General features: G+C 53.5%; 4 protein-coding genes across 22 annotated transcripts in view; 1 reads left to right on the top strand and 3 right to left on the bottom strand.

The window, feature by feature from the left end:
- The first annotated feature begins 20,348 nt into the window (after nt 1-20,348).
- SLC39A13 (solute carrier family 39 member 13) lies at nt 20,349-28,087 on the top strand. 8 transcript variants are annotated; one of them, XM_025879195.2, is made up of 10 exons: nt 20,350-20,508; nt 21,988-22,296; nt 23,973-24,086; nt 24,384-24,508; nt 24,896-25,000; nt 25,116-25,205; nt 25,972-26,022; nt 26,338-26,466; nt 26,652-26,751; nt 26,854-28,087. In XM_025879195.2, exons 2-9 carry the CDS (start codon nt 21,996-21,998, stop codon nt 26,712-26,714), a joined length of 978 nt encoding a protein of 325 aa, XP_025734980.1. In that variant the 5' UTR covers nt 20,350-20,508; nt 21,988-21,995; the 3' UTR covers nt 26,715-26,751; nt 26,854-28,087. The 8 variants fall into 8 exon arrangements, with proteins under 8 accessions (XP_025734977.1, XP_025734980.1, XP_025734976.1 ...); XM_025879191.2 differs by having other exon boundaries at nt 26,338-26,470; XM_025879193.2 differs by having other exon boundaries at nt 24,369-24,508.
- Nucleotides 28,088-30,332: 2,245 nt separating this feature from the next.
- On the bottom strand, nt 30,333-36,893 carry PSMC3 (proteasome 26S subunit, ATPase 3). The gene is made up of 12 exons (XM_025879054.2): nt 36,642-36,893; nt 36,300-36,383; nt 35,380-35,505; nt 34,853-34,957; nt 34,681-34,743; nt 34,283-34,420; nt 33,688-33,831; nt 33,418-33,566; nt 31,998-32,094; nt 31,633-31,778; nt 30,698-30,779; nt 30,333-30,521 (listed from the first exon to the last, which is right to left on the bottom strand). Exons 1-12 carry the CDS (start codon nt 36,714-36,716, stop codon nt 30,411-30,413), a joined length of 1,320 nt encoding a protein of 439 aa, XP_025734839.1. The 5' UTR covers nt 36,717-36,893; the 3' UTR covers nt 30,333-30,410.
- A 933-nt stretch (nt 36,894-37,826) lies between these two features.
- Nucleotides 37,827-47,397, bottom strand: RAPSN (receptor associated protein of the synapse). Of its 2 annotated transcripts, none has more exons than XM_025879249.2 (8): nt 46,889-47,397; nt 46,055-46,393; nt 41,221-41,379; nt 40,592-40,690; nt 40,393-40,515; nt 39,828-39,881; nt 38,605-38,804; nt 37,827-38,136 (listed from the first exon to the last, which is right to left on the bottom strand). In XM_025879249.2, exons 1-8 carry the CDS (start codon nt 47,141-47,143, stop codon nt 38,064-38,066), a joined length of 1,302 nt encoding a protein of 433 aa, XP_025735034.2. In that variant the 5' UTR covers nt 47,144-47,397; the 3' UTR covers nt 37,827-38,063. The 2 variants fall into 2 exon arrangements, with proteins under 2 accessions (XP_025735034.2, XP_073761006.1); XM_073904905.1 differs by having other exon boundaries at nt 38,660-38,804.
- An 11,626-nt stretch (nt 47,398-59,023) lies between these two features.
- The window catches only part of CELF1 (CUGBP Elav-like family member 1), a 77,371-nt gene continuing 68,455 nt past the window's right edge, over nt 59,024-67,939 (bottom strand). For 9 of the 11 annotated variants that reach the window (XM_073904608.1, XM_073904609.1, XM_073904610.1 and 6 more), the window contains 2 exons: nt 65,972-66,115; nt 59,024-65,518 (listed from right to left, as the gene is read on the bottom strand). In XM_073904608.1, the coding sequence (XP_073760709.1) occupies nt 65,391-65,518; nt 65,972-66,115 (272 nt within the window). In that variant the 3' untranslated portion in view covers nt 59,024-65,390. The remainder of the gene's footprint in view (nt 65,519-65,971; nt 66,116-67,939) is intronic. The other 2 variants (XM_073904605.1, XM_073904606.1) reach the window with 2 other exon arrangements.

The raw sequence follows: 67,939 nt of genomic DNA, 5'->3' as shown, positions 1-67,939 counted from the left end.
GGTCTGATAATCTGATAATCCACCACCCCAGGGCTAAGAGCTCCTAAGGGGTAGGGGGGGAGGCAGTAGTGGGCAATACTTTTCTGTGCTGGGTGCTTCCACCCTTGTGATCTCACGTAACCAAGACAACCATCTGTTAAACTGAGGCCCAAGAGGTCGGTGACTTGCCCAAGGTCAAGCGTGTGCATGGAGAGCTGGGGCATCACATCTGCCTTCTGGGTCCTTATGGAGAGGGAGGGAAGCAGAAGGAAGAAGGAAAAAGCCTGAGAAGCCAAGCGCAGAGAGAGCAAGGCAGACGGGGGGGGGGGGGGGGGGGGTGGGGGGGCGGAGAGGGCGGCGGGCAGGAGGGAGAATTGGAGAGGAAGAGAAAGAGGGAAAAAAAATGGGAGAAAGAGTCAGGGAAGGGAGCAGAGAGAGGTGATAAAAGAAAGAAAACAAGCAAGGATGATGGGGGCAGGGGAGGGCAAAGGGGAGGGAGAGAGGAGGCAGGACAGCCGCCTCCTTCTGCAGGGCCGTAGAGGAAAGGGGGCCAGAGAGGGTCCGGCGGGTGCCTCGGGCCTGCGCCGTGGCTCTCATTCTCATCAGTAAGAAATGATTTGAAACAAAAAAAAATCTTGGGAGCTCCAGGGAATGAGAGGCCAAAAAAACATTTTTTGAAATTATTTTATTTTTTGAATAGGTGGTATATACACATGGTACAGAACTCAAAGGCATGAAAAGGGAAACGGCTGCCCAGTTCCCCTTCCAGAGGCTCCCTCCCCATTACCTGCTTCTTGTGCATTTTTCTAGAGAAGTCTGAGCAGACACAAAAATAAAGGCAGATATATTATTTTTAAAATTTTACACAGAAGGTAGTGTACTGAACACATTGCACTTCCCGCTGGTTTTATTTTTCCCTTAAATCCATTCATGTCCAGACATAGAGGGCTGTCTTGTTCTTTTTAATGACTGTATAGTATTTCACCGTTTGAATGGATTGTGATTTTTTTTAAAGTAAGCTCTACACCTGACATGGGGCTTGAACTCACGATCCCGAGATCAAGAGTCACATGCTCCACCCACTGAGCCAGCCAGATGCCCCTAGATAGTGATACTTATAAATCATGAGAGACCTCATTCAGAGAAGAGTGCACGAAACATTTCTGTAGAGTTTAAGGAGAGATTATAAAGCTAACCCTTGGGGTGCCTGGGTGGCTCAGCTTAGGTCTTGATCTCAGGGTTGTGAGTTCAAGCCCACATTGGGCTCTATGCTGGGTGTGGAGCCTATTTAAAAAAAAAAAAAAAAAGCTAACACTTCCGTAGCCACCATCCAGGTCAAGAAATAAAACATATCCAGCACTCCAGAAGCATCCCCCAAATGTCCCCTTACAGATCTCTCCCTCTCCCTAGAAATAACGCTATCCTTAACTTTCTCAGTCATTATTTCCTTGATTTTCCTTATAGTTTTACCACTTATGTAAACATCTCTAGAGTTTAGTTTTTATTGTAACAGATTTTAATCTCATATAAAAAGAATCATGGTGTAAATATTCTTTTGGGTCCTACTACTTTTTCCCATCATCTGGTTGCCACATATACGTAGCTGTGGTCTATTTCCACTGCTGTATCGTATCCCATTGTCTAAAAATTTATTTATTTAAACAGTCTCAGGGATGGACATTCAGGTTGTTTCCAGTCTTTTGCTGGAATCAATAAAATTTGCTAGTTTACACATACGCAAGCATATGTCTAGGATAAATTCACCAAAAGTTGAAATGCTGGGTCAAAGGCAGTATTTTTATTTATTTATTTATTTATTTATTTATTTATTATTTTTTTTTAAGGAAGCTAGAGGGGAATATAGGGAAGACTTGAGTTACCCGTTTCCTGGGCTGGATGGACTTGGAACGCTGGCTCAGGATGTCTTTTCTCATGCTTTTATGTTTGTTTGTCTCTAAAAAAGCACCCTTCAACAGCGAATAACAAAACATACTTTTCTGCCTTAAGTGAAAACAATGTAGGAAACAGACTTTCTCCTGCGGAAATAATGTTTGAAGGGAAATTAAAATGTTATAAATTCTCTTTTTTCTGTATTTAATTTTTCAAGATTAATTTTGAAGGTTAAGAGATTAGTACCAGAGGGGTGCCTGGTGGCTCAGTTGGTTAAGTGTCCGACTTCGCCTTGGGTCATCATCTGGGGGTCCTGGGATAGAGCCCTGTATTGGGCTCTGAACTCAGTGGGAAGTCTGTTTCTCCCTCTCTCTCTGCCCCTCTTCCCACTCGTTCTTTCTCTCTCTCTCAAATAAATGGATAGAATCTTTAAAGAAAGAAATCATTTAATAAATTTTTTTTTTAAAGATTAGTACTGGAAAGAAAGTCACCACAACTGAATACAGGCTGAGTCAAAAAACCTTGTGACCTCCCTATAGACACTAATAAATAGTGTCAGAAATTACCTAAAATTGGGGCACCTGGGTGGCTCAGTCGGTTAAACGTCTGCCTTTAGCTCAGGTCATGATCCCAGGGTCCTGGTGTAGAGCCCTGCATTGAGCCCCGCACTGGGCTCTGCAAACCCTAACCCTAACCCTGTTCAGTGGGGAGCCTGCTTCTCCCTCTCCCTCTGTCGCTCCCCCTGCTTGCTCTCTCTGTCAAATAAATAAACAAAAATCTTTAAAAAATTAAAAAAAGAAATTACCTAAAATTGAAATTAAAAGCCCTTAAATTATAAGTAATGTTGAAAATGACATATCTCTCATATCTTAACTCATTGGAAAAAAGACCAGGTAATTTATTTGGAAGGAATTTTTGACTCCCTTCTTTTGATGTCAGAGGAGATGTATTTTTTTTACTGAGTTATAATTGACACATACTATTACATTAGTTTTAGTTGTACTGCATTAGAAATCTTGAGATAGGTAGACATGTTGTCATATTGCCCTTGATCAAAATTATACCAACTTACCCTCTTCCTACAAGCAGCATATGAAAACTGCTGTTTCCCCACCCCGCTGGACAAGTGGGCAACCCTGTGGAGAGACAGGGAGGCCGGGCAGGCCTGGGTAGTGGACGGCCAGGCAGCCCTTTGCCCTCACTGGACTGGGCGGGCTGCTGAGGGGGTAGGCTGGGTGCTCTTGCAATCTCAGGGCAAGCAGGCAACAGGAAACGTGGGTGCTGCGTCCTAGAAGCTGAGTCCACAGAGGGGGGACATGACCCCGGACCTCGCAGACCCCTTAGCCTCAGCCCCAAAGAACTCTAAAAGAAGAAGGGACTGGCACCCCCACCCTGCTCTCCCAGCAACTGGTCCCTATGGGGAGTGGACAGAGGGTGTGGGAAAACTCAGGCCTCAGACGGAGAGCTGGGAAAGTTGACCCAAAAGAGCTGAGCCCGCGTACAGAAATGGCCGTCTTGCAACTTCCTCTCACGGTTGAGACATGAGAGAGGCTCCTTGGGCCACAGCCCGCGTTGCTTAGGCCCCTCAGAGCTCCCCAGCTCTGGTCAGAGCACTGGGCTGGCTCTTTGGTTCATGAGGACCTCCAACAAGACTCCTGCCCTCGTGGGGCCTGTTCTCGAGCAGGAAAGACAGGGAGAAGCCCGTACTTGAGAGCGTTTCCCCGCAGGTTAGAAGGGGCCGAACGCTATAGGAGAAGAGTGGCCGCCTGGGTGAGGAGCCGGTGGGCAGGGCAGGCCTCACAGACTAGGGGCTATTTGAACAAACTCTGGAAGCCAGCGAGGGGACAAGCTGAGCGGACACCTGGGCGAAGAGCTCCAGGCAGGGACCCCAGGCCGCACAAAGTGTGAGCCCGAACAGCAGGGGGCTTGTGGGAGGGGAGGGGAGAGACGCTACCGTCCGCTGAGGCAGGTAGGGCCTGAGAGGAAAACCCCGTGTGACATTTCGTTTGGCCCCTGAGTGAAACCCAGGGCGCACTGCAGGCAGGGTGCCTTCTCTCCCGTTCGCATCTGAGGGTGGTGCCGTCGTCTCCCCCGTGGTAGAGATGACAACACTGAGGCTCAGAAGTGGCCCTTGCCCCCTACATCCTGGCTCGGGCCATCTGTGGCACAGGCGAGGCTTCACCCCAGGGCTGCCTGAGCCCCCAGCCCCTGCCCACACAGCAGGCGCTCAGAAAGTGCTCGTGGGCTGCGACAGACGGGAAAGACCAGGATTTGCTGAGCCCCTGCTGTCTACCGCATTAACTCGGTCCACCCTCACTTAAGCCTGTGGGGCAGGCATTTATTACCGTGGCTATTGTATGGAGGAGGGAACCGAGGTTCAGGTGGCTGGGGGGTGCACCCAAAGACACACAGCTGGTGAGTGGGTGGGAGGTGACTGCAGTGGCCCTGGGGCCAATGTCCCCACCTCAAGTTTCTCCCTGGGTATTTCCCTACCTAAAAACCTTCCTTAGTTCTTGCTTGTCCAAAGCAAAAGACCTTCCTTAGTTTTGCTTGTCCAAAGCTCTGAGGGCTTTGCTGGAGCCACCGACACCCAGGGTCCGCCCACCTTTCCACCCTCCCCCCCCCCTGTGGACCAGCCCCACCCCCTCCTCCAGCCAGAAGACGCTACTCAACATTCCCAGAACCTCTTTCTCAATCTCCCAGGCCTTGCTCACAGGCCCACCCCTTCCACACAGGCCTCAGTCTCTCACGAGCTCTCCTCCTCCAGGGTACCCCCCAGACACACCCTTCCCGTTTACCTCCATCTCTCCCCAGCTCCCCCACCCCAGTCTCTCCTCTTACTCTGTACCAGCCCCCCAGCCCCAGCAGCCAAGAGGCACAGGTCTCCAGAGTAGCCCGACCTCCTCTGAGGCCTGAATCTCGGCCACCCCTCCTCACCCCTGTCTCCTGCTGACCAGGGCTGTAGACTGGGAGCTCACCTCCTGGCCACATCACTCAGGCTCCGGCACCTCAAACCCACCACCACCCACAGCGACTTCCTTCTGCTCACCACGGGCAACACCCCCCACCCCTGCCCTGCTCACTCACTGAGGCCGGGATGGCTTCCCCTCCAGGCACAGGCCCCCTCCTCCAGGGAGCCCCTTCTACTGTCCTCTTCTATCTAGGGACCCCTGGATCCTTCCCCACGATTGGCTGTGTGGCCTCTGGGCAAGTTCCTTCCCCTTAGGGAAGCTCAGACAACTCAATTCTATAGAGGGATCAACAAGACCCACCTCCCAGAACTGTTCAAAGGACTGAAAGAGATCATCTGTGTAAGTCTTTACCGGGTACACAGTAGGGGTTCATTTAGGGCCCGTCGCCCTCACTGGCCTCCACACACGTTTCCTGAGCCTTGTGGAGGTTGGGAGTGTGGCTCTGGAGACCTTGACATGAATCTTGTCCCTGCCCTTCATTCTCTGTGTGGCTGAGGGCAAGTCACTTCTCAGGGCCCCCGTCTGTTAAATGGGGGCAATAGTTGGCTGCACCTCACAGGGGTGTGAGAATTCAGTGAGACAGCCAGTATGATGTTCACGGGCAACGTGCATGCCCGGCGTCCTCCCAGGGGGCGGAAGGCTCGGCCCGTCCCTGAGGGCTCACGATCCCACCAGGGCTCCTCTGCACAGCCTCCTTGGGAAAACAGAAATACAGGGAGCCGGGAAGCTGGTAGGGCCGAGACCCGAGACAGCCCCACTGGCACTTTGCTCTCACCCTCCCTGTGTGAGCAACCAGCTCTCAGAAAGAGAAAGCCAGACAGAAAAGCAGCCCAGGTCTGGAGCAGGGACCCTGTGATAGGGTGAGAGGGCCTTTTGGAAAGAAAAAGGAAAGGTAATAATTATACAGCCGCCATCACGGGCCCAGCACATTGGATCTTTACAGCGAGGCTATAGGACGGGGATGATCTTCATCTCACAGGTGAGAAATGGGGCTCAGAGCGGATACTCTTCCAGGTCACAAGGCAGAGAAGGCCAGACTCCGGATTGGACCCAGGCTTGTCCTACCCCAGAGCCTGCGCTCTCAGCCCAAAGCCGCCCAGTGTGTATGCCATGAGTCCTTGGGAAGGGGTCTCTGTGCATATGATGGGAAGGCCCTGGGGGGAGCAGTGGTCGGGGGCAACTTTGACTTCCAAGGTGTGAGACCCAAGGCTGATTTGAGGCTGCCCAGGGGTCTCGGGTGGGGGTGTGGGCAGCCCAGGGTGTGGAGCAGAAGGCATGGGGCCTGGAAGGAGTTAACTGCATGAGGGGTCTGAGTGAATCAGAGGCTCCGCAGGCTGAGATGGAAATTCCCTATGCATGGCGTGTGGTCACCCAGAAAAGGGAAATGGTGCTTTTCGGAGCAGGGGACGGCGGGGGCTGGAGCCCGGGAGCAGACGCCTGCCTGGGTGGGGCTGGCGAGGGTGTTGTGACCAAAGACGCCTGGCCTCAGGCTCTGCTTAGGCCCTGGGTGGGAAAAGGAAGGTGAGGGCCAGGCCTGGCCATTCTATGGTGTGCCCCTGGGCCCTGAGGGATGGGTAGGAGTTCGCCAGGCCCAGAGGAAGGGAGGGCCCTCAGGCCATCAGAACTGCTGGCACCAAAGCATAGGGGTGTGACTCAGCACGAGAGTCTGTCCCCCAGGCTTTTTCTGGGGAACTCTTTCCTGTCCTTTAGGACCCATCCCGAGTGATAGGTTTCCCCACCCTAGGAAGCAACATCTCTTCCTTTTCATGTCTGGAGGCCTCAGTTTCCTTCTGGGAGCTCTCAGGATTCTGTAACTCATCGGCCCTCTCCACAGGCCGGTGGCCAGGGGCCGCGTCCTGGCTCTAGAGGCAGCTTGCCCCCAGCACAGAGCCGGCACCTAGGAGGCACTTGCTGTTTGTGAGATGACGGTTCCACAGAAGGGGACCCTGAGGCCCAGAGAGGTTGGGAGAAACGCAGTCAGCCAGCTGGCTTTGGCTGAGTGGGGCTCAGGCCAGCACTTTGGCCTCAGCTGGGGCTTCGTGGGAGAGAAGAAACGGGGCAGGCGTTCTTCCCTCAGAAGCCCGGCCGTGGGTGGCCATCTGACAACCGTGCCCTCCAAAGCCTGCTTCTCTCTCAAGCATCAGCCCGGCCCTGCTCCTGCCCTTGTCACAGTGCTGGGAGACGTCTGTCCTGCCACCAGGGAGACTGGGCTATGGGCTATGAGCTGGAACGAGAGGCAGTCAGGGTGACAAGGGGATGAGTCTTGAATCTCAATCCAGACATGCTCTAGCTATGTCGCCTCGCACGTGTGGCTTCCCCTCTGAGCCTTGCTTTCCACTTAATGCTGGAGGCCTTGGAATAGGCTTGTTTCTGGGGACAGAAAGAACAGACACTGAGGTAAACTGTGAGCCTCTGCCCCAATGTGAGGGAGGCTGTTATTAGCAATGAGTGCTGCGTCGCCTGTCATCTGTCCTGGGAGCAGGCTCCTGCTGCAGGGCCCTCCAGCCTGCCGGTTCCCAAGCAGGCTGTGCTGTGGCCTCAGGCCCGGTGTCCGTCTGTCCCAGTTCGCTCGGCACCGCATGACGGCCTATGCCCCACACCAGCCCAGGGCGTGAGTGGAAGCTCGCCTCAAGGAGAGTAGTGGCTGGGTCCTCGGTCCAGAAACATGCCCTCTGAGGTCCCCAGGTGCCCAGAGTGTCCCCGAAGGGCCCAGACTCCTTGGCTCCCGTGGAGGGTAAGGGTGCCCGGAGAAGCCATCCTCAGGAGGGACGGGTACCACGGTGGCGGCCATTGGCGCTGGAGCTTTTCCAAGCGCGAAGGGGAACTGAGAAGTGTGGGAATGTGCCTCGGGCAGGCCCGAGTGGGCTGGGTCCGGGTGGGAGCGGCTGCTCCGAGGAGGCCAGACCGACAACGGGGTCCTGGGGGGTGAAGGGGAGAAGGGGGCCCGCTGGCCAGTGACTGTGGGGCTGGGGGTCACCGTGAGGTGTTTGCAGGTTGTCCAGACAGAGCTGGCCGGGCAGCGGGAGGCTGGGGAGCTGCGTGGAGAAGGAAAGAGGAAGCCATGGGGGGAGGGGGGTGGGGCTGCTGGGGATGGAGTGGGAGTGGGGGCTGGGGGCCTGGAGCCACGTTGCCACAGCCACTTCACTTCTCCCGGTTTCGGTTTGTAAATAGCTGCTGGCTCCGTGCAGGCGGGATGGGCCCTGCCCCTTCTGTGGCCTGTGTCCAGGGAGGCCCAGGTCTGAGTAGCTGTAGATGCTCAAACCCTGGATTTGAGGACCCCAGGAGTCAGGGAGGCTGGCCTGGCTTTTCGCCTGGGTGGGCAGGGTTGGTGGGCCCAGCACTGGGCAGCCCCGACCTGTGGTCACTGAGGTAATGCAGCTGGGACAGAACTTGATGACTTGGCCATATTGGGCTTATTTATAACTGGGCCTCCGCGGGCAGAAGCAGCTGCTGAGCCGCCAACTCAGCACTTGGGCTGGCCCAGGGCACCGAGGCAGGGGACAGGACAGTGGGGGCTAGCCTGGCCTGATGGCCCCCAAGTCTGGGCCTCAGGGTCTTGGGAGCCCCAAGCCCTTTCTGGCTGGAACCAGTCCTTGTGCTTTCTGTGTTGTGCAGGCCTTGAGGTTTAGGGGCTCTGTGGGCAAGATGGGTGTCCCAGAACCTCCTAGACCAAGAGGGTGCCGGAACTCAGTCAGTGGACTGGTCAGTTCCCAGGGGGCTCATGCCTTGGCCTCCGTGCAAAGCAACTCTTCCTCCAGAGGTCAGGCGCTGTCAGCAAACTCAACAAGAAGCAAAGTCATCTCCCCTCTGCTTCTTGCAATAGCTGAGCTTAAAAACAAGACAAGACGCATTCGGGAAGAGGGCAATGCCAGCTCCTGAGGCCTGGCCTTCAGGGTGGCAGCTGACAGAGGAGGAAAGATGTGGGTCCCTCCTGAGCCTCCCACGTCACCCCACATGGGTACCCATCTCCTTCTTGGGCAGGAAGCCTGGCCCTGCCCCCACCCTCCAAAAGACCACTTATCTTTCTTCTGAGTAAGAATGTGAGGGGGGTGTCAGTCCCCTTCCCAAGGTTTGCAGAATATAAAGAGGTTCCTAAAATCTTTCTCCCACTTTTGAATCATCCCGGGTCAACCCTCTCACCTACTACTCTCTGTCCCATCAACACCCTTGTCTCCCAAACTAGGTCCCGGCCTTCCCACCTCCAAGCCTTGTTCCAGTCTGGCGCCATGCCTGGCATGCCCTTTCCTTCCCCCTAGTCTCTCCAAGTCCCCTCTCTGTCAGGGCCTATGCCTAAGCCCTGCTCTGAGGGTCCCAGCCTCAGAGCTCGCCTGTTCCCAAAGCAGAGGCTCTTGAAATATAAAATTCAGGGGTGATGCCAGAATTGGAGCAGAAATGGGTGAGAGATTTTAGATCCTGGGTGCCACAATCACTACACAAAAGAGGAAGCCAACATCTGGCGTGGGCCAGGGATGGCCAAAGGCACTCAGTGAGCAAAGGACAGAGCTGAGACCAAAGCTACACACCCTGACTCCTGGCCCAGAGCCCTGACCCCTGGCCCAGAGCCCTGACCCCCAGACCTCTGACCTCCCCGGCCCCAGCCTGGCCTTGCGTGACGGCCCTGCCTGGCCCCTTCCACTTGGTGAACGCTGATGGGGATGGGAAGGAGGGGGACCTGGTGCGGGGGGGGGGGGGGGGGGGGGGGCACCTCAGGCCATCCACCACCCAGGTCTGGGGCCCGGGATGGCAGGCCTCCTTAGGCCCCTCCGCGCAGGGTCGGGGTGCCCAGCCCAGAGCCACCCTGGGCCGCAGCTGCCCCTGTTTCCACATCGGCAGTAGCAAGTCCGGCGCCTGAGAAAACAGGAAGCGCCCAGTCACCACAGGAAGCGTGTGCGCACAGCCTCCCCACCCCCGGCCCATTGCAAAACGCCAACAGCCCCATTACCACAGGCACCACACAGTGGCAGGCAGAAACGCTCTGGCCGCCAGGCCTTCCGAAGAACCGGACAGAAAGACTCCAGCCCTCACTTGCCTGGGCCGGGCCACAGGGTGAATGTCCAGCTGTGGCCTCAAGGAGCCTGGGGTCTCCTAGGGTTCACACCTCATGCCTTCCTCTGGATTCTCAGCCCCATCCCAGGCTGGCCTAAGCTAGGCCTGCTTTGGCCATCATTAAATCAGAATATGGGGTCAGGGGTCATGGGGAAGCCATTTCTCTGACCTGGTGGTTGGCGCTGGAGGACTCCGTGCCTGGCCTTCAGCCCCTGACAGGGCCTGATCCCCAAGCCTCACTGAGGCAGCTGGCCTGGATCCCGCCACCCCCATGACCCCAGGGAGCCATCCGCTGTCAAGTCCATGCCTGCCACACCCCGTGCCGAGCCCCCGCCCTTCCCAACCAAGACCTCGCTGGCCCTGGGGTCCTGCCCAGGCTAGCCCTTAGGAGACCTGAGCCCTTCCTCATCCCGCCCTGCCTGCCCCGACTCACCTCCCATTTCTGGCCACCTGGCCTCAACCCTTGGAAGGAGATGGGAGTGCGGCAACGCGGAGGCCCCGTGCCTGGGGAGGCCCGTGCTCCGCCAGCCCCGAGGACAGCCGGGAAAAGAGAAGAGAGCAGAGCATTTCATGGCTATAATAAATCAAAGGGGGAAGTCAGAGCAGGAGAAATAAGAAACTTCCCTACCCTGGGCACAAGGACCTGCCAGGCAGCAGCAGCCCCCGGCTCCCCATGGCCTTCCCTCCTCCCTCCTGCCTCCCTGGCCAGCGCCCAGATCTGGTACTTGCTCCTCGGGCCTAGGGAGCCCCCCCCCCCCCCCCCGCCCCCCCCTGGGCAGCCAACACTTCTTGCTGTGCATCCTGGACCCAGGCACCTCTAGGGTTGGGGCCTCAGTTTACTTCCTCGTGGACACAGAAATCCCTGGGGGTGCGTGCTGGTTTGGAGAGTGAATGGTCAGGCTGCCCAGCAGAGAGGGCTGAAGCTGGGTGCTGCCCCTCTGGACAGGACAAAGGGATCACAGAGATGAAGGGACGGTGAGGCATTCTGGAAATTCCTAGAGGACAGTTGGGCTCGGCTGGACAGATGTCTGTGAGAGCAGACAGGAGGGCCGAGGCAAGAGGCAGGAGTACAGAGCAGAGGTGGGGAGAGCCCTAGACCGTGAGAGTAGGCAGGGCCTTGACCTCAACTCAGCTCCTGTGCTCTCTCCAGCCAGACCCAGGGGACCAGGGCCCGGGGGCCACTGTTTGTACCCGGCACATCTTTCTGAAGTGTCCACTCACCATGGAGACTGAGAGGGGAAACTTTTTTTTTTTTCCCTCCCACCCCCAAGATACTTTTTTTAAAGGCAGGAAGAGAGCTCACATATTAAAAAGAAGGATGCAAATCTGTATGAATATTTAAGATAAAACAAGGAATTTCAGAAGCATTTTAGCTAGTTTTGGGGGACACTGAGCTAGGCCCCCAGATGCCCAGCAGAGCCTCCTCAGCCACTCGGGTGCCTGTGGACACTCAGGATGCCTCCACTTGAAGCCCTCCAGAGACGGTGCGCTCACTCCCGTACTCCAGGGGTCTCTGCTCTCCCTGGGAGCAAATTCTCCTCAGCCTCAGCCCTGGGTCTCCAGAAGATGCCTCCTGGACAGCCGCCAGCCTGGAGCGCCCGGCTAACCAGAGAGCGGGGCAGGACCCGGGATCTCTCTGAGCCTCTGAGATCGCTGCTTCACTCACAACCTTGTCAGGCAGATAAGATCAGAAAGCACCGGGACTGCTGGGAGCCCAGGCTGCAGGGCCAGACACATCGACAGCATGCAGTGCGTGATCCTGGCCAAGGGACCTCACCTCCCACCCTCAGTTTCCCTATTTGGAAAATGCCTGCCTTGAAAATCCACACAGAAAGACCAAGGAGCTCATGGGATGGGGCCTCAGGGTGCTGGTGGGGCCTGTGTCACACGGCGGCCGCCGTTCCCGTCTCCTCCCAGAAGCACCCACTTCCTCCCTCCTTTCCCTTTCACCTGCCTGAGGTGGGGTGAGAACCTCTGCTCCCTGCTCTTCTCTGCACCCCCAGGGCCCCTGGCCTTGCTCTGACCTGTCCTGATCTGGGAGAGCATTAGAGCTGGGGTTCCCAGCCCTACCCCCAAGGCACGCCCTCTGCGAGAGAGACCTTGGAGGCCCAAACTCCCTCCTTGGCAGGACTCCCCACTGCTGTTCACACCCCTCATGCCCTCACGCAACACCCCACTTCTGTCTGCAGACAGCCACACCCATCTGAACCACCGGTGGCTTTCGCCAGGCACTTTACTCACTAGCATCTCATAATCCTCACAGCTGCGACTGTCCTTACCCCCATTTCAAATATGGACAACCCCGAGGCGCAGAGGGGAGGAAGGCCAGCGGGCCAGAAAGGAGCAGCTCGGAGATGAGAGCGGAGTTCTGTCCGCTAACCTGCTGGGGATCCTGTGCGGACCATGAGGCAAAGCAGCACCTCTTTGTTTGGAAAAAGACTTTGAGGGCGCCTGGGTGGCTCAGTCGTTAAGCGTCTGCCTTCGGCTCAGGTCATGATCCCAGGGTGCTAGGGTCCTGGGATCCAGCCCCACATCGGGCTCCCTACTCAGCAGGAAGCCTGCTTCTCCCTCTCCCACTCCCCCTGCTTGTGCTCCTGCTCTCACTGTCTCTCTCTGTCAAATAAATAAATAAATAAATCTTTAAAAAAAGAAAAGAAAAAGACTTTGAGCCTTTGGGGATGTCACTGCTGCCCAGGCCCTGTGGTCATGGCCTCTTCCTAGCTTCCCCTGCCCTGTCTCCATCGCCAGAGTCTCTTGCTTCTCCTGGTCCAGGTTGTAGGATGTCAGAGCTGGAAAAATTCCAGCCTCGGGTGCCCGTGAGAGCAGAGAGTATAAAAGCGAGAGAAAGGTGAACAGTCTCCTGAATCAAACGCTATCCGTGCTCCTCCTGGCTCTGGCCCTGCGCATGCACACCTAAGCAGGGGCACTTAACCCCCTGGGGAGAAAGCCCTAGGGGAGCAGTGTTCCCTGACAGTTAGAAGCAAGGCATTGGTGCCAGACATTCATGGGTTTAAATCTCAGCTCTACAACAGAGTCCATCCCCTGGGTAAGGGACTGAACCCCAGAAGAGAGAGAAAAATGCTTCTCCTGGCCTGGAGATTTCACAGAAGGGAAGTTTGTTTCTAGAAGCCAAGGGCTCAGCCCCTCTTCATGCATGGTCTCATGTAGCCTCGTAACAGCTCTGACAGGTTGGTACTATTATTATAACTCCCATTTACAGATGAGGAATCTGAGGTGAACGAGTCTTCCCCAGGTCACACAGCCTGGCGGGGGCTTGAACCCCAATCCTGAGTAACTACAAGTCAGATGCATTTACACTGGCCTCAGAGAGGTCCCCCTCCTTCTCTCCTAGGAACAGTTGTTCTCTGCCACCGCCAACCCACAGGGTCCGGGGCCCTGAGTGACAAGTTCAACCATGACTGGATGGCCCTGCCCAGCTGTGGTGCAGTCCCCAAATGCCTGACTGCCTTTGGGTTGGGCTTGCGGATGGCTTCCTGGGCACGCAAGGGGTTGGGACCAGCTGCAGCAGGGACTCCTCCAGGCGGTTCTCCGGCCATGTTGTTTGGGGCCACCCTACCCTGTACCCATGATGGGTGTCTGACTCTCTCCCGTGGAGGGGTGTAAGTCTTTCTGGGGGCCTGCCGGTAAGGCAACCAAATGGAGAAGCCAGACTTGAGCTTCTCTCTTGTGTAGGCACCTTCCAAGGCCCTGGAAGAGACCTCAGCAAATTTGTATTGTGATTTTGTAGTCTTTTTCGTAAAGACTCAAATTGTATAAGCATCGCGCTCTACGAAACCTAGCTCTGTCCCCAGGCTGGGGACAGTGGAAAGCGTTCCATCCTCCTCTGCACTTGCATTGTGTGACCTTAGGTGAGACCCTCACTTTCCCATCTATGCAAGGAGAATGAAGCCTGGCGTCAGGCGCGTACAGCAGGACCAATGAGAAGGGCTCGGGGTACCCATCCTTTACAAAAGGCTCAAATCCTCCGAGGGCTTTCACCAGCCTCCACTTGTTCCGTCTCCAACAGCCCCGGGAGGAGTAAGTGGAGCCTCCTACCCCCACTTTCCAGCTGAGATCACGGAGGCTGGGAACTGAAGGCGCAGACCGGAGCCCCTCCTTCCCCCCCCTCCCCGCCCCGGGATCTCCACCCAGTATGCCGAGCCCGGCGTGGGGCAGTGGGGAACAGAGGGTGCGGAGACGGCGCGGCGGGGGCAGGGGGAGGAGGCGGCGTCCCGCACTGTCTCACCGCAGGACCGACCTCGGCGCTTATCTGCTCGCGCAGCTTCCGCCCGCCCCCCCCAGCCCAGCCCCCCGCCGCAGGCCGGGCCCCCGCCCCCGCCTCCGGAGCGCCGGCCCGAGGGCCCCTCCCCGGGCGCCCCGCCCCCAGGGAGCGCCGAGCTGCCGCGGGCCGCTGCCCCGCGGAGCGGAGAGGGGCCCGGCCCCCAGGTGAGGAGCCGGAAGTGATCAATAACTCCGGGGGGGGGGGGAGCGGGGGCACCGGCGCGGGGCGGCCTCCCTCCCTCAGCCCGCCGCCCCGGGCCTCCCCTACTGAAGCTGGGAGGGAGGCTACGAGGGGAGAGGAGCGGGGTCCCCAAAATCCCCGGGAGCAGGAGGAGCGGCGGGGTGGGCCTACGCGGGGTTCTGAGGGACACGAGCCCCCCCAAACACACGCACGCGCGCGCACTAGCAACGCCCATGGGCGTCCCTGGCACAGATGTGGGAGGGAAGAGAGAAGTGGAGACACCTTGGAGAAAGTGAAAAGCCAGCCACAAAATCGGGAGGAGACGCCCGCCACGTGCAACCGGCAAAGGTTAAGCATCAAAAATACATAAAGAACTCTTGCAAGTCCATGGGGGGCGGGGGGGGATAAAAAAAGAAACAAGGAATCTGGCAGAAAAATTGATAAAAGATATAAGCGGGCATTTTTAAGAAGAGGAAGCACACGTGTTCAGTGAATATCTGAGAGATGCTCAAGCTCATTGGTGTCGAAGGAACCACAAAGACGGACCAGGGTGGGATGCTCTTTGACACCCCTGGGAGGACGAAAATGAACAAGCCGGACGACAGCACCACGTGTTGGAGAAGAGATAGAGCTGCGCAATCTCCAGGGCATTGCTAGTCAGCTCTGCAACCACTAGAGAAAACAATCTGGCGTTATCTCATAAAGCGGAGGCCCAGCCTGTCTCCACACCCACACCCCCCAGGCGTAAAATCAAGAGGACCTTGGCAGGTGCTCTAAGACACCCGGGCAAGAACGTTTAAAGCTGCTCAGTTCTTAATAGCAGAAGTCTTGAAATAGCCCAAAAGTCCACGGACAAGAGAGTGGGGAAATAAATTACAGTGGATTCATCCACACAGCGGCACATGGTTCAGCAGCTAAGCAAGCAAATGAACCAATTTCACATAATAACATGAATGAATCTTAGTACCATACTGCTGAGTGAAAAAGCCAGTCCCAGAAAACAAATACTTGCCCTTCCTGTGAAGTTCAAAACCAAGCCAAAACATATCTCTACAAATAGCAATGTTGGTTCCTTCCTTTTAATACTTTTGTTATTAGGAGATGACAGAAGACTTAAGAGTAAGTCTGAGAAATTATGAGAACCTGTAAAAAAAATGTAGTTGATTTACCAGGTATCAAAGGAATACATAAAAATAATTTGCCTTCCTGTGGGTTATCAATAAATCATCCAGAATGTAATGGGAATTATCCTATTCAAAATAGCTGCAAAAATGTAAGATACTTTAAAGCAAACGTATTAACAATTATGCAGGTCCTATATGAAAACAATTGTAAAATTCACTGAATAATGTAAAAGAGAACCTTATAACAACTTTTATTCTCCTTAGTCTTAAAAAGAGACAAGCGGTGCCTGGGTGAGTGGAGCATGCGACTCGATCTTGGGGTTGTAATTTCAAACTCCACATTGGATGTAGAGATTACTTAAAAATAAAATCTTTAAAAATCAATCAATCAATAAGTCAAATCAAACAATATTGTCCAGGCATACAGGTATATGAGAAAACTCATTAAAAAAGAAAAAATTGATCATTGCAAAATTCAGGTTCCCCCAAGAAGGAGGCAGGGAGATGGAATGGGGAAGGGGTGACAAGGAAGAAAATACCTCAATAAACACATACATTAAGTACAAGAGGGCCCTGCAAAGGCCCAGATGACCGTGCATAATACAGAAGTATCTGCATTTGCGCTCCTGAAGGGGAAAGAAAGACATTAAATTCATTTGGACAGATTTTTATTCAGGGTATAGGCAAAAGCTTGTCTTTCCTTCCAGAAGCCCACAAGGGCGGGGGGGGGGGCAGGGATGCGTGTGCATGCAGGAGACGGGGCTAAGAACCCCAAAGGCACACAACACTGAGGGCCTTCAGCCTGGACAGATCCAGAAAGCTTCAGGAGGAAGGGGCAGCCTTGTAAACGTGCTGGATTTCAGTCAATAGATGGCAGAAGGGGAAGAACATGCCAGGCCTGCCAGGGGATGGGAAGGGGCTTATAAAGGCAGAGAGGTCAGGGGCGCCTGGGTGGCTCAGTTGGTTAAGCGACTGCCTTCAGCTCAGGTCATGATCCTGGAGTCCTGGGATCGAGCCCCACATCAAGTCCCACACCGGGCTGCCGGCTCAGCAGGGAGCCTGCTTCTCCCTCTGACCCTCTCCCTTCTCATGCTGTTTCTCACTCTCTCTCTCAAATAAATAAATAAAATCTTTAAAAAAAAAAAAAAGAAAGAAAAGTCAAGAAAATAAAAATAAAGGCAGAGAGGCCGGACAGAAAGTAATGAGGCTTGGTTGCCCATGGGCTGCCCAGGAAGGGTGGCTAGGGGAAAGGGGTGGTGCTGTGGAGTTGCTGGGGCATCATCTGGCCAGGGCTCAGGATCTGGGGGAGAAAACACTCCAGAAACTCACTAGGAAGCTGAGGCTACTCTAGGAAGAATGACTTGAGAGAGGGTTAAGGTCAGGGGTTCCGCAGGGGCAGGTTTGGTTGTGGAGAGGTGGAGCCCAAGTCCATTGTAATAACAGCCTCATTTCAGCTGTGACCTTGGACAAGGTGATTGTAGCCCTGAGCTTCAGATGCCTTTCTACAGAGGTTGCTGCCGGCCCATGGACCCCACGGAAAGCCCTGAGAAGGAGAAGTCCACATTCTGGAAGCAGAGAAACTGTGCATCAACCCCCAGCCTAGAGCATCCAGCACTGCACAGTCAGAGGAGGGCGAAGGTCATCTTAACACTGACAACTCCAGGCCATGGTGGTCTTGCAGCCACCACCTTGTCAGCAGGCCCGGGCCCAGGGGCAGTCCTACCTTCAGGAAATAGAGGGGTGAGACCTGGTTGCTGAAAAAGCCCCCACTAAAGATACCAGAGCCGGGAAGAATGTGTGAATGTGTGGCTCAGACTGAGCCACCCAGGCACCCCCTCCTTTTTTTTTAGAGGTGGGGGAGGGACAGAGGGAGAGGGAAAGAGAGCATCCTAAGCAGGCTCCACGCCCAGCACAGAGCCCCACGCAGGACTCGATCTCATGACCCTGAGATCATGACCTGAGCCGATATCAAGAGTCAGACGCTTAACCGACTGAGCCACCCAGGTGCCCCTGTAACATTTTCTTTATACCCATGTATTCACACATGTGAATGATGATAATATCTAACCCTGAAGTAGAACTTCTCATATGCCAGGCATAGTTCTAAGTGCTCTGTGTATATTCATTCATTTACTCCTCACAACAATCTGATACCGTAATCCATTTTACAGATGAGGAAACTGAGGCATAGAAAGTCAAGCATTTTGTTTAAACAATTTATTTATTTATTTATTTATTTGAGAGAGGGTTTGTGTGTACTCGTGTGTGCCCGTGAGCAGGGGGAGGAGCAGGGGGGAGGGAGAAGGAGGGAGAAAAAAATCTGAAGCTGACTCTTAGCTGAGCATGGAGCCCAATGTGGGGGCTCAGTCTCACAACTGTGAGATCATGACCTGAGCCGAAACCCAGTCAGACACTCAACCGACTGAGCCACCCAGGTGCCCCAGGAAGTCAAATAATTTGCTCCAGGAAGTCTGGTACAAGAATCTGACAGCCTTAGCAAAAAAGCTAGGAGGTCATAGTGTGCGTGCGTGCACACACACACGAGATTTTATACACACACAAATGCATATAAATTTACATAATTGCATAAATGTGATCATATACATGTTTTAATGTGTTTTAAATTTTTCCTTTAAAATTTTTTCCTCCCCAACCATGGAATCCATGTTATCACCCAATGTATGATTTTCTATATTTTTTACTTATTCACAATTATACATGGACTTATAGATACCTATAAACACGTGTACTTATACAGGGTTTCTTTTGTCATTTTTTTTAAGTAGGCTCTGCGCCCAGAGTGGAGCCCAATGCAGGGCTTGAACTCACGATCCTGAGATCAAGACCAGAGCTGATATCAAGAGTCCGATGCTCAACTGACTGAGCCACTCAGGCAGCCCCCTTTTGTCATTATTTTAAAATAGTAGATCGGGGCCCCTGGGTGGCTCAGTCGGTTGGGCATCTGCCTTTAGCTTGGGTCATGATCTCAGGGTCCTGAGATGGAGCCCTGCATCAGGCTCTCTGCTCTGCAGGGAGCCTGCTTCTCCCTCTCTCTGTCTGCCCCTCTGCCTACTTGTGCTCTCTCTGTCAAATAATAAATAAAATCTTTTTAAAAAATAGTAGATCATCCCTGAAACAAACAATACCTTATATGTTAATAAAAAATAAAAATAGATCATATTAAATAAATCATTTCTGCATCTTTCTTTTCTCATTCATCTCTACCTGGAAGCCCCTGGCAGATCTAATTCACTGTTGTTAACAGCCACACATCAGGCCACCCACCATGTCTTTCCACCTGGTCCTCCCTGCTCGCGGTCCTCTTCTAGAGCCCCCCAACGTGCTTTGTTTCTTGACTCCATTAGGGAATCTGATGGTGGAAATTCCAGGCCAGATGAGAGGAAAGGACAGTGAGAAGGCAGCAAGTGACATTTCGGGCTGGGTCTTGCCTACCCTCCTGCAGGTGGCCCGCAGCCCTCGGCCCCCAGAGGCAGGAATGCTGACTGTGTTATTGTGAAATCATTTGTATATTGTGAAGTGCTTTGCATAGGATGGAGAGATTTGCATAAAGGGTTGGGGGGGGTGGCATCTTTGAGATCCCAGAGCAGCATCCACGATTGTCTTCCTCCCTTTGCAAAGAAACCAACCCAGGGCTTCCACTTCAGAACTCAGAGACAGGCCCAGGAGAGCGTTCTGGCAGACCTATGGGCCGGAAAGACAAGAGGCTTTCGGAGGAAAGCTGATCCCATCTGGAAGGAGTTGGGGGGGGTCTAAGAAGAGCAGACATTGGAATGTGAAGTGGAAACAGGGCACCAGGTGCAGTGTGTGAGAGCCCAGTGTGCCCTCAGAGTCCTCAGTAGGCAAGAGCCACACAGGACAGTTGAAGGGAGCTACCAAGGGAGACACAGGAGGGTCAGAGGCTTGGAGACCCCCATCCCGAGGCAATCTCTGCCCGAGCCCCCACATGCCCCATCCTGAATATTATACAGTCTTGCCTGATTCCCAGAGAAAGACTCCCACCCCCTAGAAGTGACAGGTGCTATCACATGCTCTGGGTTCGGGGACACCCAGATGCAAACCTGGCTCTGTCATCTGTGCCACTGTGTGGCCCTGGGCTAACAGTACACACCTCAATGGGATCAAAGGTCTCAGCGAGACAGTGCAAATGGAGTGAGGCACGTAGTAGTGTTCAGTAAATAATGCTATTGCTTGCTGCCCCAGGCTGGGGTCAGGCCTAGCTTCCTCCTGGTGAGGGAAGCACAAGCGACAGCTCCCCCAGGTCTGGGGTTCTGAGCAGCAGTATCAAGACACCATGCATTGGACCCCAAAGGGTTACAAGCCCTGGAGACAAAGGCCTGAGGTTCCCAGTGAAAAACCAAAGCATAAAAATAATTCGATGAGTAAGAATAAAATTCCCTCTTCTGAGGTTCCCGGGGCCAGGCCCCTCCCTGCGGCAGGCACTTCCCCTTTCCCTTGTTCATGGAGGAGCCAGGCCGCTTTGACTCAGAGCTGGAGCACCCGAGCCAGGAACCCACCCGACCCCGGCCGGGCTCCCGGCGGCACCTGCTAGCAACCGAGCGCGCCCCCGTGCGGCCGCGGGCGGGACTGCGGCCCGAGAGAGGAAGCGGCGGCCAGACCCGCAAGCCCAGCCACCCAGCCGCTCGCGGTCCCTGCGGGGCCGCCGCCCCCGCCCTCCCCAGCGGGGCTGAGCGCCTTGCCCCTGGGGCTTCCACTTCCGCCCGGCCCTCCCCGCCGTCTCCCTCCCGCGTCCGCCCGGGCGGAAGTGCGCCGGCCTCCCGGGTCCCCCACGGCCGCGAGGCGGAAGCGCGCCGCGACCGCCGCTCCCCCCCCGGCCCCGCGGCGCACTGCGCGTCGGGTTCCGGACGGGTCCCGTGTGACGTGGCCGCGCGCCGGGGGCGGCTCTGGGCTGGGGGGCCGGGAGGCCGAGCCGGGCGGGGCAGACCCGGGGCGGGGCGCGGCGCCGCTGCTGGATGGCCGGGGCCGCCCGGAGCGCCGCCGCCGCCGCCGCTGCACGGTGAGTGACCGCCCGACCCTCGGGGGCCCGCGCCCCGGGCGGGACGCCCCGGCCGCTCCCCCACGCCCCCCGACCCCCGGCCCTGCCGGCCCCGGGCTAGACTCGGGCTTCTGGCCCCCCTTCTGGCCCAGAGCCGGGCAGTTCGACTTCCTTGGGCTCCTCTTCTCCCCTGTCGCCCCGCACGTCGCTGCCCATCGCTCCCTCGCTTTCCTCCTCCGCGTCCGTCTCCCACTCTGGCTCTCTCACTCCTGACTTTGTCTTGTCTTCTCCCTTCCCTCTCCTCTCTCACTCTCCCTACCCCGTTCCCCGCTCCCCAGACTGCGGTCCCCGCACCTCTGCGTGTCCCGCCTTGGCCTCCAAGTCTGGCTTGGCCCAGTCCTGCCTTTGGCCCCCAGGGAGCCCCGGCGGGGTTCGTCAGGGTCCCCCGTAAAGGCCCGGAGCTCCTGGACGCGGGCATCTTTTCCACCCTCCCACCTCCATCAGGGGATGAGGAAACTGAGGCAGGGACATCGCTGGCTCAAGGTCACGGCCAGATGAGGCAGGGCAGACCACATTTAACCCTCACCCCCGAGTTTCCAGATTGAACTTCTCTGTTGGCTGACTCACATCCAGGTCCTGTGATCCAGCGTCTGGGAACCTTCCTTCCGGGGGTGTCCCAGGCCGCCTGCAGTATGAGGAGGGCTTTCCCGGGCCTCCTCCATTGCCAGGCACGGTCACTGGCCTTAGCAAGCTTCTCTCATCTTCACAGCCTGTGAGGGAGGCAGTTCTCCTCTCGTCCCACAGACAAGGAAACTGAGGCCCGGGGAGGGGCTTCGGGGACTTGCCCGCACTCAAAACGCTGTAGGTGCAGAGCACAGAGTTCCGGGCTGGTCTCCAAAGCCTGTGCTCTGCACATCCTTGACGCAGCTCCCGCCTGAAGGATCCTTCTCTTCGGTTCCACCTCCTGTCTGTCTCTGCACCCTGGGGACAGGGGGCTCACTGCCGAGGAGGAAGCTCTGATGGTTCTGCCCTAGCTCCGCTGCTTGCTTTCCACACCTGCACCATCCAGTGTTGCCCATCAGGCCAGACAGTGGCAGCCTCAGTCCCCGGGGTGTCCTCGCTGGAGCACATCCCGGCCGCAGAGCCTCTCCTGGCAGCTGGAGACACCCGACTGGGCTGGGCCTGCCGGTGGCTGAAGGGAACCCAGCCAGCGCCTCACCCCGTCATTAGGGAAAGTTTAGCCCCAGGCAGATACGCTGACACACAGTCTGGAGTAGGCTCGGGAGGAAAAACTGTGTGGTCCTCGGGAGTGGGGTGTGGAAGAGTAGAGCCCCTTTGCTCTGTGCACCCGTCATTGGGGTCCTCAGAGGCCCTGGGCAAGGCCGGTGGGAGAGTGGATGCCATGGCCGCTTGTCTGGGGGGAGGGTTAGGAGGCCACGTTTGCTAAGCAGGTGTGCGGCCAAGGGTGGCAGCTCACGTAAGAGCCTTTGTGTTTTTCAGCACGTGGCATGCCTGCATGTCCCTGTCCTGGCTGTGGCATGGCGGGCCGAAGGCTCCTCTTCTTCACTGCGCTTGTCCTAGAGCTCCTGGGAGGGGCTGGGGGTTCCCAGCCGGCCCCCCGGAGCCGGGGGCCTGCAGCTGCCTGTCGCCTGGACAACAAGGAAAGCGAATCCTGGGGGGCCCTGCTGAGCGGAGAGAGGCTGGACACCTGGATCTGCTCCCTCCTGGGCTCACTCATGGTGGGGCTCAGCGGAGTCTTCCCACTGCTCGTGATCCCCCTGGAGATGGGGACCATGCTGCGCTCAGAAGGTAGGTGGCTGTCCTCTGGCGCCCAGGGCCCCAGGAGAGTGGGGTCTCACGTCTGTCTGGGGTGGAGGGCAGGGATAGAACACGTAACTTCTCACCTTGTGAGACCAGGGTGCGCCACGCTCATTTGTTCGTTCACGTGTGCATTTGTTTATTCTGAAAGAATAAAAGCTACTAGACATTCACCAAGAAACAATATAGATTGTGGTTGGAAACATGGGTGCCAGGCCGCTTGGGTTCCACGCCTGGCTCTGCCACTCACCAGCTGGTAGCGTGGGGCAAGTTACTTAACTTTAGGCTCCCATCCTTAAAAATGGGGATAAATACTAGTATCTGCCTCATAGGTGCTACTGTGAAGAGGAGAGGAGCTCATACGGACGGAGCACTCAGAAGGGGGCCTGGTGCTGGGGCGGGGGGCGGCGCACCGCTATGTGCTGGTGAGCCATGTGCTGCCCCACCCTTAGTGCAGAAAAGCCCCCCCACCCAGGGCCCCTGGGTCGGCCTTACCCAGGAATACACGAGAGGCTGGTGGCGGGCCGCCTCTGGGGAGGGGACCTGGGGGACGGGGCACAGGCCCGGGGCAGAGGCTCCCCTTTGGCACCTCACACGCGGCTGTGCACTGTCGATGCACAGATGACACGTCGTAACTCGTAATGAAAACTACAGAAGACTAGATGGGTAGCTGCTGAAAGTGCAGGCGCCTGCTGCCCGTCCCAGGAGTGCGCCGTAGCAGGCCTGGCCCCGGGGCTCCAGCAGTCTGTTCGGAATGCGTGCTCCAGAGGTTTCTGCCGCCTGCCTGGCCTGGGAACTGTGCACAGATGGTTATGAGCACATCTGTGGTGCACGCGGGCTGAGGGCTGGCGCCACAGCTGTGAAGAGAGCCCTCGTGGGGCCCTGCTGCCATGGCCTGTGCAGCATCTCACCCCTCTTAGAGTGCCCCTGCAAGGTCAGCCTCCGGGGGACTGGGATTTTTAGCTCCATTTCACAAATGGGGAAACAAAGGCACAGAGGAATTCTTTGACCAGGCTGAGGTCACAGAGCCTGGAAGCGGCAGCTTCCCCTGGGATCCCACCTGACCCCCCAAGCGGCCTCTGCCCTCTGGGCCTGTTTCTCTGTCAAGCCAAGCGTTTGGAGACAGCCTTCCGGCACTTCCAACTCTTGATGCTGCAAGTCTACAAAAGTCCTTGAATCTCTGCCACTTTTCTGAGAGTAACAGTGACTGAGAAGAGAGAAATTCCCACTTAAAGAGCGCTTGCTATGTGTATTGTCATTTAATTCCCACAAGGTCCCTATCAGATAATCAGCCCCGGTTTACAGATGGGGAAACTGAGTCCCAGAAGTAACCTGCCCAGGGTCACCAGCTGTTGGGTTGGGGAGCTGGGACCCATCGGGCTCCCACACCCTGTCTCTTAACCATGAAGCCATAGTGGTTCCACAGTCGTCCAGTGGATCGTGATGTATTTCCTGCTGAGCACCCAGGCAGGGCTTGGCCTGGGGGTGGGGGTGGGGGTTGGGGGGGAGCGATCCAGGAAGGGCAGCAGGCCAAGTCCAGCCTTCTGGAAGCTTGCAGTCTGGTTGGAAATACGCAGCGCCCAGCAAGCTGGGTGGGGCAGAGGTCTGGCCGGGGGCTCTGATAGGCCAGCCCCCGAGCCCCGCATCTCCGCATCTCTGTTCTGTAGCTGGGGCCCGCCGCCTGAAGCAGCTGCTCAGCTTTGCCTTGGGGGGACTTTTGGGCAATGTGTTTCTCCACCTGCTGCCCGAGGCATGGGCCTACACATGCAGTGCCAGCCCTGGTGAGTGAGGCCACAGTCGGGGGGCTGGAGGGCAGAGGGAGCTGGTGCCCACGCCCAAGGTTGGCCTAGGCCCTGCCCGCTCTGCCAGAATGACTGGGAGAGGGGATCTGGGCATCTGGCAGGGAACTCGTCCTGCTCCAGCACCCTGGCCCCTGGGGGAGTCCCTGGGGCCCAGCTTCCCCACCAGCTAGTCCTGTCCCGCTTCCCCTGTCACTGCCCCTGACGACGTCCCATTCCAAATGGCCCCCGCTTCTGTGGCCCTGGCTTGGCCTGGCCTGTCAGTGCTGCCCCCTGCAGGTGGTGAGGGGCAGAGCCTGCAGCAGCAACAGCAGCTGGGACTGTGGGTCATTGCTGGCTTCCTCACCTTTCTGGCGTTGGAGAAGATGTTGCCGGACAGCAAGGAGAAGGAGGGGACCAGCCAGGTGAGCCCCAAGCCCCGGGGCCTGGACAGGTCAGCCTCTGTGATGTGGTGCCAGGGCCTGGAGGCGCAGGTCCTGAGTTGAGCCCTGAAAAGAGGGTCTCTTGGCCGTTCCCTCTGGGCTCTGGGAGGCTGGGCCAACTGGGAAGATCCGGGGAGTGACGACGTGGGCCCCTGCTGTGGCTTGTTCTCTTAGACTGGGAGTGACAGCGGCGTGGAAGGTGGTCAGTGGAGCCTGGGGGCACACAGCTGACTGAGCAACAGAGAAGTCTAGCTAGACCAAAGGGCTCTTTCCTGCCTCTGTGTCTCCATCTCCACTCCCCTCCTGTGTCTACCCCGGCCAAGTGGGGGAACATCTAATGTCCCCTCTCCCTCCTTCTCCTGGCCCTAGGCCCCCAGTAAAGACCCCGCTGCTGCTGCCGCGCTCAGTGGAGGCCACTGTCTGGCCCAGCCGGCTGCAGAGCCCGGCGTGAGTGCTGTGGTCCGGACCATCAAAGTGAGTGGCCCACTCAGGGCCCCCTCCTCCTGCAGCTGTCCCCCACCCCCCAACTGGCAGGCCCAGCTGAACCCTGCCCGCCTGGCTCAGCCTGGCTTCCTCTCCCCTCACGCAGGTCAGTGGCTATCTCAACCTGCTGGCCAACACCATAGACAACTTCACTCACGGGCTGGCTGTAGCTGCCAGCTTCCTTGTGAGCAAGAAGGTGAGTGGGGGGGTTGGGCCAGGTGGGCCCCAGGCCTTTCTGGTGGGAATGATGGTGCCTGTGTTGACCAGTTGGCTCTGCCTCCAAAATAGGTCTCCAGTCTGTGCACTTCCCACTCTCTCCATCACCAACACCCTCATCCAAGCCCTGAGGGCCCCTGCACGTGGCCGCCTTTTGTCTGAGCCAGTGGTCTGTTCTTACTGTGAACACTCCTTGTTGGGATTGCATACCTCTGCCAGGCTGCTAGGCTTGGGCCCTGCCCGCTTCTAGATGCTTCTCACCCACTTCTTCCCTCGGCCCTCTCTGACATCAGTGGTCTGCCTACTCTTGAGCTGGCCTAGCTCTTTTCCCTCTCCTGGCCTCCACCGCATGCTATTCTATCTGCCTGGAATGTTCTTCCTCCCACTCTTTGAAATCCTGGCTCCTTAATCCTTCAGGCCTCGGCTGACATGCACTTCCTCAAAGAGGCCTCTGCTGGCCCCTCATCTAAATGAGGCTCCTGTCACTCATGCCCATGCCACCCGGTCCATCTCCTCCCCCACAGCACCTGTCACTGTGTAATCTGGTGGTTCTTTGTGTGTTCATTCAGTCCTCGCCTCCCCCTCCAGACTGTTAGCTCTGTGAAGACAGGTTCCTTGTCTGCTGTATTTCTAGTAGCCACATGGTGTCCAGCCAGAGCACCCCGCAGAGTAAATATTTGTAAACTGAATGGACAAGTGGGTGCCTGGCCCTCGGCCCAGAACCCCACAGACTCCCTTCCCTGCAGATTGGGCTCCTGACCACCATGGCCATCCTTTTGCACGAGATCCCCCACGAGGTGTGTGCCAGAGGGTTTCTATGGCAGCAGTGTGGGCGTGGGACTTGGGAGAGGGATTTGGGGTGGGAAGCCCAGAAGCAGCAGGCTTGGGGACGAGGCTTTGGAGGCCTGGAGCTGCTCAGCCCACCAGGTTGCGGCCACCATCTCAGCTGTGTTCCAGCCTCCGGGTGGGGGTGGGGGGTGGTGGTGAATGGGGTCCCAGCCTCGGCGATGCGGCCTGGGGGGCCCAGCAGCAGGGCCAGTGCAGGGGGCTCGGTGTGCAGGTCCGTACCCGACCCCCTGGGGCCCAGAGTGATCATCTGGACCTCCCCTCAGGTGGGCGACTTTGCCATCCTGCTCCGGGCCGGCTTTGACCGATGGAGCGCAGCCAAGCTGCAGCTCTCGACGGCGCTGGGGGGCCTGCTGGGCGCCTGCTTTGCCATCTGTACGCAGTCCCCCAAGGGAGTAGGTACGGGCATGGTGGGTGGTGGCGGCAGGTGGTGGTCAGCGGAGGGGCCCCAGCCAGAGGGCACAGCTGCACTGGCCCGGTGTCCAGGCCAGGATCTGCCCCAAGTGTCCCCCGTGGGAGCGGGTGCTGCACACGGCTTGCCTGGGCCCCCAGCCGGTCGGGACTTCTGCTCCCACTGCAGAGGAGACCGTGGCCTGGATCCTGCCCTTCACCTCTGGCGGCTTTCTCTACATCGCCCTGGTGAACGTGCTGCCCGACCTCCTGGAGGAAGATGACCCGTGGTAAGCGCCCGTCACCATCGCCCCCCGGGGGTGGGGGAGGGGGGGCTTCTGGGCTCTGGCCTGTCCTCAGCGCCTCCCTGAGCCCGGCCCCTCTCCCCACAGGCGCTCCCTGCAGCAAGTCCTGCTGCTCTGCACAGGCATCGTGGTGATGGTGCTCTTCTCGCTCTTCACGGGGTGACTGCCCCTGACAGCCCCCCCCACCCCCAGCAATAAGAGACTCGGATTCAGTCTGTGACCGTGTGTGAGGCACGGGGCGAGTGCCTGAGAGCGCCCCTGACCAGATTAGAGGACGGGGTGTGCGCACGCGCGCATGCGTGTGTGTGTGTGTGTGTGTGTGTGTGTGTGTGTGTGTGTGTGTGTGAGTGACCAGAGGTACGCGTGAGACCGACACTGTGATCGTGCGCTGGGCCCAGGGCCCGATGCCCGCGCCCAGCCGCGCTGTGGTCTTGTCTCCTTAGCCCCGTCATCCGGCACTTCCCGCGGCGAGCACTGAGCAATAGCAGCCCTGCTCCCAAGCGGAGGCCTCTCCCCACCAAGACCACAGAGGGAGTGAGAAGAGCCCCAGGAGCCCAGGGCTTCGAGGAGCCCAAAGCTGTCTCCCTCTGGGGCCTTGGGGTTCCCGGCCTTCTGCTCGGGCACCAAGCCCTGGGCAGCCTGAGGGCTGAGGCTGGGGAGCCTTCTCTGCTGTGTCTGTTGTCCTGGCCCTTCCTTTGTCAGTTCTAAGGCCAAAGAAAGGAGAGGCAGGTGCTCGTGTAGCCCCTCACCCCTCGCCGCACTCAGCACTGACAGTCCCACCCAGCCCAGATGGAGCTGGGGGTGCTTCCCAAGACCTTCTCCTCGTGGCTGCCGGCCCTGGGCCAGCTCCTGTGCCCCCAGGAAATGCTCCCTGGCAGCGCCTGCAGCTTTTGCCACCTCCCGCTGCCAAGCAGCAGCCTGCAGGGCAGTGAGCAGCCCTGGGCCAGAGAGGCCTGCTGGTCCAGCTCAGGGGCGCTCGCGCTGGTCCAGGCGGAGATACCCTGGAGGCAGGAAGAGTGGGCTGTGGCCGCCCCTCCCTGCCCAGGCCCTTTTTCCTGTCCCACCACAGCTGAGGGTAGGTTGGGGGGTGGTGAGGGCCCCGCCTTGCCAGCACGCAGGAATGTGCTCTGGGAGAGCGCTGAAGCCCTAATCCCCAGCTATTTCCCTTGGCTGACACCCAGGTACTCAGCCAGCCCGCTCCACAGCCAGGCTCAGCCCTGCTGCTCAACCGTGGGCGTTCTGAGAAGCAGCCATCAAGAGGGTCTGAATGGGTTTACAGCAGTCGTGCTGTGGTTCCGTTTTTTTGTAAATAACTATAGATGATACAAATAAATATTATATACAAATTGGCTGCCTCTTTTCTGCACACCACAGTCCGTGGTCTGAGCAGGGCTTTCCTGGATGCCCTTGCTCCAGCCAGGCTGGTGGCTTTGTGTCCCCCCCCCCCAGCTCAGCGGGCCACCCTGCCCACCTTGGCATCCCCTGCCCCACTCCATCTCTTCTGCTTCATGCCCCTTTCTGAACAGTTACCCTTGCAGTGTTTCTCAGAACAGGGCGTAGCTGTTCATGCTCTACCTGGCCTGTCAGCTCTGGAGCCCAAAGCCACAAGCCTGGCACCACGCCACTGTAGCCAACAGCACCCCGAGGGTGGCTGTCCTCGTTTTATAGACCTAAGAGCCAGGGGCTTCTCCCCAGCCTGTCCCCTGAATAAACGGAGGAAGGGAGGTCCATCCACAAAGTCATCTCCAGTTTTGCTTCAGTGAAATTAAAAAGAAAGATCATGAGGTCCTTACTCCACAGATTCTCACTTCCTCTGAGTTGTAAAGGCGGCCCCGGGCACCGGGGGGTGCTGCTTCCCCACAGCACTAGCCAGAGAAGGCAGGAAGGGGAGAGCAGAGTCCCACTGTGCTCTCAGCCATCCAGGTCGGCCTTCAGGAGCCCCTGGCTGAGCACTGCCCTGTCTGTCCGTCCTGGAGGCCGCTCCAGGCTGAAGCCCCAGGCAGCAGCATCCTCAGCAGGGAGTGGCTGGCTCTGACCCAGCGGCTTGTCAGCAGAAAGGGAGCCACCCCACCTGGCTGTGACAGTCCAGGGGCCCCAGGAAGGAAAGAATCCGGGGTGTCCCGCCCCCACCCTCCCCTTGGTGGCACTGGGACTTCCACCCGTGTTGAGCCCTTCCAGGTGACAGGTACACATGCAATCACAGGACTCAGCCTGCCCGGGGGGAGGCAGTGAGGCCCCCGTTTATGAGTGAGGAAGCTGGTGGGGTGTGGGGGGGTGGGGGACTGTGGGTTCACTGCAGTGCCACGGTCAGGAGGTGAATGCCCTAACTGGTCAGGAGAGGGACCAGAGAATGCAGAAGTAATGGCGGCCAGAGTCTGTCCCTGGCCAAGTCTGTCCCCGAATAGGGGGACAGTAACCAGAAGCCCTCGGAGGCTGTACTGGGAGCGCCTTGGGCAAGGAGTGGAAGTCAATGGGACTGCCAAGGGGATCACCCCTGCGAGCACTGGCACACTCTGGAAGGCGGCCTGGAGGCGACGGGACTCCAGGGCTGGAAAGCTAGCCAGGAGCCGAGCCCTCCAGGTAAGCGGGCTCTGTCAGTAGCTCACTGTGGGCATGTCCATTCAGGGAGAGGGCAGGGAAAAGGAGTGTGGAGGGGCTTTTGCTAGGGGGCAAGTAAGAGCTGACAGGAGTCCTGAGCAGCTCTTACTCTGGAAGGCATTCTGGGGTCCCTGAAAGCAGACGTGCTTTACTGTCCTGGGTTTTTAAATCCCAGCTATGCCGCCTGAGAGCAATCCTGGCCCAGCTGCCCACACACATCTAGGAAGTGGGACTACCCCACTGGGGGCTGCTGGAATAACTAGATCCAGTTATGCACAAGATCCACTGGGCATGGGGCCCAGAACAGGCCCTCAGTGAACCACACGAGGCCAGCTACAGGGGAGCTGGAAGGTTGAATGGAGAGGAACAACGAGATACTCGAGGAAACAGACAGGACATAGGACCTGACGGGGAGCGGGGCTGATGGCGGAACTGGGCGGTGGGGGAGAACACACTGTGACCAAAGGTAGGCCCAGAAGGGCTCTCAGTGCTCTTGCTCAAGGTTCGTTTCTCAGCAGGAGGGAATGAGCCAAGAGAGCTAATGGGGACGTGGAGAAACAGGAGGCTCAGGGGCCAGGAAACAGGAGGAATTTCAAGGAGCAAAGACGCAGAGCCTGGCTTTACAGGGAAGCAATGATGAGGGACCAAAATGCCAAAGGAGAAAGGCGGGCTTCTTTCAGGGCCTCGGTTCTGGAGCTGCAGGGCCCTGACTCTAAAGTGGAGGGGTGGGGCAGGGAGCGGGAAAGGGGGTGGGGAGGGGCACAGTGGGGGGTGGGGGGTGGGGGGTGGAAGACCCCAGGCAGCAGCTGTAGCAGGCACCCATCCTTCCCAGAGGGCCTCGCCTAATGACTGCTTTGAGGCCCACAGTGGTTTCAGAGGTTCCAGGGAGCAGCACGTGGGGTGGGAGCCCCCTGCACAGGCCCCACTCCTCCTTCCAGCCAGGCCCCGGGAAAGGTGCAACAGACAGGTGGCAGGGACCTGCAACCATCTTTTATTATGGATTTTAACCAGCACCAGACCAGGGAGCAGGTGTGGTAGGCAACCTCCTAGGCGTAGTACTGCAGGTTGGCTTTCTTCTTGGCCTGCACCTCCAGGATGCCCTCCATGTAGTCCTCGTGCGTGAGTTCCGTGGCACCCCTGCGCAGCGCGATCATGCCCTGCACCCAGGACAGACAGGCTCTAGGGTGCCTTCCCGCACCCCTGGCCCGGCTCCTAGAGGCCTCGGCCTTCTGAGCCTCTCCCCCGCCCAGCAGTCTCCACCAAACACCCCATCCTGTTCAGGGAAGGGGGGCAAGAAGGCATGAAGTAACCCACTCCCCCTGCCACCACTCACCGCCTCCACACACACGGCCTTGCACTGAGCCCCATTGAAGTCATCCGTACAGCGGGCCAGCTCCTCGTAGTTCACATCGGGACTGGGGGGCCGGGGCGGGGGGGACAAACACCACAGGACTCAGTTACTTCCGGTTATGGGGAGGGGCAGGAGAGGATATCCTCCCATACTCCCCCTCGGGCAGTGAGGTCCACTCGGCCCGTGACATCGGCAAATCCCTCCCTCCCCCCCCGTGCCTGCCCTCTTCTCAGTACGAGATACAGAATGGAGGGCAGGTAGGTCAAAGCAGAGAACAGATTATTTCTGTCTTCTGAGCTCTAGCCTTCTAGAAACCTGCACCTGAGATTCCAGGGGCTGAGCAAGCCTGGGGCGGGGGAGCACAAGGATGGCTGTCCCCCCCTTTCGTCGTGCCGGCCCTGCATCAGCACAGCGCTTCCTTGGTCTCTCTTGTGCCGAGCACTTCCCTGGACGCGCCACAACCCCGTGAGGTCAGTGCCATTACCCCCAAGCACCCGACAAGGAAACTCAGGCTTCGACGGGTAATACCACCTACTGGAGGTCACACAGATCTGAGTCTAAGTCCACCCGGCCCCTGGCTGGACTTCCCAGATCCATGCTGGGCTGTGCTCATCCGCTGGGCTGGGGGAGTCAAGGAACTGAGGGCCCCCATCCTGTGCACCTTCAGACCACGGGGGAAGAAGAGGCAGGGTGACTCTAAGGAGCAGAGCACCCAGAATCAGGGCCTGGAGCCGAGCAAGATTCTATCTCAGGCTTGTGGGGAGAAACGGAGGCTGGCATGTGGAATAGCTGTGTGTGAACAGAGAGGAGAGAAGGAGTGGGCAGAGATCTGGGGACACTCAGTACAAGAAAAACAACAGAGACGGCTCTGCTGCTGCCCCTTCAGGTCTCAGTGCCTTGCTCATGTCCTTGCTCACCTGACGTTCATCTTGCGGGAGTGGATCTGCATGATTCTGGCCCGGGCCTCCTCGTTGGGCATGGGGAATTCAATCTTCCGGTCCAGACGGCCTGAGCGGAGCAGTGCTGGGTCCAGGATATCCACCCTGTTGGTGGCTGCAATCACCTGAGCAAGGGGAGAAGCAGCAACGTGAACTGAGGAAGATGGGGCTCCCAGACAGACAACAGTCAAGGCCATGACAAGCAGAGAGGCAGCCCAGGGTCCAGATCAAACAAGGGTGTTAAAGACAATCTCATTTCTAATTCTAGCTGCACTAGCTGGGTGACCGAGAAGGTGCCCTGCCCTCTAAGCTCCATTTTCTTCATCTGTGATGACAATACTCACCTTTACTTGGGTGTTGGGCTGGAACCCATCCAGTTGGTTCAGAAGCTCCAACATTGTCCTCTGCACCTCCCGGTCCCCAGCCTTCTCACTGTCAAAGCTGGGGCACACAAGAGGCCCAACACACTGATGAGGCCACAACTCGGGCAGAGCCTTCCCCTCCTCCAGCCACCAGAAGTCTAACCCAACTATCCGGGGCAGGGAAAGGTCATGCTCAACTTGGGGCCCCCAGCCCAGGACTGACACAGAACAGGTGTCAGAGACTGGAGAGGCTCCTGGTATCAGCCAGGCTGAGGATAAAACAGTGAGCAAAACCAATCACTGTCTGGGCTATCCCCCAATGAATGTGCCACTGCAAACTGAGCTAAAGCTTAGAAATATGGGATCCAGACTTGGAGTGTAAAGGGGAGCCCAAGCAGGCATCCCTGAGGAAGTATCTCTCAGGCTGAGAATACACAGGCTAGGCAACCAACCACTAAGAAACAGGAAAAGTACATTCTAGAAAAGGAACAGGTGCAAACTCTCTCCCACCAGGGCCAGATGGACTTGGATTATAGAGCGGACCTATTACCCAAAGGGATGTTGGGGCATCTGGCTGGCACAGTCGGTTAAGTGTTCTACTCTTGGTTTCAGCTCAGGTCATAATCTCAAGGTCATGAGGTCAAGTCCCGCCTCCTGCTCTGCACTCAGGGGTGGAGTCTGCTTGGGATTCTTTCCCTCTTCCTCTCCTTTCTCCTCTGCCCCGCCCCCCCCACCTCAAGTGCATGTGCTCAATTGCTCTCTCAAATAAATGGCCTTAATAAATAAAAATCTTTAAAAAAATAAATGGATGCTGGGAAGAGGTGGGGGCAGGGACAGGTCCAGGATGAAGTGGAGGGGAACAGGGACAGCCACAGAGCGGACCAGGCAGGTCATGGTAAGTCCAGCATTTATCCCAAGGAGCAATGGGGGCCCACAAAGGGTTTCAAGTAGGATGTCTGTGTGAGGGAGTGTGGGTGCATGTGAGGGAAGCAAGCAGGTATGAAAGGAACATATGGCTGGCAGCCGTGAGAATGGACGGTCAGGGGAAAAAAGCAGCAAGGAAGCTAGTTAGAACAGATTTCAGGACACAGAACGACAAGAGTAGAGTTGCCACTGTTCCAGGGGAAGGAGAGGACAGGGTGGGAAATAGCTGGAATTTAAAACAATCTCCTTGGTGGCACTCAGCACCACCCCCCATTTTTAAAGATTTTATTTGACAGAGAGAGAGAGATGGCGAGAAAGCGAACACAAGCGGGGAGAGTGGGAGAGGGAGAGGCAGGCTTCCCGCAGAGCAGGGAGCCCGATGCGGGGCTCGATCCCAGGGCCCTGGGATCACGACCTGAGCTGAAGGCAGACGCTTAACGACTGAGCCACCCAGGCGCCCCACTCAGCAACCCCTTACCGCTTAGTGCCAATGGCATCCAGCTCATCAATGAAGATAATGGATGGAGCTTTCTCCTTGGCCAGAGCAAAGGCATCCCGGACCAGCTTGGCACCATCCCCAATGAACATCTGCACCAGCTGGGGGCCAGCCAGCTTCAGGAAGGTAGCCTGGCAAAGGGGCACGGTGACAAGAGTCAGGCCAAAGGCACCAAGAGAGGTCCCTCTGAGCCTGCTTGGTAGAGCTTTAGCTTCTGCCCATTTCTTCCTCATTCCCTTCCAAAGCACTCACCTTGGTCTGTGCGGCACAGGCCCGGGCCAGCAGGGTCTTCCCCGTACCTGGTGGGCCATACATCAACACCCCTTTTGGAGGCTGGATCCCCAAGTTCTCAAACTTCTCCTTGTGGTTCATTGGCAGGACAATGGCCTCCACCAGCTGCCAGGAAGAAGTCCTGGGTGAGGAGAGTGAAGCCTGGAGGGCTCCTACAGCCTGACACTTAATGACTTCAACCCCAACCCGCAAACCTCCTAACGCCAATTCAGGGACACGGCCTCTCCTTCCCCTGCATCAGAAGGACACAGAATGCTCACTCCCACCAAGGCTGGCTACGGCCGCTCCAGGAACAGCAGGACATGGTAGAAAGGCACCAGGAGAAGAACGAGAAGCCTGAGTTCCAGTCCTGGCTCTGGTCCTAACCTTCTGTGACCCTCGAGACAAATCATTTAATCTCTCCGGACCTCAGTCTCCTTAACTGTTACATGGCACCCTCCTTCCCTCCCTGGGGTGCTATGATAAGAGGCATGTTGGCAGTAAGTGCTCTGGTCAATGAAGCAGAAAAACACAAAAGGTGGGCAACACTGCTACTAGCAGCTCGTGCCTCCCTCACCTCCTGAATCTGCTTGTCCAGGCCCCCGATGTCACTATACTGTTCTGTGGGCCTCTCATCCACCTCCATGGCCTTCACCCGAGAGTCATACTCTGTGGGCAGGGTCTCCAGGATCAGATAGGAATCTTTGTTCACACCCTGGGGACAGAGCACAAAGCCTTCAGATTTGTCCCAGCTCAAGACCTAACTGGCTGGGTGGCAGGCATCTGTAAAGAGAAAGGAAAATACAGGACTAGGGAAGACAAGAACCAAAGAGCAAGCTGATGAGCTCGGACTCCCCGGGCTGCTCTGCCAAGGTTCAGGGCCAACAGTGACCTGGGCCTGTGGCAGAGGCTCAGCTAGTCAGTGGGAGAAACCTCACTGGAAAAGCCCTGCCCAGGCTCAGGGACACCACTCACCACCAAGTCTCCTGGCTTTAGCTTTTCAGCATCCACCAACCCAATCACAGGCAAGAAGTATGTCTGTAGGAAAAATTCTAGGTTGAATTACTGCCTTCAGTAATAAAGCTCCCTAGTCCTGTCCCACCTCCACCCCTCACCCTCCTTAGTTCTACCCTTGAGCTAGCCTCACCTGTCGTGTAGAGGTTTTGATCACTGCACATTTACCCTTCCTCTGGGAATCCAGGTCAATATTGGCACCATCCTCTTCTTGGTCATTGGGATCAACATCGAGAAGCTGGGAAGGGAAAAAGCTCACGTCAAGAGGCCCCGCTCAGCCCCCTGAACTCCTCAGAGACTAGCACTTCCCAGGTGAAAACAATCCACCCCGTTCCTCAGACTAGCCCCAGGCTCAGCAAAGGTGTGGCTGATAAGCCAGGGGATTGCTAAGGTCCCTTTAAGTGTTGCTTTTCTGTCCCCCAAGGGCTCTCTACCCTCCAAGAGGAAACATGTGTGGCTTCTGAGGCCTTTTCAGGGTGTCTAGGTGTGTATATATAGCACCCTGGAAATGCCCACTAGGGAGGGGGCCCCAGGAGGTGTAGTTCTAACGTGCAACTTGGGCCTCAAAACCTTTCACCCACCCTTTTTCCAATGGCCCCATCGCAGGCTGTCCCCAAGCCCAGCTGACCCTTTTCTCTTCCCCTCCACATACACACACACCTCGATGACGTTGGACACAAGGTATGGCAGGGTCTTGTTCACTTTGATTTTCTCACTGTTCTCTTTGATCTTGTCCTTCATGGCTTGGAGTTCATGCGTAACTCGCAATACTTCACTCTTCATGATCTGGGATGAGGGCGAGTGGAAGCAAATGTTCAGCCTGGGCTCAGCTTATCCTAGGGCCCTGTAACTGGTGAGGCCCAGGCTGCCCAGGGGGCCTTCCAACATCCATTCACTCAGCTGAAGGGTGAACCTGTGTCCACATCCAGCAGAGGGCAAAACAGGCCAGTCTGGAAACCTCCTGAAGGTAGTTGTAGCAGAGGGAAAAGAGCAGGCCTCTGAATCAGACAAATACAGGTTTTAGCTTCTGCTTCTTAATTAAGGGCTGGGTACTTCACCACAGTAAAAACCTCTGTCTACTCATCTGTAAAATGAGGACTTTCTGAAAGAAAGATTCTCAAAAGTAGTATTTAAAGGCCTCGCTGGCGGGGCGCCTGGGTGGCTCAGTCGGTTAAGCGACTGCCTTCGGCTCCGGTCATGATCGCAGGGTCCGGGGATCGAGCCCCACATCGGGCTCCCTGCTCGGCGGGACGCCTGCTTCCCCCTCTCCCGCTCCCCCTGCTTGTGCTCCTGCTCTCGCTGTGTGTGTGTCAATTAAGTAAATAAAATCTTTAAAAAATAATAAAAAAATAAAGACCTCGCTGGAAAAGGCAGTCTGCTGAATCCTTCTCTCAGACCTGCCCTCCCACCACCCCGTCCCTCTTCGGGTCCCTTTTAAGGCTTAGTTTTCTTTTCACTTTTTCTAATCCGTGGGCCCTATGTCTTCCTGGAAAGGCCGAGAACAACATGAAAGACGCTGCTGGGATCCAGGGCCTGCCCTGTGGGGGCTTCGCTGCCCGCCACTGGGGCTGTGAGCCCACCTTGATCTCACTGTCCAGCAGCCGTGTGCGTTGTATAATCTCTTCTGTGGACATCTTGAGCACCTCCTCCCCGATTCCATCTTGCTGTTAAAAAAAAAAAAAATTTTTTTTTTTTTTTTAAACTCAGGTCAAGGATTCTGCATCCTCAGAGCCCACTCACAGCCTCAGCTTCCCCGCCCATAAAACCAAAATGAAGGAGTCGAGACCCTTGCCCACATTCCAAGCGGCCCCGACCCCGGGACCAGGCCAGACCTTGACTCCCCCAACCACTTCCTACCCTCCCGCCACAGGCGTCTTCCCGTTGGCCCCGGCTCCAAGGCCCCCAACTCTCCCAGCGCGCACCTCAGCCTCATCCCACACGGTCGCCATCTTCTCCTGCCGAGTCACTGGACTCTCGAGTTTCGGCAGCAGATTCATATCCCGAAGGAGAAGACCGAAAATCGGACTGGAGAGAAACTTCAGCCAGGATTAATACTATCTTTCTGAAGGCCTGCTCCTGACTACTGGCGAACCTCTCTCTCCAATTCCTGACTCTTGACCGAATTAGTTCCGGCCGCCACTGCCAGAACGAATCTGCTTCTCCGATTCAAAAGACCAAGCCCGGGACACAGGACCCGCCCCGCCGCCGCTCCTGAAACGTTACCACCCTCGTCCAGTTTAAGCCGGGAGCGACAGGTGGATGCGCTATTGGTCGGTGCGCGCAATGGGCGGAGCCTGGATGTAAAACCGGAAGGGGAGGGAGAAGCGATGGGAACCTCGAGGGCCCTTGGGAAATGTAGTCTTAATCTAGCCAGTAATTGAAAGGGCGCTTTGGAAGGAATGATTCGACCTCAGAATCTGGCGCAGCTAGGAATTAGGGGATTCGCGAGATGGCTCTGCTTCCCAAACCATAGGCAACATACGCCAGCCGTGTGCAGAGAGCCAAAAAAAGGCATGCCCAAGGTTACCAGAGAGAATCATTAACCAGTTTTAAAGAGAAATCGCTGCTGTTAACTTCTGAGCAGGCGCCACAGACCTGCCCACGTGGGCAGAGCTGAATTGACAACAGCCTCTACAATTAAAAACATTATGACTCACATCTGTAAGCGTTTCTTGTCATCTCAAGGAGTAAGGCAGTTCTCTGGATCATGAGACCCATTTTTGTTGTATCTGTGTGACTTGCTCTGGAGGATCTCTGCTTATGACTCTAAGGCGAGACCCAGGGCACCCCTAAAATGAACTTCATGTGAGCCACATGGCATATATTTTCAGTCAAGCCTTCACTAAGAACCCCTAAACTTGGTGGAAAACTAGTGGTTTTCTTGGAAGCAGTTGAAAGCAGAAACTTCTTTAAATAACAGCATTTGCTAAAGGTTAAGTGACTTGTCCAAGGTTGTTCAGTGACTTGGTGTCAGCACAGGAGCTGCTGACCCCAAATTCACACTTGTCAGAGCTGCCTGACTGGAGTCAAGAAGACCAGTTGGGGAAGAAGCTGTCCTGTCTGTGCTGGCCCCAGCACACTGGCAAAAAGAGTCAGAATCGCTGGGCTCAGGTACAAACAGTTTATTTTTCTACAAAGAGCAAAGTACAAAGAGGCAGGGAGGGCAGTGGAACCTGGAGGAACAACAGGTGGGCAGGTCCTGGGCCCCAACAGGTTGGAGGAGGCCCTGGCAGCTGCCCCAGGAGCAAACAGGGTCCAAGGCATGGCGAATCAGGGGCCCCCAGCATGATGATGGACAAGGAGGAGGAGGAAGTGAGGCAGAAGCCCAAGACTGCTGGTGGGACTCACACAAAGCCAGGCTTCATGGATGAGCGGCGGCAGTTGGGGCAGCTACGTGTCCTGTTGCTCTGCAGACACCTTGGGAGGCAAAGGACTCTGTCCATTCACTGAACCCAGGGCTTCTTCCATCCTGGGCCTGGGCTCTCTCTCCTCCCCTCCCCTCTGCAGGAGCTGGAACGGTGTCAAAGGAGAGGGTAGGGCTCCCAGGCTCCTCCCAGCGTCCCTGCTTGCCCCTTATACTCTGTCCTGGGCCTTCCAGGAGGTCAGGAGTAAGGAGGTCGGCATGGAGGCAGGTCTAGCCCTGGGTGTTCGAATCTCATGGCCTTTGAGAGGCCTCTCTAAATTCTCTTTAGGGGGAATAATGATGGCCACCTCATAGGGCTACTGGGAGGATTCCATGAGTTATTACAGGGGAAGCTTTTAGAACACGCTTAGAACACAGAGTACTCTACATTCAGTGGTACTACTGTGGTTAGGGCAGCTGGGACCCTAGCGTACCCCAAAGAGACCGTGGGTGCCCCCTGCCCACTGGCCAGGAGCCCTCACCTGAGGTGGAAGATGTGGGAGCATGGCAAGGCCTGCAGCCGGCTGTTCCTCTCACCTATGGACTCGCCACACAGGCCGCAGTAGAGCTCGGTCTCCTCCACACACTCGTGGAAGCGCACGACATGGGCGCGGAGCTCGCGCTGCAGTCCCTTGCTGCGGTAGATGCTCTCGCTCAGGCAGTGCAGCTTGAGCTGGCTCAGCTGGGGCCAGCAGGGACCGGAGAGCGGGCGTGGGGGACAAGACCACATCAGTACTGGTGAGCCTCCCTCCTTGCCCAGCCTGAGAAGCTGTCCCCGCGGGCCCACCGAGCAGTCAGGACACACAGGGTCTGGTCCTGGCAGCATTCTTGCCTCGCTGATGGGCCTAGGAAAACTGTCCCACGCTCCCTGGGCCTTGGCTTCTCCCCCACGCAGAATGGGCAGGGGGGGGAGGTAGTCAGTGCTCACCCCTAGAACTAGCTGGGAACCCCATGTTTTTGAAGGATTTTATTGACCAGATCTGCTGCGTTGACACCATAATGATTAATTTGCTCTCCTGTTTTTGTTAATTAAATACACACAACAGCTCATCAGCATTTCTGACCGACCTGAGATACTTGGATAAAACTGAGTGGCTATAATCTATCCCAAAACAAAGATATTTGGCATTTTAGTTGGGCTGTGCACTGGATCCCAGAGAAATCCGTATCTTCTAGAAGGCTTCAAGAAACACTGAGCCTATTGTCAACATTTAAAGGTTTGGATATAACTATTAAATTTGAGAGGCCACAGACACTATGGGAGGATCACGGGCTTTGGAGTTAAGACAGATCAGGTACCAAGTGTGGGTCCTGGAGCACCTCCCTGAGCCTCGCTTTCCTTACCTGTAAAATGGGGCTTGCAGTACCCACCTTGCAGGGAGACAGTGAGGAGTGGGACCAATACCTAGAAGAACGTGTGTGTGTCCAGCTCTTAATGAGTGGACCCACTGTTGGAAGATTAAATGACCATCAAGAAGCTCTGAGGAATTCTGAGGTCCTCTGAGCTACAGAATTCTTGCCCTGCCCTCCAAAGTGCTCTGTGGGTGGAAGAGAAATAGCCAGGGTGTGGGAATGGGTGGGGGCAGCTCCTGGAGATCCAGAAGGGTTCAGGGCATGTGCAGGCTCAGGGAAGCCCTCTCCACACACCCAAGATCCCACCTTGGGCTCTTGACTCCAGACCCAGAAAACAGAAATCAGGTCTGACCTTGTTCCCCACTTCCTCGGCCAGGTCCTGGGCTTTCTCGATGGCATCCAGAGCCTGGAAGGCAAGCACAGGCCAGGGCTGCGGGCAGAGCTGACAGAGGCCTTGGCTCACAGGAAAGGAAGGGGCTGGGAGGGGCGGGCCTGGGGAGGACATCATGGCTGGGCAGCTGCCCTGCATGTGAAGGTAGCAAAAGGAGGCTGGAGCCCAGTCACAGAGCTGTGTGGTCAAGTTACCTGTTGCCTCAGTTTACTCAGATACAGAATGGGAAGAATATTCCTGTCTCATTGGGTGTTGTGATATCGTGAAAGCCGTTAAAGCATCCTGAGTTCCAACCCACCTCTGGCCCTTTACTAGTTGTGGGTCTAGGCACGTCGTGGGCCTTCTCTGAGTCTGGAAAATGGCTTGGAATGTACTCACCTTATGGGATTCGGGTGAGGCTGATGTTAGACAAAATGTCTGAAAGAGTCCTGCCTAGGACCAGCCCCACAGAGTGTTGGCTGACCTACTGGCTCCAAACGGGAGCACCGGGGAGAGCCGGGGGCTGTAGGAAACAGCCCCATCTCACCTTGTCCAGCGCCTTCCTGGCTATCCAGCATTTGGCCACGCCCAACAGCACCTGCACCTGCCCCAGGCGGTTTCCAATCTCCGTCATGATGCTCATGGCAGAGTCGTACCTGGGGAAGGCTGTCTGCACAGCCGGGGGGAGAGTGCAGTCAGACTGGACCAGGCCTGCAAGCCCTCCCTCCGCACTCCAGGGGCCTCACCTCCAGGTCCCCGCGGCTCCGGTGGATGTCAGCAAAGCAGAGCAGGCAGAGGGCCTGCAGTGGCCGGTCCCCGTGCTGCAGAGCAATCTTCATAGATTCCTGTGAAGGGAGGCTGGCAGCTCAGGCCTGCACATCTGCCCCCCCCCCAACCACTGGTGTGTCATTACTCAGTGGGCCCCTCTGACAGGGCAGCCCAGGGATCACCAACATCCTCGGAGCCCAACAGACCTAGCACGGTGCCAAGGCCCCACACACGGAACCACTGAGGCCTCACCACACCCACCCAGTGGACAGAAGTGACTTGACCAAGGGCACCTGGCTAGTAAGTAGTGATGCCAGGATTTGAAGCCAGGTCAGGTCAGTGGCACTCCAGAGACTGGCTTTCTTCCTATTGAAAGTGCCCCACAGAGAGTGTGTATGGGGGGAGGGCAGAGGGAAGCCCCTCCCCTGAGAATGGATTGGAAGGGAGTGAGGTTTGGGACAGGGGAGTGGGCAGAACAAATGCATCCTTCGGGGCACATGGAGAAGGGGGGCCAAGGGCAAATCTTGGGGCCCTAGGTGGATTGATGTGGGAGGACACCCAAGCCCACGCCACCACCTCCGCCTGCCCGCCTTCCCTCCTGGCCTACCTCACAACACTCCATGGCGCTGCCCAGGTGGCCCAGCAGGCGATAGGCCACAGCCATGTGGTACTGGCTCATGGCCCGGTACTTGAGGCTCCAGCCTTTGCCATAGTCGCTAACGAGCTCCGCGGCCTTGCAGGGGAAGAACAGGGCTTTCTCATAGTCCTGCAGGGAGAGGGGGAACACAGGGAGGAGGTGGGACAAGAAGGGGTCCATTGAATGGCCGGAGCTGCCCTTAAGTCAAGGGCTCCAGGGCCCCGCCAGTGTTCGCTCATTCATTCAGGTGTCCCAGGAAAGAGTGATCCAGGCAGAAGGAACAGCCACTGAGAAGGTGTGGGCTCCGTGAACCTAGGAATTTTCATCGGGTTTGCGGATGCATCCCAAGAGCCTAGCACAGTTCTTGGCATTTAGCAGAGGCAGAGTGAACATTTGTGGGATGAAGGAGTGAATGAGAAGGCAAGAAAATACAGTTGGCTTCTCTTCTCACTTCACCCCAGTTGGGCCCCTTATCTTCAGAGACACACAAAAGGGGGGTACCAGGCCCCCCGCGAGTGCTTGCCCCCTGGTACCCCGCAGCAGGTGCTCACTAAAGGCTCCGGGTCTGGTTGCCAGCACAGTCTGCTCCGAAGAACGCTGGAACAGACTCACTGAGGCAATGAAATCACTCCTTCATCCTTTCTTTCTCCTCAAACCTCCAGAAGCTCTTCCTACCTGTCCGTTATCAGCTAACGATCTTGCTTCATAGTCCACAGGGAAAACAGAAGAGAGTCAGTGAGGACTACCTTCTCCACCCCTCTGCCTTCTTCCTGCCACTCTGGAGGAGGACCCCCTGCTCCTACAGATGCGAGTCCCTCCACGGGGCTTGGGAACAAATCCTCTGGCTCTTTCTTATTCTTTTTTTTTTTTTTTAAAGCTTTTATTTATTTATTTGACACAGAGAGAGAGCGCACAGCAGGGTGAGCTGGAGCGGTAGAGGGAGAGGGACAAGCAGACTCTCCACTGAGCAGGAAGCTCGATCCCAGGACGCCGGGATCATGACCTGGGCCGAAGGCAGCCGCTTAACCGACTGAGCCACCCCGGCGCCCCCCGCCCCCATCTCTTTCCACTCAGTCATTCCTTCCCATCAGCGTACAAATACATTTTGGCATTTCTTGCCTCATTAAAAAAAATCAATTTCAAACAACCTTCTTTTGACCTCATGTCCTCATGTCCCCTTCAGCTATAGCCCCATCGCTCTGTTCTTTCTCATAGAAAATCTGTCTGATCTTTCACTTCATATCTAACAAGCATCTCCAAGTTAATATGACCAAAAGAGAACTCTCGATAACTCCAATAAAAAGCTGTTCCTCAGAAATTTTGTTGCATACTTTTTTTAAAGTTTTATTTATGTAAGTAATCTTTATGCCCAACATGGGGCAGGACCTCACGACCCTGAGGTCAAGAGTTGCACCCTCCACCAACTGAGCCAGCCCAGTGCCCCTCGTGACGCACTTTTTAAATTTGAAGCCATGTAAATGTTCTACAGCTTCAGAATTTTTTAATTTTTTTAAAGACTTTTTATTTATTTGACACAGAAAGAGAGATAATGAGAGAGAGAGAGATCACAAGCAGGGGGAGCAGCAGGCAGAGGGAGAGGGAGAAGCTGGCTCCCTGCAGAGCAAGGAGCCTGATGTGGGGCTCGATCCCAGGACTCTGGGATCGTGACCTGAGCCAAAGGCAGCCGCCCAACCAACTGAGCCACCCAGGCGCCCCAGAATTTTTTAATTTTTTTTTAAACCCTAAAAATAGAAAATGGAAATAAATGACCCTAACTACATATCATCATATTCATATAATTAATTAATTATAAGTTTAATTATAGAATTAGTATAATGTAATAATATACTATTAAAACATAATGCTATATTATTACATTACAATGGATTATATTGCATTATAGTAATATAACCACATAGAAAAATATAACTATTTCAAATGACCTTGGAATGTATGTCCTTGGGCAGTTCATCCATAGCAGGATATTTGATAAAGACAAAAGAACGGAAGGCAAAGAAATCTTAAACTTCCTTCAGTTGTCTTTTTTTTTAAAGTAATATTGGTATTGTCTTTGGAAAATATTTTGTAGAATAAAATAAATGTGTAATTATGTTGCTAAAAGCCAACATTTTCAGTCTAAGAGAAAAGAATCAAGATTAAAATAAATTAAGGAAAATCCTGAAACATTAGACTTGAATTGCAAATATTAGCATAAACTTCAGTTGTCTTGGCAACTAAAAAGATTTAGAAGCCATCACAACCCGGTAGCAATAAGCACCTTGAGAACCCACATTTGGTCTTTAATACAATTTCCCACCAAAAAGAGCCCAGAGAAATGGCTGATTCCAGGTCTGGGGCAGGGAATATACAAATTGAGCCTGGGACAGTTCAATCATTGCAGAAAAAAAGAACACTTTCAGTGTTTAAATGAAGTGTCTCCAAAGGGACACAGGAGACTTATTGAAGGAATTCCATTAACTAAAGTCAAGATAATTTGAGCATCACAAAGCACACTATTGCAATTAACTGAAGAAGACCGAATATTTAAAAAAAAAAAGTCCAGAAAAAAAAAATCCAGGATTTCATAACGGTACTCCAAAAGAAGAAAGCAAACCAAATAAGTATGATCACTGGAAGCAGCTATGACTTCAACTCCTTATCATCAAAGTGGGAACTAAAGGAAAAGAAAAAGTATCCTGTTTTTCCTGTAGGAACTGCATTTCAGAGGCGCCAACTAGCCCTATTTGATGGGGGAGCGTTCTTCCTTAGAGAAAACTCCAGCCAACAACTGTAGAAGGAAAGGTAGAACTTGGAAATCTCCATTTCCTTACAGTCGAAATAAGAGAGCTGATTCGGGCAACAAGCATCACTGGATGCTAAATCCATTATGAAAACTGTGGCCACAGAACTGAATTTTCACAGGGGGCCGGAGCATCACACCCCCCCAAGTTCACCTGCTGGTCAGGGAAGGAAAAAACGCTAACCCTGAAACCGAGGGATGGCGTTGTCGCCCCCTCTATCGGATGGGATGAAGCACGCAGCAGCGCCTACATAATCTTCTCACCAAAGAGGTGTGACCCGAGGCTTCCCTTATCACTAAGTTCCAGTTCGCTGGGAGCAAAGGGGGGTCGGGGGGACCAGTCATGTGACTCCTTGCGGAAGCAATGGGACATGAGATGAAACCTGTTAACAGGGCAATCAGTCTGTTGTTAGATAAATCCTGGAAAATAACGGGGAGGGGAGAAATCTTCTACTGAAAGAGACTTTAGGAGACATAATGCCCACTGCTCGTGTGCCTCATGTCTGTGTTCCAATTTATAGAAGCCGAGGGTAGAGGCGTGTTTTCAAGATAAGCAGAGAAATTCAAGAGATAATTGTGATTATGTAAGAAAGTGTCCTTATATAAGAAAATGTCTTTTTTTTTTTCTTTCTGAGATGCATACTGAAGTACTTCGGGGTAAAATATCATGGTGTCTATAATTTCATGTCACAACACTTCAGTTAAAATATGTAAATCAAATATGGCATAATATTAATAATTGTTCAATCTAGGTGGTGGGGATATGGAGGTTCAGTATATTATTCTTCCGATTTTCCTGTACGGTTAATTGTCTTCATAATAAAAAAGGTTTTAAAACACCCTGTCCCTCTCCCATCTAGCGAGTCTCACTGAGTGGGTTCTTCCTGTGTCTGGTTGCTGAAAACAAAATCCTCGGTGTCGTCCTGGATGACTCTCATTTCCTCGCATCCCACCTCTGATTCATCAGCACTTATACACCCATTTACCCCAAGATTTTATTAAGCATCTACTGTGTGCCGGGCATCAACATCCCCCGTGGGCCAAGCGCAGCCTGGATGCCTAGGGGGTCCCAGGAGAACAAACACTCGACCAGAAACCAGCCATTGGTCACTGGCTCCATCAGTTCAAAGCGATCTGCCTTCTCCCCTCCCCCCTTACCTCTTGGTTCTCACCACCTTCCACATACCGGCTGCTGCCATGCTGGTCTCCACCATCCCTGGAACAGACCAGCTATGCCCTCCTCCTCACCCAGGAGCTTTTTCAAGCTCTTGCCAGATTTCTGCCTGGCTTACCCTCTCCTGTGCTTCCAATCAGCTATGCCCCCCTCCTCACCCAGGAGCTTTTTCAGGCTCTTGCCAGATTTCTGCATGGCTTACCCTCTCTGTGCTTCCAATCATCAGACTGATAACACCTCTATGAGGCCTTCCAATCACCTGATTTGAAATTGCAACACCCCATCCTCAGCACTTCCCACCCCCTTTCCCGCTTTCCTTCCTCCTAAGCACTTTCTAGCACGCTATGTGATTGACTTACTATGTTTATTTGACTCTTTCTAGAACGCAAGCTTCACAAGGCCAGGGGCTTTGCCGTTGTTTTCACTGCTTGCCTCCCAAGCCCACAGAGCTGGGCATAAAGAGTCAATAAATACTTAATGAGTTCTTACAACTGTGCTGGAAGGTGGGCCCTACCCTCCCTCATTTTATAGATGTACCTACCAAGGTTTGGAGACGAGAGGTGCCAAGACCACATAGCAAACACAGGGCAGTACGGGTTCATGGCCAGTCCTCAGAAGGAGCCTCCCATTCCCCCAGGAAGGCAGACAGACCAGGGTTTGAATTCTGGCCCTGCCCTTCCTGGTAAGTTTGCACCTTCCTGGGGGAGTCTTCCCTCTCAGACTCTCCTACGTGGGAGGACTGAGCAAGGTCCTGAATGAGGAGTGCGGCTTGCAAGAGGGTGTCAGGGGACCCAAGCCCTCCCCCACCCGCCTCTGGGGCCCCAGCCCACCTTGACCTGGGCATAGAAGCTGCCCAGGCTGCAGCAGACGCGGCACTCGAGCATGGCGTCATCATTGTTGTGGGCATAGCGCAGGGCCTTCTCGAAGCTCTCCAGGGCCTTCTGGAAGAGGCTGAGGCCCAGGAAGGCATTGCCCATGCTCAGGCTGACCTGGCCTCCGAGCTGGGCGCCTGCCCTGGTGCCGGGCAGGCCGAGGCAGGTCTTGCAGTAGGAGATGGTCTTGTGGAACTCACAGAGCTTCTCGTTGCTGCGTGCCAGGTTCAGGTAGCTCTCCAGAAGGAAGTCAGCATCCTCCAGCTCCCGAGCAGTGTCGATCTGCACCACAGCGAACTGCCCGGAGGGTTGGGGCAGTGCGGTCAGCCTGGACTCTGAGCCTCGGACCCGGGCCTCCTCCCTGCCTCGCAGCTGAGGCCTCAGATGCAGAGCTTCCAGCCAAGGCCTCAGACAAGTTCTCTGCTCCCCAGCCATAGGCTAGAAGTGTCAGACCTGGAGCCACACGCAGACCCATAGCCTTCACCTTTTGACCCCAGCCTACCCGCACCACCCACCCACCCCCAGCCCCAAAGCTGGAGCTCACGCCCCCTCAGGCTCTGACTCAGCACCCCAAACAGGAAGGCTGGAACCTAGCTTCCGAGACCCAGCCTGGAGATTCTCGAACCCTGAAGCTGAGAAGCTCTGTCTCAGTCTCAGAGCAAAGTTCAAGGCCACAGGGGCCTTCGACCGTACTCAGAGCCCCAGCGGGGCGGGGCTGCTAGCCTGTGGGACATGTGGGTGTCTGAGGAGGCGGGAGGGTCCGAAGCCTGGGGGTAGCCAGCCCGGGCCCACCTTTAGCATCTCCTTGTAGCGGCCCATCTCCGAGTGTGCAGTGACCAGACAGCCCAGCACGCGAAAGCGCCCCACAAGGTCCGCGCTCTTCTCCAGCACCTTCATCCACACGTGCAGCGCCTTCTCCGTCTGGTTAGCCTGGTACAGCTGGAGCCCCTTCTCGATCTGCTGCTTCGTCTGGTCCTGCCCCATCCTTCCAGAGCCCTGTGCCGCTTGAGGACGGAGAGACCCCGGTGGCTCTGGGCTTCTAGGCATTCATGGTGGGGACCCCAGGGTCAGCTGCCCGCAAGCCCCAGGAAGGAGAGCAGTGCCAGGCAGGAGCCGAGCAGGGCCTGGATGGAGAGCGGGCGCCACCCTGGGAACAAAGCTGGTCCGGCTCCCGTCCGCAGCTGTCCCTGCCAGTTGGGGCCACGTGGCCGCTGAGGAATGTCAGCCACACTGTCACGCGGGCCTCTGCCGCCCCCACCCCCAAGCTGGGAGGTGGCTTCCCAAGGATGCAGGCACCCTGCTCCCTGGGCACCCCCTTTGGTGGCTCTTCAGCACCTCTGACACTGGCCCCAACCTCCCTTGGCAGTGTGGGCCCTCCCGGCAGCCTGGCCAAGGAGCCGCCCCCAGGGACGGGCTGAGGGCCTGGCGGAAGCGGGAAGGACGTGAAACAGGTGGCCAGCCCTGAGCCCTGCCTCTCCCCATCACAACCTTCCCCCTAGACCTACCCTCCCCCAGGCTCTGTGTCTGGGATTCGCTGGGCGCCGGGCACCGAGGGCTCTTACCCATGTGGATGCCCACCCCATTCCCAACATCTCGTCCTAGCTCACAGTATGACCCAAGCCAAGTCATTCACCTCTCTGTGCCCCAGCCTCCTCATCTGTCAAATGAGGATAACAATAGGCTAATAAACCCTGACTCAGAGGGCTGTTTGAGGCAGCACAGGGTAGTAGGGAACAGCATGGACCCTGGAGCCAGGCAGACTCTGCCATTAGCTGTGTGGGCCATGTGACTTTGGGCAAGAGCGTACTGCTACCTACCGCAGTGGATTGTTAGAACTAAGGACTTACTAGCTGGAGAGGACGTAGAACAGCAAGAGGTCACCCGAGCTGTGTCCGACTGTTCCATGGCCTACTGCCCACCAGGGACAGGAGTTGATCCCTGAAGGGTTAAAGAGGTGTCCTAATTCCAATCCCCAACCCAGTTTGAAAGGGTCCCAAAAAATGAGCTTTAATGCCAGACACTGTGGAGAAGGGCAAAGTCTTATGCAGGGAGCAGACTCCTGGAATATGGGGGCTCCTAGTGTTGAGAGGCCCTAGGGAATAGGGCCCCAACTCCACCAGCTCGTCTCCCCCCATTTTTCTCCTTCCTCTCTGTACACCATGCTCCTTCTTGCCCCAGGGCAAAGTTCATCTTTTCAGAGTGGACAGTCTTTAGTACATTCACAGATTTGTGCATTGATCACCACTAACTCCAGAACATTTTCACCATGTCAAAAAGAAGCCCCATACTGATGAGCAGTCACTCCATTCCTCCCGTTACAGTTGAATGGGTGTCCTTCTTGAATCATACACTGAATTCTCTTTTTAAAGATTCTTTTTATTTATTTGAGACAGAGAGAGAGAGAGAATGCGTGGGGGAAGGGGCAGAGGGAGAAACAGACTCCCCAGTAACCAGGGAGCCCGATGCAGGGCTCTATCCCAAGACTCCAAGATCATGACCTGAGCTGAAGGCAGATGCTTAACTGACTGAGCCACCCAAGTGCCCCAACTCCTTTTTTATTTTTTTTTTTAAAGATTTCTTTAGTGGAGTGCCTGGGTGGCTCAGGCGGTTAAGAGTCTGCCTTCGGCTCAGGTCATGATCTCAGGGTCCTGGGATCGAGCCCCACATCAGACTCCCCACTCAGCGGAGAGTCTGCTTCTCCCCCTCTCCCTGCCTCTCCCCTGCTTGTGTTCTCTTGTGCTCTCTCTCTCTCAAATGAATAAATAAAAATCTTTAAAAGACTTTTTTAGTTATTTGAGAGTACGAGAGAGTGTGCACACATGAACCCATGGGAGGGGCAGAGGAAGAGGGAGAGAATCTCAAGCAGACTCCCTGCTGAGCATGCAGCCCAGTGCACAGGGCCCGATCTCACAATCCTGAGATCATGACCTGAGCCGAAATCAAGAGTCAGACGCTTAACTGACTGAGCCACCCAGGCTCATATGTTGAATTCTTTTTTGTTTTTAAAACCTCAGAGACTCCTCTGAATGTGTGTGTGTGTATGTATGTATATATATATATATATATATATATATATATATATGTATTTTAAGATTTTATTTGACAGAGAGCATAAGCAGGGGGAGTGGTAGACAGAGGGCGGGGGAGAAGCAGCCTCCCCGCTGACGTGGGGCTCGATCTCAGGACCCTGGAATCATGACCTGAGCCGAAGGCAGATGCTTAACTGACTGAGGAACCCAGGCTCCTATGTTGACTTCTTAACCCCCAGATGGGAGGTACTTGGAGACACCGTCTCTAAAGAGGTCAAGTGAGGTCATTAGGGTGGGCACTAATCCAGTACTAGTGTCATGAGATCAGGTAAGACCAAGTGAAGGGGTAGGGAGGAGGAAAAGAATCAAGACGTACAAAGGCCCTGGGGCAAACAGCTCGGCAATTCCTCAGAAGCTGAACACAACAAAAATGAAAGTAGGAAGATTTGTACACAAGTGTTCATAGCACTGTTACTCTCTACAGCCAAAAAAGTGGAACAACCCCCAAATGTCCACCAGCTAATGAATGGCTAAATAAAATAAGACCAGGGTGCCTGGGTGGCTCAGTTGGTTAAGCGACTGCCTTCGGCTCAGGTCATGATCCTGGAGTCCCGGGATCGAGTCCCGCATCGGGCTCCCTGCTCAGCAGGGAGTCTGCTTCTCCCTCTGACCCTCTTCCCTCTCGTGCTCTCTATCTCTCATTCTCTCTCTCAAATAAATAAATAAAATCTTTTAAAAAAATAAATAAATAAATAAAAAATAATAAATAAATAAATAAATAAAATAAGACCAAGTGAAGCCCTAGCAAAAGGACAAGCCATCTACAAGCCCAGGAGAGAGGCCTCAGACGGAATCCACCCTCTCGACCCCTTGATCTCTGACTTCTGGCCCCTGGAATTGTGAGAAAACAAATTTCTATTGTTTAAGCCACTCAGTGTGTGGTACTTTTTGTTTTTTAGGTTTATTTATTTATACAATCTCTAACCCAATGTGGGGCTCAAACTCAGGACCCCGAGATCAAGAGCCAGACACTCCACTGAGCCAGGCAGGCGCCCTGCTGGTACTTTGTGATGGCAGCCCGAGCAAACTCATACACCCTGCAGCCCCCATCTACTTTCCATGGAATTGTCTATACTGGACATTTCACATAAATGCAACCATTCAGTAAATATGCGGCCTTTGGTAATTGGCTTCTTTCACTTGGCATCATGTTTTCAAGGTTCATCCATACTGTAAACCAGTACTTCATTCCTTTTTATGGCTGAGTAGTATTCATTGTAGGGATCTATTTTATTTAGCCATTCATTAGCTGGTGGACATTTGGGGGTTGTTTCACTTTTTGGGCTGTAGAGAGTAACAGTGCTATGAACATTCATGTACAAATCTTCCTACTTTCATTTTTGTTGTGTTCAGCTTCTGAGGAATTGCCGAGCTGTTTGCCCCAGGGCCTTTGTACGTCTTGAATCTTTTCCTCCTCCCTACTCCAACATTCTGCCCAGTGACATTCTAGTTAGGGTGAGTCAGCTTAGTATACTCTCATGGAGAATTACATTCTATTCTGATACAAGACTTTTCTCTACAATTTTATAGTCATCAATATGGTTGTTTGCTTAACATTGGTTTCCCCTACTCAAATGTGTGGGCAGTGACTGTCTCAGCCACCACTGACTATCTCCAGAGCAAGGCCGGGCACACAGGGGTTACTCAATACACGTACTGAACGAATGAATGGGAAAAGGGAGAGGAACAAAAGTCTAATTTTGAAATTTAAAGCAACTGTTGCAGGCTTCCCAGCCAATCTGTGATGACCTCCTGCCCCAGCTCCGGGCAGAGAGGGCTTCTTGTTTATTGTGAGCAAAGCAGGTCCAGAGAGGGGCAATCTGGAGCAGGGGGCACATCGCCAGCTCAGGGGTCAAGGGTCAGCAGAGGTGGAGGGGATTTAGAAGTAGACCCCTGGGACTGGGCAAGGCCACCAAGACTCCCCAGGGGAAAGTGCTCTTGAACCCCCACCCCAGGGAGCTGGAAAAGGGGGCGAGAGGGAGAGGTACAGGGGAGTTGTCTGGGCTCTTCCTCTCATCTGGGAAGGTGGGTCCTTGGTGAAAGTTAACCTCCAGAGGGGAAGGAAGCTGGGCCCACTCGGGAAGTGCTGAAGGGCTCGCAGATTCTCTCCCACTCACTAGTCCAGACCCGAGTTTGGCAGGAAGGAAAGGACACGGGCAGCCTGCATCTGTGCCCCAAAGGAGTCTGGGAGCCTTTTGGGTACCTGGGAACTCAAATGATCTCAAAACTTGAACTTGACGGGAGAAAGGTTTCCTCTGCCCCAGAGTCAGCTCTTTGCTGATGACTGCACACACTTACGTCAAGGTCATGTTCTAAAGGGCAAGGGCTATGGTTTGTTTTTGTACCCTGAGCACCTACACAACCCCTGGAAAAGTGAGAGACCAACAGATGACAGCTGACATTTTCTGAGCTAATAATTTCCTCCAGTTTACAGATAAGGAAACTGAGGCATTGAGTAGTAACACGACCAGCCCAAGACCACACAGCTAGAGACTGAGCAATGTGACTTAGGGGTCCCACTTTTAACCACAATACTGTTCCCGAAAAGGAGGAGAGGGAGAGAAGTAAAGGGGAATGGGACCCATTTTCAGAAATCACAGTGATCTTTACCTAACACACAACAAGCTCCCTGGGAACCTTAGCCAAGGCTCTGGTCAGGGTGGCCAGAAGAACTGTATATAAAGAAGGCTAAGGAGAGGCTCAAGAGTCAAGCCTGCTCACCAGTGCCTGGCAGTGGAGGCAGACACATGGCCCCTGGAAGCTGGAAGGACAAGCCACAAAATCAAACAGTCTTTTCTTGGCCACTTAACCTCCCAGGGGGTACGACGCAGGGGCACAGAGCCTTCTACTAAGTGCCATCTGTGTCAGGTACCAGCTACAGGCCTTGCAGGTTAGACCCCTGCTTTCCAGTCAAAAGTAGAAAATCTAAGTTAGGGCCTGAAGCAGGGGGTCTCTGTCTCCCCCTGTGGCATGTGAGCGCTGAAGAGCTGTGTGTTGGCTGGGCCCCTTCTGTCACCTGGGAGATTACAGGCAAAACTCTGCATTTCCTGCTTCTCCTGGAGACCAGAGGCTCAGGCAAACCGGGCCCTGGGATTCTGCACGGTCCAGACCCCATCTTGCTCCCACTATTCTCACCTTGACACTGAAGCCAAGTGTCACTTGTCATCTTATATGGGCCTCCTTCCACTCACGTGCATCACCTGTTCCAGAAGCATGACAAACATAAGCCAAGGGGACTGTCCCAGGCCCCCTCTGCCACAATTTGTGGGATCCTTGGGCAGTTTGTCCCTCTCGACAAATTCATTTTCCTGGTTGTAAATGGGTTTATCAGCTCTCTGGTAAGGTTTCTATGAAAACCAAATGAAAAGATAAAACAAGAACTTGCTTTGAAAATGAGTTGTTGGGGGCACCTGGGGGGCTCAATTGGTTAAGCATCTGCCTTTGGCTCAGGTCATGATCTCAGGGTCCTGGGATCGAGCCCCGTGTTGGGCTCCCTGCTCAGTGGGAGAGTCTCCTTCTCCCTCTCCCTCTGTACTCTCGTGCTCGCTCGCTCTCTCAAATGAATATCTGAAAAAGAAAAAGAAAGAAAGAAAAAAGAAAGAAAGAAAGAAAAAGAAAGAAAGAAAGAAAGAAAGAAAGAAAGAAAGAAAGAAAGAAAAAGAAAGAAGGAAGGAAGGAAAAAAGGAAGGAAGGAAGGAAGGAAGGAAGGAAGGAAGGAAGGAAGGAAGGAAAAAAAAGAAAGAGGGAGGGAGGGAGGGAGGAAAGGCAGGCAGGCAGGCAGGCAGGCAGAAACAAGTCATTGCATTAACGCCCCTATAACGGGCCTCCTGAACCTTCCTGGAATTGGCTTTTACTGTCTCTAAGAGTGGAAAAACTAGAAATAATCTATGTCCAGTAGGAAAGTGGTTAAGAAACCATGACATACTCTATAGCCTCTAAAAATGAAAGTTGTAGATCCTGGTGGTACATACCCAGATGGAAGGGTGCCCGTGACATAGTAACTGAAAAAAATGCATGAAGAACATTCTGTACATTATGGCATGATCTCATTTTTATTAACAGAAATTATATATGTACATATTTTTTGTATATAGAGAGAAAAATTCTGGAAGCATACTTACCCCATCTGTTTAACAGTTATCAATGGGCTGTGGGTTGGAGAAACGTTCACTTTTAACTTTTATATACTTAGGGTTGTTAGCAAGTTGAACAAGTGTCTGCCAGGGGCGGCCCTGAGCCAATCTCTCATCTTCCCAGCTCTGCTAGGTGGGTGTTTTCACTTCCCTTTGGCAGATGAGGAATCTGAGGCTGAGAGATTCAAGTCACTTGCCCAAGGTCACAGGGACTGGTGGTATAACCAGATTCAGACTCCTGAACAAAGCTTTTCCCACCATACTCTAAAGTCTCCTCTATATAACTATATTAATGTTTTGCATTTAAAAAACCCTCAGACCCTAAAATGAAATTTTTAAAGCTTTACTTGAGAGAGAGAGAGAGACTTGGGCACACTTTAAGGATGACTGGGTTTGTGGCACTCTCCAGGCCAGAGGACTGCAGATAGGTGCCCCTCTCTGGGGAGTTCCCAGACTGCCAAAGGGGCTCTCCAGCAGCTGAGGGCCAAGCAGGGGCTGGTACCAACTTCCTCACGGGACGTCCCCCTCCCCCCCATGGCTGCCTCGGAAGTTGTATTAGAATTCCTGTAAAGTGGCTCTAAGGGACTTGGCTGTCATTTGTTACATGGCTACTGAGGGCCTACGGAAAACTCAGGTATTGGCTGGTGGCTAGCAATCTATAAACAAGGTATGAAATTATTCCCTTTCTTCTGGAGTGGATGGAAATTTCTAAATCAAACTCTAACGTAGTGGGGGCACGGGGAAGCACGTCAGGAAGCTCTTGAACAAAAGCAACTATCATTTTTTGGTATCTGTTCATTTATTCATTAAATGTTTCCTGAATACTGATTACCTGCCAGCCCCTGGGGCTCCAGCGAGGAACAAGACATGCACAGTCCCTGCCTTCATGCAGCTCCAGTCTAGAGGTGGAATTTAAACCAGGGCCCACCTTAGACCCTCCCAAAGGAATACAGTCCAGCAGGACTTCAGAATCAGGTTGGCCTGGGTTAAAAACCCAACTCTCCTACTTACGGCTTATGTGACAAGGATTGTAGCTTCTTTGTGCTAGTGTCTACCTTCCTATGCTGCCAGGTGCTGGGTGGACGAGAAGAACAGCTCCAATGCGGGGCTTGAAGTCACAACCCTGAGATCGAGACCTGAGTCGAGATCAAGAGTCGGACGCTTAAACTACTGAGCCACCCAGGCGCCCCTATTTTGTCTTCTTAAATGCAGAGTTAAGATCTAGAATGGCCCTGACCACTGTAACTGACTGCCATGATGGAAATGGTCTAGGCCCCGCATTGTCCAGTACAGTAGCCCCTGGTCACATGGAGCTTCGTAGCGAAAGTGAGGAATGAAAGTTCTTAGTTTAACAGCTACAGTGGCTAGTGGCTGGTCGAACAGGACAGTGCAGACAGGTCCCGAAGACAGCCAGATGCAGGGTGAGGCAGACGGTGCAGCAGGTAAACAGGAGCAACTGGAGAAGGGGAAGGGACAGGGGCTGCAGGAATGTGGCTGGACTGCGAGCAGGCCGCTCAGAAGGACCAGGAACGGCAGCCGTGGGTGGCACAAGCCTAGGGCTGTGAGTTGCTTTCAAGGAGGAAAGAACATGGCTTGGGAGGTAGGCTAAGTGAAAGCCAGACATAAAAGGCACATATTCTATGACTGCATTTATAGGATAGTCCAGAATAAGCAAATCTGTAGAGCAGAAAGATTTGTGGTTGCCAGGGGCTGGGAATGAGGGGGAGGTGAGAAGGGGAGTGGCTGCTAATGAGTACGGGGTTTCTTTTCAGGGTGATGAAAATGTTCTAAAATTAGGTTGTGGTGATGGTTGCACAACGCTAAAATCCAAGGACTTGTCCCCTTGATGTGGGTGAATGGTAGCGATTAAAAACACCAAAATCTCAGGAGGCCTCAGGACAGTGGGACCCCCTCAGGGGCGGAAGGGGGTGTTGGTGCGGATGCAGGCAGGCCTAAAGCCCTGGCTTTGTTCCACTTCCCCTCCCAAGACTCTGACTTTGATATAAAAAAGCAAGAGCCATCCCTAGAGCTGAAGCCTTTACCAGGAAAAGAGAAAGTCAATGTATGCAGAAGAAATTAAACACCAGATGGTGGGGGTTGGAAAGGACTCCTGAGAGAGAAGGAAGATGCTTGAGAAAGGCAGAAGGTGCAAGAAAAAGCCATCTACGATCCCTCCTGGAAGGGCAACGCTGTCAGACAGTAGTGTGACATTCCCAGCGGTGAAGTCACAAACCTGATCTCGTTTCCTTCCCCGTGCCTTTCTTCATCAGGGACTGAGAGGCTCAGGGGACACAGCGTGTGGAAGACCTGGGAGCGTCAGGGCAGCCGCGTGCTGGCCGGGAAAGCCGACGCAGGGGCTGTCTCTGTGGTGAGCCGGGAACCAGGAGTGTGGCAACAACTAGGTGCTGAGGAATCTATTCAAATATAAAAGACGACTGCATGTGGGTTTCAAAAAGGAATACAAACAGTTTCAGACAAAGCTGTATGATTATAAAGGTGCACAAACCTACATTTTTAAAAGGTTAAAAAATAGTACTTTGGGCATATTCTTTTGGTAAATTTTAAAGAGAAACAACAGCCTAAGTACGATGTCACATTGAAAGATGTAAGTTGTACTTCACATTCTATTTTTATACCAAGTTCTATCTCAGGAGGATAAAGTCCCAAGGCAAAGACTTAAAGGCAAGATCTGCCACCTTTTTCTTTTTCTTTTTTTAAAGATTTTATTTATTCACTTGCGAGAGAGACAGAGAGAGAACAAGCAGGGGGAGAGGCAGACTCCCTGCTGAGCAAGGAGCCCGATGCGGGACTCGATCCCAGGACCCCGGGATCATGACCTGAGCTGAAGGCAGACGCTTAACTATCTGAGCCACCCAGGTGCCCCGATCTGCCACCTTTCTCTTGAGTGACAGAAGAATCTGTGCTGGATGGGAGAGAACTTCAGGTTCAACCACCTTGTCCTTACAGAGAAAACAAGTCAGGAAGGGAGTCCTCAAAGCCCCTGACTGTCCATCTTGGCCCCATTTCCCAGCATGTAAAACGACCTCTTTGAGAAGGCACCTTATGGGCATTTCATATATATATTGGTTATGTAGTTTATGTGCATTTAAACACATATAATTAATGTACATTTAAAAACAAAATACCAAACTTGTGATTTCATAAATATTAATGGTCAGAATGAGGTGAAGTTGAAATAGGTGCATTTCAAGTTGATTTAAAACATCAGGTGGTGGTGATTGTACAAGACTGTAAATGTGCTGAATACCACTGAATGATCTACTTATGAGAGGTTTAAGAAAAACATCTTGTGTTCTATGTATTTTGCCACAAAGAAAAAAAAAATAGGTAAAGAACAGTTTAGGTGGTACCACATCCAGGAAAGACCTGAGCGGCTGGAATGACACAGGAAGCACCCCATTCCTCACAGGAAGTAACACCTCATGGATCATGCTGACCACCTACCTGGGTGCAGTGAGTTATCAGTAAATCCCTTCTACACCAAGACAGCTGCTCGAAGGAGGACCAGGCTGCAATGCTTCACCACCTGAGGGAGCCGCACAAGTTGTAGGCCCCCCACATTCCCTTCACTAGAGCTTAGAGGACATTGTGCAATCCTGTGATGAGAAGGCACAGGTTAACTAAAGCACATTTATTTGCTTTTCTGGCGTATTCTCCTCAGTCATGGTTAAGAGAAAGGGCCTGGGAGGTGGGCAGACCTGGTTTGATTCTCAGCGTACACCACTTTCTGGTAGGCAACACAATCCCCTTTTTGCTATTTATTTTGAAAGAGAGCGAGCAAGCGAGCGAGCAAGCACACCAGTGGAGGGGCAGAGGAAGGAGAGAGAATCTTCGGCAGACTCCACACTCAGCGCAGAGCCCAACCTCACGACCCTATCACAACCTGAGCTGAAACCAAGAATCACTTAACCGACTGCACTACCCAGGCGCCCCAACCCAATTTCTCTTAACCTCAGTTTGCTCATCTACAAAATGGGGATGGGAACAGTAGCTCCCTCCCAGGGATGTTATAAAGATTAAAACATGTAACATGTATCAAGTGTTTCCCACAGCACTTGGATTGTGGTAAACAATGAACATTAGCTAGGATAATTACTACAGAGTAATACAAAGTTTCCACTTAAAAAATATTTTTTAAGATCTTGAGAGAAAGTGCTAGCCAGAGAGAGCATGAGGGTAGGGAGAGGAAGAAACAGACTCCCCTGCCGAGCAGGGAGCCCAATGCGGGGCTCGATCCCAGGATCCTGGGATCATGACCTGAGCCAAAGGCAGACACATAACCAACTGAGCCACCCAGGCGCCCTTTTTTTTTTTTTTAAAGACTTTGTTTATTTGACAGAGAGAGACACAGCGAGAGAGGAACACAAGCAGGGAGAGTGGGAAGGGGAGAAGCAGGCTTCCCGCAGATCGGGGAGCCCGATGTGAGGCTCGATCCCAGGACCCTGGGATCATGACCTGAGCTGAAGGCAGACGCTTAACGACTGAGCCACCCAGGTGCCCCTAAACTTATTTTTTTTAATTTTTTTTTTTAAGATTTTATTCATTTATTTGACAGAGAGAGAGAGACAGCAAGAGAGGGAACACAAGCAGGGGGAGTGGGAGAGGGAGAAGCAGGCTTCCCACCAAGCACGGAGCCTGATGCGGGGCTTCATCCCAGGACCCTGAGATCATGACCTGAGCTGAAGGCAGTCGCTCAACCAACTGAGCCACCCACGCGCCCCCCCCAAACTTATTTTTAATGGGGACGCCTGGGTGGCTCAGTCGTTAAGCGTCTGCCTTCAGCTCCTCAGGTCACGGTCCCAGGGTCCTGGGATCGAGCCCCACATCGGGCTCCCTGCTCAGCGGGAAGCCTGCTTCTCCCTCTCCCACTCCCCCTGCTTGTGTTCCCTCTCTTGCTGTCTCTCTGTCAAATAAATAAATAAATCTTTAAAAAAAAAAAACTTATTTTTAATGAAAGCAAACGAGAAAGCACTATTCACAAATGCATTTGTGTTCAGAACTCTTACTTCATAGAACATTTCCTGGGCTAGTACTCAGTGCAACGGCCACTGAGAAATGCTCCTCCAGACACACCCCACAGAGAGGGACTCTGAGGAGGTTAAGGCCTGGCCCACCCCACCCCACCTCACAGCCCATGTGCTGGTTGCAAGCCTCTAAGACTCCCAGCCCAGTGTTGAGCCTGCAGTTCTCGGATGCCTGAGGCGGCTCAGATGTTGGGATTCACTTGGAGACTGATGTACAATTACTTGAGTAGTAAACGCAATCTTAGAAATGCCCTTCTGTGACCTTGTTCTGAGCTCAGGATGAGGGGGAAAGCAGGTGGAGCATGAAAGGCCCTGAGAAGGGATGTGCACTCACAAGTTGGCAATTCTGCAGTGTGGCGGCCACGATGCTAGAAATGGAAGCAGCACAAAAATGAAGGTTGCCAAAAAAGTTTGAAGGTGCTCTTGTGTCAGCAGGGACGTTGTTAGAAGAATGGAGAATGACGGGGAAGGTAGTTTTCTGGGAGAAATTACGTTCTTGCAGGAGCCTTAAGGTGAGTTCAGTTTCATGAAACTGGCACACCAAACCGAAACCTTACCAGGATCCCCACCCCTTCCTCGGGGATGCCACCAACCCGCACCAGCCCCAAGGACCCTACTGACCGCCCCGACCGTCAATAACAACTCTGGAGACAACATCAGTTCTTCTCAAACAGTTTAATAGCAAATAAACAAAGGAAGGTACCACACTTGGCAGATACAAAATGACTTTTTGTCCGTGTGTCTGTGCAATTAAAACAGATTTAGGTTCCCCATTGGGACAAAAGGAAAAACACACAAAAAAGGAAGGAGATTCCTTTTAAACACATACTCCCTTGCTCCAAACTTGTAACAATTTTTTCTTTTTTAATCCACTACACAAACTGTGATCAAGTCAGAAAAGCAACAAAGGCTCTTCTTGCCTTTTTTTTTTTAAACCATTAAAGTAAAATCCATAATTTTCTACATAGTACAACACAAGTTCACACAAAAAAGACATTTTCTTTTGCAAATCAAAACAGGAAAGAAAGGAAAAGCTCAAACAAGGTAAAGGAAAAGCATTTCTACGGCTGAATCACGACTTTGAGTTGATTGAATCCCGTTGTTGCTGCAGAACAGACTGTGCGTTTGGTCATAGTGGCAATTTTTTTTCTCTTCACATTGTGAAATCACTTTACATTGTTTTCTAGTAGAAAAGGCAAAAAACTGTACAAAACCCCTAGTGTTAAATACAACGTTTGTACCAATAAAAAACTCACACAGGTTTGTCTCCAAAATGTAAAGTTTCTTTTTTTTTTTTTCTTTTTAAATTATTCACAAAAAGCAGCTGGAAATCAGAAAGGCAGCTGCCGCTCCAGGGTCTCAAATCCATTAAAACCACCACAGAACAATTAAAACAATCAGAGAGAGAAAAGGAAAAGGAAACAACGTCCAACGTTTGGCATTTGGTTTTATCCACAGGTTTTCCCAGAGCTCCTCTTGGAATTGAAAGCAAAATATATTGGCAAACACGGATTCTGAATACACAGGAAAGGGAGCCTCAGCGCCTTCTGCCAACAGAGGCGGCTCTGTGCAGTCAGACTGTGGGGTGCACGGCAGTCTCGCTCAGGCTGGGGTTCCTGGCCTCTTTCCACCCAATCACCCCTTCCAGGAAATTAAGCAACCCGCCATACACTGGGCCTCCATCTGGCCGCCCTCTCTTCCTAGTAAGAGTGGCCTCCAGCATAACACTAAGCAACCTGTGGGTCCAGGGCAGAAGTTCTGCTAGGAACCCTTCCCCTTCATCAACCCCTGCATGGATGATGCTAACAGTGCTTCTACCTTCCCCACCCCCCTCCCTCCCCAGTACCCTCGGCTACCCCCTCTTCACCCTTGCCTGGATAATCCTACTTCCCAGCTCTCCCACCCACCAGCAGCTTAGGTCTGGGTGGAATCCATCACAAACTCCTCCCTCTGCAACCTCTTACCTCCACAGATCCATCCTGTGACCTCTTGTCTCCTCTGGCCTCTCCCTCCACCATTCACATTCTTACTCAAAAGTCCCTAAGACCCTGAGGCTTGATGGTGCCACAAGAGAGGAGAGCAAGTTCCCTTCAGGGAACCAAGGAACTGGCTTGCCTGGCACCCAGGGACAGTAGCTATTTGGCTCTTCACTCAATTAAAAAAGAAAGAAAGAGATCCCTGCCCTCCCCCCGACCCCACTAGCTAAGCAAGAGCAGAGCTGTGGTGAAGAGCCAGTGTGGGGTAGTTGGTGGCCAGGGCTGTAAACAGTGTGAAGACTGTAGTATTGTGCTTGTCACCTAGGGAGAGGCGCGGGCAGGTATACTGCCGCTTAGTGCACAGATGGCCTCCTCCGAGCGATTAAGAGCACCCTCCTTCTTCGGGGCTGAGGGGCGCTCACTACCCCTAATGCGCTAAAAACCTCTTGCCCGCCCTCTACCCCCACCCCCGCAGCCACCTTCTGGGTTCTACCCTCTGCTCCTTGTGCCTCTCCAGGCCCCCTTCCCACCCATCTCTGAGCAGAGCAGCCAGCCTCCTGGGGGGCTCCCCCCTCCCCTGGCCCCACTGAGGCCTGGAGGCCACATGAGGTGACAGTCTAAGTGCACAGGCAAACGCTCTAAGGGCAATAGAGGAGAAAGTTGCCACTTCAAAATAAAACAATACAATCTTGAAAAAAAATAATCAACCCCGCAACAATTTAAAACAGCTTCTTTGAAACCCTTTTAAATCGGTCAGTTTTTGCACAAACTATAGAAAACAGAGAGGTGAAGGTGATATATATACGAAGGTGTGAAGAAACAGCAGGAAACATGCAAAACTTGTTTTTTCTGGGCATAATCTTAGTAGGAAAGGAAAAAATTCAAAACAAAAACACAAAACAATACAAAAACAAAAAATCAAAGCATCACATTTTGCTGTGGAGACTGTAGGAACAAGCATGGAGGTGGGCACAGTGGGGCTGAGGGGAAGGGGCCAGAGGGACTTGAAGGCTCCCTGCAGGGTCACTCCAGGGAAGAACCACAAAAGAAAAAGAAAAAGGGCTGGCTGGGGCCCAAAACTGCAGCCTGCGGTCAAAAAGGAAAGGGGGTTCAGGTGTTTTCTGCAGTTGAGAACTCAGAAAAACAAAAGAACACATGCAGTCTCCTCAAGCCCCACAAACTATCAGCAAAATGTGCTCAGGAGCCTCAAAGGTTTTAGTGACATCTTTTATTTCATTGTTTACTTCAAAGTTGTCTTTAAAACTAAGCACACAGAGAAACAAAGCCTAGAAACGGACTGGCTGTGTGTTCACAGAAATACAAACACCACGCGGTATGTGCTAGTAGGGCTGCTCTGAAGACAGTTACAAAGAATTGGAATCACAAAATCAAGTGGTTATCTTATGAAGTTCTAGAAAAATAGATTTTTTTTTATATTCAAATGCAAGTTTAAATATTTCCCCTTCAGCAGTCGTTCTAGCAAAACCAATTTGGCAGCACAAAAGAAAAAAAAAAGGAAAAGAAAAAAGAAATAACAAAGAAAGAAACAAACATAATAAAAATACACGTCAGCATCAAAGGTCAACACAAGGTCAAAGGTGAGAGTTCAAGCATCAGAGAAGCTGAAGAGACAGGGATTTGGACGATGTACTTGACGCCACATCGACATGCTTTAGGCACAACGATGAACAAACGGCAGGAATCTAGAAAAAAAAACAAACCAGAAAGAGGGAGACCCACTGAGTTACACAGAGCAATACATCCAAACAGAGAGAGAGAGAGAAGAGGAACACTCACTGTGTACAGCCCTGAAATGAGGAGGCGGGCGGGGCAGGGGCTGGGTAATGACAAGGAACTTTTGCACATGCTAACAATGGACACAGGGAAAAGTCAAAAAGGACATGGAGGACACCAAGAAAACATCCAAGTGCCAGAGACAGAAGGGAACCTAAGGCTTGGATTTCCCCTGAGGCGCCCAAACAAGTCCGTGGTGGGAGAAGAAGATAGGTCTCTGGTGGAACAGAGCTCCAGCCTCTCTCTCCTCCTCAAACCCAGGAGAAAGTAGAAGACAATGGCTGGGGTGGGGGGAACTCTCTAGGGGAGAGGGCCAGGATTTCCCCTCAGTTCTATGGGGATGGCCTTGTGTTTCCAGAAATCCAAGCTCTTAGCTTCCACGCAGGCCCTGGCCACTCATGTGGGACCCAGGAGACAATGTCTGGCTGCATTCAAGGCAAATCAATTTCATGATGAAACCCAGTAAGAAACAAAACTATAGGCAGAAAACACATTTATGTTAGGTGAAACCCCCACACGACAGAAAAGGATTGCTTAAGACTTGACTGCTAGTCTCCACTCTCCGAGCTGAACCCTTCCACACCATGAGACTTGTAGGGGAGCAGCTTCTTCACAAACCATCTTTGGCCTGGGGAGAGAACTGTGCTCAAGGGCAGTGCTACTATGCGCACTCACCGGGGAGGGGGAGGAGAGCAGAGAGAAGTGCCTGGTCTCACCAGCTGGCCGCTAAGGCAGCCCAGGGCCCTGCTGTGGTACACGCCCCTTTTAGAAAAGAGAACCCCACAAGCAGATATGGAACCTCTGGGTCTGCTAGCAAAGGCAGGCTGATTGCACCTTTGCCTTTCATGTTATTCGAAAAGGCGTTTCATAAGGTCCCAGAGCCCAGGACAAATAATAGTGAAATGGGGGAGGAGGGGGAGGGGAGAGAGTGTAGGAAGGGAGTGGAGTTCTGGGCTTTGGAAAACCCCGCGATGGCCAAGGAGGAAGACGGAACAGAAGGTCAGCTATGGCAGCACCGGCAGCACCCTGGGGAGCACAGCTCTCTCCTCTGCCAATTCACAGCATTAACTCCTTCCCCTCTGGCAGATTATTAGCTGGGCTGCAAACGGGCCACAGAGAGTCAGTAGTTTCAATCATACACAGCACCCTGTGTGTACAACAATCACATTCTGGATTCTACAAAATCCTGGCCTTTTCCAGAGATATAATTTAGGTAATAAATATTCTCCACCCAGGAGCTGTATAAAACTTCTATAAAAATAGAAACGACATTCTTGGTTCCAGCCGGTTGGGATTCAGAACAGCGCCTCCCCAACCTAGCATTTTTTTCTTTTTTTCTTTTTTCTTTTTTATTTTTATTTTTTGCATTTATTTAAAAAATCCCATCATGACCCTGGAAGCCTTTGGAACAGTTTTATCCTTGAAACACAGGACACATTTCTCCCAGTGCGCGGAATTCAAGTTTACGTGGTTCAGCTTAAGAAGTATGTTTCACGTCTCTTAGAGGACAACAAACCCAAGATATCACTATGAGAAGGGAACAGCTGTCCCTGCTTCAATGGGATAATCCAACACCACCAAACTACCTGTACAACAGCAAGATGGTCAATCCCTGTCTGTGACCCAAACGGACAGCATGACAAGGAAAGAGCCGCCCCCCCACCCCAATCTGACTTAATACCAAACCAACCCCTTGAATCTCATCTCTGCTGCTAGGGGTCAGGACTGATGTTTGTGAGGTTGAAGATCCCAGGGACCCAGTCCCAGGCCTTGGCTAAGAGTCAGATCCCAACAGGGCTACCTCTGCCCAGATGCACATTCCCAACAGCACGTCCTTTCTGGCTCTCCACCCCCACAGCATTTCTTGGAGCTGAGGCAGGGCCCAGAGGCTGTGTGGGTCACAGGCAAGGGCTGGAGTAAGACCTGTGGGAGGCAGCAGGGAGCTAACTGTAAGCACGAGGACAAAAATGAACATGGTAATACTGAGGTAAATGAACACTAAATCCATATGGAGGCTGTAAACGTCCTGTTGTCTCCTGTGTCCCCAAGAGCAGAAGGGGCTGGAGTGGTTAGAAGAGGGGCCTGCCTCGGGGGGAATACTACATCTGGGACCCCTCAACCAGGGAGGCAAGCGTAGATTTCTCATCTTTTTAAGTAGTTAGTGCTGGCCACTGACCAATGCAGCACTCTGGCTTAAAGAGACCTTCTGATTCAGGTACACCAAGAAGCAGGCTCCTCCTCCCCTAACTCGATGGCTTTCAATTACTCTGCTCAGGAGAGGTGCCCCCTTCAGCTAGATACTATAAGCCCCTCTTGGATTTACCCTCAAGAAAAAACTGTGCCTCAGGATGGAAATGACACTCTCTGCTGTGGTCAACTACACAGAAGGAAACCAGACAGTGTCTTCCCTAGAGGCCTTGTTTAAAGGAACCTGTTAGAAATGGGCCATGTGGTCTTGAAATAAACTAAAAACGACCTGACTGGCTGCTTCTTCCTAACAGCCAGCCACCAGCCAGGCAGAGCCAATCCAACACCAATGGATGGCTGGAAAAGCTGGTAATGGGGGACGTCTCCCTGCTTTTTGCATATGTGAGGCTAATTTAACAGGTGCTTTATTCCCAGAGAACTGTCATCCCCTTCTTGGGAAAGTGGAGCAGAAATCTTGCAAAATAGGTGGCAAGAACTCAGCAGGCAGTGAGGGAGGTGCTCCAGCCTCCAGCTCCCGGGGCCGCTGGGTGTGGGTCAACTCTCCTCACCTCCAAAGGCAGCCCTGCCTCCGCCCCCCAAGGCTCTTGGGCGCCAGTTATTTCACCCACTCTTGCACTAAGGTAGATTCTGGGGTCAGTTTTTGGTTTCACTCAGTCCTCTCTCTTGGGGTAGGTTGAGGAAAGCTCTCATCTTCTTTTTTTAATGTTTCTCCATTCCCCCTCCTCCCCCAGGGCGGTTTGATGTTGGTCCTTCTCAACACACACTGGTTACAAACACAGCAAACTTTAAATAAAGAAAAAAACTTAGGATATGGCACCTAAACTCCAAAGTAAAACACTGGAAACCAAAGCACAAACTCGTCCTCTGTACGAAGCGAAACTCCCACAGAAGGCAGTAGCCGAGTCTTCAGGGCAAAGCTGTGCCTGCAGAGTGGCGGGGGTCAGGGTCCAGGGCTGTCAACACACAGCCTTAGGGCTTCGAATCATTAAGGGTGCTCCTCCCCCACTTACCAGAAGACCCTCTCACTCCAGTCTCAGAGGGGAGCACGCTCAGTAGGGCTTGCTGTCATTCTTCGAACGTTTGAGCTGCACTTTAAGCCGCTTCATGCCAATCTGAAAGCCGTTCATGGACTGGATGGCAGCTTGAGCCGAAACAGGATTGTCGTAACTTACAAAACCTGCGTGTCCAAGCAGAACACAGGGGGAGGGGCATGGTGAGACAAGGAGATTCTGGGTCCTCCTTACACAGAAGATACCTTGTGAGCGAGCACAGTCTGATATCCCAAATTTCTCAGCAGGGACAAGCAATCCGGGGATTACATCACATGAGATAGGTTAGGTTCCCGACTGTGCCACTTGACATCTACATGGCACTTTTAAGTTTTTTGACCAAGCTGTTTCCATACATTATTATTATTTTTTAACCTCTGGAACAACAGTGTGGGTAGAAACCCACCACCCTGCTACAGAAACGAAAAAACTGAGGCTCAACAAGAGGTCATGATGTCTGCCCAAAGTTGAGTTAAACAGTAACCCAAACTCAAACCCAGTTCTTCCTGCTATCAGCCCCTTCTCATTCTCAGTGGTAACGACACTTAACTCTCCCAACACCAGAAGAGAAGCCAACATACCAAAACACTTGCTCAGGTTTGTCTGCTTGTCTATGAAAACCTTGGCAGACACGACATTCCCAAAGGGCATAAACATCTGCAGCAGGTCCTGATCTCCAAACTCCTGGGGCAGGTGGTAGATGAACAGGTTGGCTCCCTCTGGACCTTCAAAATACCCATTGATTGAAAAGGCATCAGTGTCAAGCTTGCCCCCGCTCCACCCGCCCCCACCCTAGTACCACTGTTTCTCATTTCTACCTGCGTTAAAACTGTCTGTATCCTGGGGCACCTGGGTGGCTTAGTCAGTTAGGCAGCCAACTCTCGATTTTGGCTCGGGTCATGATCTCAGGGTCCTGGGATCGAGCCCCGCACTGCTCCAGGAGTCTGCTTAAGGATTCCCTCCCTTTGCCCTTCCTCTCTCTCCGCCCGCCCCCCCGCTCTCAAATAAATAAATAAATCTTAAAAAACAAAAAACAAAACCTGTCTGTATCGCAACAAACAGATTCATTTGGAGAACTAAAGATTCTCCAAATACAAAACAGGAAACTTAAGAGCAATCACTGGAACAGACTCCTTCCCATTGAGGGGTATCAGAATTAGACCTTATGGGAGGAGTGAGTGCTAGGACAACAAAGTAGGCAGACTTGTGTGTGGCGCAAAACCGGAGACTAAGGCTTGTACAGAAACACAGAAAAAGAGGTAGAAAGAGATTACAAACAAAACAGGTTTCAAAACTGTGCTAGAAACTACTGGGACAGCAAAGAGACTGGCAGTTGCAAGGCAGGCGGTGGGGACAGGGAATGACTGCAAAGAGACATGAGGGAATTTCTGGGGGTGATGGAAACATTCTTCATCTGTGAATGTGGTTCCATGACTATATGCATTCATTAAAGCTCACAGAGCTATATATTCCCAAAAGGGTGAATTTTACCATATGTAAAGTACACCTCAATAAAAAGAAATTACGTTTTAAAAAGTGCCTATGGGGGCGCCTGGATGGCTCAGTCGTTAAGCGTCTGCCTTTGGCTCAGGTCATGATCCCAGGGTCCTGGAATCGAGTCCCGCATCGAGCTCCCTGCTCCGCGGGAAGCCTGCTTCTCCCTCTCCCACTCCCCCTGCTTCTGTTCCCTCTCTCACTGTGTCTCTCTCTGTCAAATAAATAAATCTTAAAAATAAATAAATAAATAAAAAGTGCCTATGACTAACACTGAGCTCAAAATAGAATATGCTTTCTTTTTCCAACCACTTATGCTCAATGACTTTCTAACCAAAGAAGTCTTATTACAATTGCAGTCCAGCCATTCTCCAGCCACCAGGCCTCCCTGCTGCTACCAAACACATTACAGAACAGTGCTTCCTCAGGGCCTTTGCAGTTGGTGCTCCTCTGCTCCCATTACTCTTCTTCCTCTAGATTTAGGCATGGCTTGCTTCCTTACTTCCTCTGGGCTCTGCTTAGATGTGAAATTAGAGACCTCTGACCATTCTACACAAAATGCTGTGCCTCTGTCACTCTCCAGCCCTCCATCCCTCATTCCCATTCATCAGTCCTCAGAGCATCATGTGGAACACCTCATGCCTTTCCTGCTTTACTGTCTGTCTCCACAGTTCTTTCAGTTCCCCTACTACCACATCCTAGGGAACAGAACAGAGCAGGTGAGGATGCACAATACCAGGAGTCCTTGCTGCTGTGGCAAGAGAGGATACGTGTCTTTCCCCCACATTAGTGCTTAAACCTTGCCAGCTTCTGGCCACAGAAATCCAGTCAACTACGAGCACTGAGGTGTCAGCAGGACTCTGTATTCATGCAAACCACTGTCAGGCCTCTTTCTGCCTAGAAAGTCTCCCCTGCATTTAATATTATTTATGTCAAAGCACACACTTCCCAATTCACCAACACATGGGCCATAACTCTTTCTGTCCCATCCTCTTCAGTGTGTCCTCAATTAGGAAAAATGGAGATCAAAAAATGAGGAAAATGCCAAATAACAG

This window comes from Callorhinus ursinus, unplaced genomic scaffold (genome assembly GCF_003265705.2).
Source record: "Callorhinus ursinus isolate GAN/ISIS: 27379988/994484 unplaced genomic scaffold, GSC_fseal_2.0 scaffold21, whole genome shotgun sequence".
In the NCBI taxonomy this organism is placed as follows: Eukaryota; Metazoa; Chordata; class Mammalia; order Carnivora; family Otariidae; genus Callorhinus; species Callorhinus ursinus.
The sequence above is the reverse complement of the archived record's forward strand: the minus strand, read 5'-3'. Positions and strand labels throughout refer to the sequence as shown.

Coding starts and splice junctions, on each gene's coding strand:
- SLC39A13 (XM_025879190.2), top strand. CDS start 21,996: ATGCCTGCATGTCCCTGTCCTGGCTGTGGCATGGCGGGCCGAAGGCTC. Junction 26,023..26,337: donor TGCACGAGATCCCCCACGAG/GTGTGTGCCAGA, acceptor ACCTCCCCTCAG/GTGGGCGACTTTGCCATCCT. Junction 26,471..26,651: donor GCAGTCCCCCAAGGGAGTAG/GTACGGGCATGG, acceptor CTCCCACTGCAG/AGGAGACCGTGGCCTGGATC.
- PSMC3 (XM_025879054.2), bottom strand. CDS start 36,716: ATGAATCTGCTGCCGAAACTCGAGAGTCCAGTGACTCGGCAGGAGAAG. Junction 31,779..31,997: donor AGCCCAACACCCAAGTAAAG/GTGAGTATTGTC, acceptor CCCCTTGCTCAG/GTGATTGCAGCCACCAACAG. Junction 30,522..30,697: donor AGGCCGTGTGTGTGGAGGCG/GTGAGTGGTGGC, acceptor TCCTGGGTGCAG/GGCATGATCGCGCTGCGCAG.
- RAPSN (XM_025879249.2), bottom strand. CDS start 47,143: ATGCCTAGAAGCCCAGAGCCACCGGGGTCTCTCCGTCCTCAAGCGGCA. Junction 40,691..41,220: donor GCGCCATGGAGTGTTGTGAG/GTAGGCCAGGAG, acceptor CTCCCTTCACAG/GAATCTATGAAGATTGCTCT. Junction 38,805..39,827: donor CCGAGGAAGTGGGGAACAAG/GTCAGACCTGAT, acceptor TGCTGGCCCCAG/CTGAGCCAGCTCAAGCTGCA.